The following is a 55284-nucleotide window of genomic DNA, read 5'->3' as shown; positions in this document are numbered from 1 at the left end:
GTTTGGTTCATATTGAAATGTGAAATCCTTATCTGATATTATTCGAAACATAATCTGTAATCTACAGTTAATAAATAATGTTATGATTTAGACAAATTTGATGAATAAAGAATATTTATTTGTTGTAAAAAAAAAATGATTTAGACAAATATAATATAAAAACTTCTACACTTTCCTATGGGTTTGGTCCTCATATGCTTTCAAAATCTCTATAAAATTGACCTCCCAAACATATGTCTTGCATACTGATTTTAGTATCAATGCGTCATTTTTGGTGCATCTATTTATAAATTCATAGAAGTCTTTATTCGTGAAGCATCTACTTGTAAACTTTTCTATGTGGATAATATTTGTACACTTTGAGATATTTACATTCTATGTATAATGTACGCAGATGTATTTTAATGAGTCATTCTTTATCCCTTTTCCTGTGTTATTTTCCCTGTTACTTAAGGTTGTCATTTTAGCGGTATATTTAACATTGTCATATACGAGAGAGGTTTGTTAATTGGTCATTATTTTTTCTTTTCCATGACGTGTGTTTTTTTCTGAGTTATTGCCTCAATCCTCTCCAATTTTACTTGTTTGGCTTTATTAATATTTTGATATGAGCATCACTGATGATTTTGTGTAGACGAAACGCGCGTCTAGCGTTCTAAATTATTATCCTGGTATCTTTGATAACTATTGCCTGTCATGTAACGTTGTCATTTAAGCGGCATTTTCTAACATTGCCATAAAAAAAGGTTTTTGACATATAAAGCAGAATGTTTGGCTAGCCATAAAACAACCATGTTTAACCAACCGTTCTTTCCTAAAAATTTCCTGTACCAAGTCAGGAAAATGGAGGTTGCGAACATAGTCTATTTTCTATGAATGTTGGGTTGTGTTCTTATAGTTGATGAGTTTCCCTCAGTTTGGTTTGTGATCCGAATTCGTTTTATTTAAACCGATATATGACTATTGAACAGGATATACTACTATTTACTTTATTTCTTTTATAGAAATAGGTATTTTGTTCAGGGTAGATGGTTTTAAAAGAAAATGTAAGGACCTTTATCAGATAAAGAAAGTAAAATTTGTAAACTTACAATGTAGATCCGAAATAACATTTTGCAACACGTAACTTTATACCCAAACAAAATTAAAATTAGGAACTCATACATTCGAACGTGTTGATAAAGGGGTCGAAAAAGACACCACAATGAGCCGAGGAAACGAACCACGACGGACAAACGGTAAGTCATTACATGGAGACGCTTTCGACGGATTGCAACCAACTTCAAACTTTTGTTTTGCATTCTTTTTTATTATTCTTTCTGTGCGTATGTGTATAAAAATTTTCAACTGTTAAAGATCTTTTAACAATAAAAGTTTGAATTTGTTAAAACTTTTACTTTTAAGTTTGAATTTGTTAAAACTTTTACTTTTAAGTTTGAATTTGTTAAAACTTTTACTTTTAAGTTTGAATTTGTTAAAATTTTTATTTTTAAGTTTGAATTTGTTAAAACTTTTACTTTTAAGTTTGAATTTGTTAAAACTTTTACGTCACATTTTTTCGAAAGTGGCAGCTTTGGCAGTGCATGTTCTAATAATAAAAAGTAGACTTTTAAGCCAGTGAGTGTTTTACGACACATATCCTAATCTCCTTGGTTTTCGTGTTATTAAGAATGCATTGTGAGTGCACAATTTCCATGGAATTAGAATGCATCATATGAATTCATATGACGTACGAACACATATGATCTGACAATAATTGACGGATTTCTAGAATGTGTAAGACGAATATTTTCATTACAAGATCAGACAAGAACAAATTCATTAAATGAACCAGGCTTGTAATTTCAAATTGCAGACACGCAGTACAAAGAGAAGTGACAGATACCCAAGTGACATTCAAACTCTTACAAAAGACTAATTTGTGACGTTCAAATCAAATAGTCTAATAGCTACGTAAAGTATGAAGTTGGAGGGCACGCAGGCCCCCTATTTACGCAAAACAAAACCCACGAATACATCTAAGGTATTCTACTCTTAGGGTTAAAACTCATTAATATTTTGAAGATAGAAAGATTCAATATTTCAAAGTGTCGAAAATAAACTCATCATAGATACCAGGATTAAAATTTTATATTACGCCAATCACGCGTTTCGTCTACAATAGACTCATTTGTGACGCTCGAAAAAACTAAAGTTATAAGGCAAAATAAAGTACGAAGTGGAAGAATGTTATTGATTTTTAAATACGCAAGTTCGAGGAAAACTTGACTCAGATATTAAACTTTTGACTTTAACAAATTCATGGGAAATTGGATCAATCCCTTAATTTGGACTTTTAAAGTCTTACAGCGGCAGCAGCATAATTCTGAACATATATATAAACACCCTTTATATTTCTTTTGAAAAATAAATATGATAATTAATTTACCAATGTTAACATATACAGCTTGGATTAACCCTTAAATATAGTAATCAACATTTCGTTAAGAAGGATTTTTTACTTTTATTTTCTCTTAATGATATTACGTCGCACAAAAAAGTCAAAAAACATTCATTACTGCTCATCTTTCGTACTACATTTCTTTTTAATTTAACAAACAAGTCTACTGAAAAACAGATGAACACTTAAATTCTTAATCAAATGTATAAGTAAGGCGCTTTGTTTTGGATCAATAAATGAAAAAAGCAATAGCTTTTTTATTAACTTTTACTAGTGAAAATAATATCAAGACATTTAAAGATAATACATATTGATTGTCGAAATCACCATTATACAAAATATTAATTAACATACAGTAAACATGATACAAAAAAATAAGGATTTATTGTGGAATTATTGACAATTCAAAAAACTGCCAAACACATGTTGGTTAAAATCACTGAAACAAACATATTATTCCTGAGAAATATATGAAATCTTTCCTCTTAAATGCCCTTATACACAAATTTATCTAAAATTGGATCTATATATTATTGTATATATTTAGGTTGATCTTATTTTCTATATACAACGGTAATCAATTCTATGTAAATTATTATTTTGAAGGTCAAAAGATAAAATTCCTAATTCGACCTGTGTAAAATCAAAGAAATATGTAAGCTTTAATACATCAATAAATCAATTACATTTTTTTTTATCTACATATAAATTATCTGCAATTCAATCACAGCATTTGAAGAGGGAACTCATGCAAGTATTTTCACCTATGACATGTTTTTGTAACGTATTTGTAGTTTGTAGAAAGAAATACAGAGCTGGAGTCAAAACAATACATTGTCAATTACTAATATTTTTTGTCAAAATGCCAAAATTTCTAAAAAAATCGACTCATAGAAAAAACCCAACTTTTCTTCATATGGTAAGTCTTTATACCAAATATTTATTAAGTAATTGAAACATAACAAATTTCAGAAGAGAATGGACGGATAGATGGAGTGAAAACCTATAAGCCTCTTCGACTTTAACAGTGAAGGTCTAACAAACATTTGTGTATCTATATGTGTCATGATATTACATATCATAAGTGGAAAACCAACTGATTGTGTTATACGGTTAAATGCAACTATTATGAAATAAGCAGCATATTAGCACTGTCAACATATATTTGTTCCACCTAACAGAAGTTCCACTGGAAAGTTTGTTATAAACAATGTCATAATACCTATTCCTGCAGGAACAAATATTCTATACTATTTATTCCGTTAGGAACATATACTCTTATATTTATTCCTGTGGAAATAATATTCCAGAATATTTTTTCCTTTTGGAATTTATATTATACAGGAACTTATATGTCGTGACAACACGTGGTAGTTTCCCAATAATGATTATATTTGTTTTATATTTTAAAACGATTAAAAGATTAAGCAATAATAATCAAAAAAACAACTTACATATACATATAACTTCTCAAAATAAATGTATATATACAAAATAAGATTTAAAGACTGGATGATTGGGATTAATGCCACTGTTCGTAAAGATTCACTGTGAATCAGATTTAAAGGGGGATGATACAATACAATACGGTGTTTCATAAATTATAAAGTTATAACTACTAATGCCCTACATTTAAATGAAAACCAATGATATAAAATATAATAGGGTGTTTTATTAATGCACGTGTAATAACTAATAATGCCCTGTAGAATAATAAAAAAAAAGTGAAGCATCGTAAATAACAAAACATGAAATGGATGGATTTCATGTTTCTGAATGTTGAATAATATCAAAGCAATGATTTGCTTGTAATGTACATACATAAATAAAGATTTAAGAGAATTATCAAACACAAGATGATTGCCAATACTCGTATAAGAAAAGAAAAGAAAACTTTCAAATAAAAAACTAATAATAAATCTAATGGAGGAACAGTGCTTTTGTTGTTGGTTCTTAAATTATTTATTTATTTTTGAAATCTATTATCTACTTAATTTTTTATAAACTGATTTTTCATTAGGCAGCGTTAGTAAGTTCTCGTTTAGAAAAATCTATATAAAATATTTTTAACATCTATCATATCTACCACGTAACATACATGCACATATTATGTACAATGTGGTTGTCATGTTTAACTTGGATACAGTGTAATAATAACGATTTCTTAGAAGACCAACATGAAAACAGAAAGTCACATCGCAAATCATGTCGCTCATGTAATCAGCAACCTTAGAACACTAATTAAATACAGTCAACAAATATCGTTGATACATTTATACAGCTGCCATTGTATTAAAAACCATAATCATGTAAAACATTGATGTCATAGTATATTTCAATCCACGTCAATGTATGTTCTTTGGATACACGTGACTGTAATACCAATGTCAAATAAGATTGTATATAATTAAGATTTCATTTCAAATGTTGGCAAGAGCCTGTTACATCAAGTATCATTTAAACGATTTTGTGTGATTAATTATTTTCGTTTTAAAGCTGTTTATGTCATAGCTCTGAAATGAAGTATAGGTAAGCTGGAATCTCCGATAATAACTGCAGCAGGATTTATTTTTTTCGCAATGCTAGTTTTATGTTTACATATAAATTTAAATGATAAAATCTCAGGCTATTACATCTTTTCAAATACACACTCAAGTTTGTAAATTAATAAATCCTACATCTAATGCATTTGGTCTAAAGCATGCCCTTCTTAAGGAGACAAAGGAATTGAAAACAATCAAAATTACTCGAAAATAAGTTATATAAGCTCAGATAAGCATTGCTGTTTTTAAAATCATCAACATGAAATAAGGTATACTTGCTCGTACATGTGTGGTTGCTCTAGATGAGATTAAAACATCTTATTGACATATGATTTTTCTATGAAAGATGATACGTAAGTTTCACAATAATACTATACAGCATGATTAATATTCATAAATCAAATCAAATCAAATTGTACGAAACAGACTACTCTTTGACCTTATAATTAAGAGTCCACATTCTAGATTTAACTGGAATGGTAAATATAAATGAACTTAACTAAACACATCTTGTTTCAAGAGTAGTTAGGGCAATATCAGTTGACACATATTTGAAATAAAATTTGGTTTCGTCCCTCCCTGTCAATGGTTTCTACAACAACCAACATCCTTTAAGTGTTTTTAATTTAAACTTTTGTAGATCAACTTCAGTTTATTGAATAAGAAAATAAAAACAAAAAGTATATGCTGTTAAAAATATCGTTATTTTCGTATTTCAATGTAATTGGATGTCTGTATTTATTTCCTTAAAAAAATTAGTTTAGCAACTAAGCTTCGAGAGCCGTGGTGTAGTGGTTAGTGCATCGGACTACTAGCACAAAGGTTCCTGGTTCGATTCCCGTCTGGGATGAAAATTTCAGGAACTCAATTTTCGGCTCTCCCTTGACACCATTTGCGAGTATGGTCTTGAGGAAACGATGATAGTCCATCGGAAGGGGACGATAAATGGCTGACCCGTGTTAAGAGAGAGCCATATCTCTTGCACGTTAAAGACACCCTTGTAGATTTCGAAAAAGAGTAGGCTAATGCCGCTACAAGGCAGCACTCGCACCCGCAAAGTGGAAAGGGATTAATATAAGTTGAAAAACTTGTTTCCCAATCCACTATAAATAAATATGTTTAAACTAAACTAACTAAGCTTCGTTAATTTTCGAAATAAAGGTTTTCAGAATGAGATTTGAAAACGCGTCGTGATGATTTGAGCTAACACATTAAATTGTGAAGTAATTTAGTTTAAGAGATATGAATGCCTCTTTTTCGTGAAGTAAACCATTTTTAAATTTTGTTATTTTGTTTTTCATCTGTGACTTATAGATTCAAATCGAAACAGTGCAGATTTGTGGGATGTTAAACGCTCTCATTGCTAAGACTTTTAGATTCGTGAGTGAAATCCGGATATTCGTTATTTTCATTTGACTCAGAAGCATTCGCTGGAAGAAATTCACGATTAATATCAACCATTTGTTCACTAATTGCCTTTGACATCTCTGAGCTGGTTTCCGGTGGAATAAAACTAAAATAAGTTTCCATCATTTCTTTCATGTCAGAATGACTGCGTGGTAGACTATATGAGTCAACTAAAGGAAAAGCCTCTTCATTACTTTCTCTGCTAGTTCCATTATTGTCAGTCTCATTTGGTATAACATGATCAGTCTCGGATACTTCATCAATACCAATATGTTCATTGTTTAAATTAGTTTGAGGATGACTCGTTTCTGAAGATATACACTGTGATACATCTAAAATATAAAAATTAAATCATTGTTAAAGAATGAACCATTGGTTTTTAAAACAGATCATTATTTAGAATCAGTGCAATGTTGATTTCTAACAATACTTCTATAATTTGAATAGAGATTAATATGGAAATGAGGAACAGTTTAGATCTATTTTTTGAATATCAACTTGTCGTACTTTGATGATGGTTTACTTTTACAAATTAATTGGGACTTGAAAGGAGAGTTATCTCATTGGCACTCATGCCACATCTTATTATATATATACATTTCACTCACTATGGACAATTATGTCATTTTCTAGTTTGAAATTTTCTAAATGTCCTGCCTTTATGGATGTGGTATTTTTTAATTTATTACTTATCTAATGGTTAAATATGCCAAAATTTGTACACCGAATCAGGAAAACATGTCACATATAGAAAAACATGAAGTTAACTTGTTAAATAATTTGGGTAGTTTTAAACAAAAATTTGGGTAGGTCCTAATTAAATCCATTGTAATATAAATATTAATATTTCATTAATGCAGTAAAACAAAAAAATGACAAATATTTAATATAGTCTACCTAAACACGAGCCATATTGCTTTCTGAAAACTATGAAGGCACAAACAGAAGCAAGCATTAATAAACCCCCAACACATAACCAAGCAATAAGATCTGTCTTTCCGTTTGTCAACGAATTCCAATCTTTTGTCGAATCATTGTGATGTAAAGCTTCAATGATCTCTGTTAAAAAATAAAGGAATCATTCAATAAGATACCAAACAAGTTGAATAAGATACATAATTAAATATAATAGTAACTGTTTTACATTCGACTTCATGACAATTGATATCTTATATATATTCTAAACAAATTATATTCAGATATACAAGTATGCAGTATCTCCTTATTGTGACCGTTTCAGTTTTATGTTGCTTAATTCCGGTAGTCATAATGTCCATATGCAGTTTTTATCGTACTCCGTGTCACTTAGTGACGATTTGATTAATACTGGTCTGGATTCGTAAGATGTAAAAACATTTCATAGAAGACATCATGGCGTAACGTCTTCTGTATTACCGTGTTTCAATTTTGTTTCACTTGGCAGGAAAAAAAATTCCCTGAGCAAATACTTCTTTATATATCCTGATGTGTTTCACCAACCTCTCTTGATTACGTATATGCCTTATGACTGTATGCAGTTTATCAACGCACTTGACATTTGATAGGTCTGACTTTTATTTTCGTTCCAATTTGTTCAAATAGTTCGTCCAATTTTTTTACATCCCGATTTTTTTTTATTGGTGCGTTCATGATGAAATTAAATTTAGAAAACTGATTCCTGATTCGGAAGCACAAAACTTCTTTACATTAATTTAGATTATTATAAACGAGCATGATGGAGTTTCAATTGGGAAGGAGGAACTTCTTTATCTGAGCACATCACTTTTAGTTTTTACTGAATCGTTTCGTGTTATTATTGCAATCAGTTACTAGCTTGCCATTTACGGTTCTTGAAAAAAAGACATGTGCCCATGTCAAACATATATTTGATCATGCATCAATAGTTTGAGAATTCATATTTACCTTATGTTTATAAGTTGGTAAATCTTTGGGCAGAACTTAAGAATTAAATGATGCAAGTATGACTTATCGACGGATTTTAACCGGAGCCTATCAACTGGTGTCGTCAGTAAGAACAGCAAAATTCTTTAGAGCTCTATTGTCAACCCTAAATTTTACGGGTGGTTGATTTGCTTTATCCTAAATTAAAAGACCTAGTCTTTCGATGGGTTGTGATTATAGGACCGTTGTGTGATTTCCTGCATGTGCTGTTGGTCATAATGTTATTTGTCTTTCGCAACTTATTGTATTAAAACCTCTCAGTAATTTTTTTTTACAAATCCATCATTGCCCTTCAATTTTTATTATAAGCGAATGTATTTTTTATGGAATATATTTCTTCCTGATAATTCCCTTCACCTTCTGATGATGTATCAAATTTGTTGATGGCACACTCAAAGAAAAAAGAATCCAATGATGACGGCGTCCGCGAAACTTTAAACTTTACAATTAAAATTGTTGGTGTAATAACTTTCCCGAAGGCAAAAACTATCTTACAAGAAAAAAATAATAGGAAAAAAATGCAAGGAAATATTGCACCACTTATGCTGCTCTAAGATAACACTTAGTCAGCTTTCACTGAGTCCAAATACTTAAATTAACATGCATTACCTTTACCGACAGAGCATTTCGTGGTTGCTGTTCTACACGGCACACAATGTCGGTCTCTGAGATGACATAAACATTTGGACGGAGAATAACTATAAATGTCAACTGGTGTTACCTGAAATAAAAAAAAGAAAAATATAAAGAACTTTTAAATAATATTAGCTACGTATTAATGCGCAATAAGAAGTATAAATTGTATGTGGTCCCACCATTCAGTAACTTTAAGTATTTAATTGTTAGTTCCGAATATTACAATTAAAGCAATTATGACTATCTATAAATTTGTCAGAAATTAAGTTATATCTATCTAATAATGCATTTTTTGCAAAATATTTTATTTTCAAGTTTGTAAAACACAATTTCAAATGAACTTTAAAGCAAAACATTTACCATTCATAAAATAATTACATCTCGTATGGATTTTAGTGGATAAGGTTAAGACTGTGGATTTCGGTGCGTAAAACACGTGCTTTTGGATTAAAGTTCAAATAATTTGAAAACCACTATTTCAAAAACGTGTTAAACATGTAAATTCGGACAGAATGGTTTAAATTGTAATAAGACAATCATTATAGAAATGATTTGAAGTGGTATTATGAAAGCACATTAATGATGTCATCAATTTATCTAAACTGTTTAATGAAATTATAGCTTTGCTGATAAACTTTATGTGAGGACAGCATTTTAGAAATTTTACTTACTTATATCTTCTCATTTTGGAACAAATTTACACCAGAATAAAGGTTAAAAATTCCAACAATTGTCTTGCAAGAAATCTTATACCAAACAAAAAAATATACAAGAACAGGACAAAAGCACGACGGCACCATGTAAATTCAATTTAAGGTCAATGTGAAGTATTTCACAAATTTTTATTGTTATGCAGCAGAAAAGTGTCGGTATAGATTTTTGATGAAATGTGAAATTCATTGAATTGATTTCCCCTAAAGGAAGCACACAATTATGTCTATAATCTTATTTTTCAAAAACCTTTTTTTTTTAAATCAGATACTGTAATTTGTATTAGGAATGTGAAGTAAATCTACTTAGTTTGATTTTACGCAAGGGAATGAGCCCTTTGTAACTTATTTTTCTTTTTTATTTCTTTTATCTTGTTTTCAAAATTATTAAATGGCTTCAAATATTGGGAAAAAAACAGGTATATTGTCATTTTCAGAAGTTGTTTCTTAGTTTAAGATATTAAATGAAATCGTAATTGGTCTATATCTCAATCATCAAACTGAAACCTTATCACTGCGATTTTATGACAATAAGAATCGCTATCTTTTCCTAGCTTAATGGTCGAAAACCGGAACTGTTTGTTGATAAATAATAATACTTCTATGCAAATAATGAATTATTGTATTAATACTGATACTGCAGGCCACGTTGTGGGAGACAATCAATCTATTTCTGTACCTGACCTCTATCTGACTTCTGGTAGATGTTATACGTGCATGAAGACTTAGATCTGTTAAACTGAGTTAATATCTTACATTATATGAAACATCATATATCACAATCATTTTACACTGTTTTAATCCTTAATGAAAGTCGATGACAATGTACGTTAATATTTAGATAATCTGACCTATAAACCAAAGATGTGTTTTTAAGTCCGAGATATAAAAACCGTATAACATAAATATTTAATATGGCACTTCGGTGTTGACATGACTATCAATAATGTGGTCATTTTAAAAAAAAATCCTGTTTACAAAATTTTGAATTAAACGAAACACTAAGGATTTTCTAACCCCAATCATCGATTACCTTAGTCGTATTTGGCAAAACGTTTTGGGGATTTTGGATCCTTAATGCTCTTCAACTTTGTACTTGTTTGGATTTATAAATATTTTGATATGAGCGTCACTGATGAGTCTTATCTAGACGAAACGCGCGTCTGGCGTACTAAATTATAATCCTGGTATCTTTGATAACTAATTAAATATATCATTGAAGACATTGATCAATAGACGATCATAAAGCGTATTACCTGGTTTCAAGGCTATCCAGTAATGAACCAGGTTATCATATATATATACAAAATATAAAAAACATTATAGGTTTAGTTAATTCCATTTAATCGTTTAAATATCAGTGTGTTATTCCGTTGTTTTTCTCAAAAAGTGTATGTATTTCCTTCGATCTTAGATTTGTTTTGGTTTAGTCGAGTTATGACTATTGAACAGCGGTTTACTTCTGTTGCCATTATTTACTAAACAATAACACTTATTATTGGTGCCACTGGTATTGTTGTATAATTTCATCACTACTATTAATAATTTAATCACTTACCCATACTTCGATAAATTCTACTGATTTCGTAATACTGAAGTTCTGTAATGTAAAATAGCGATTTAGATAGGTTAAATTCAAAGTGTACGGCTAGAAGCTGATGTGTATCTTCTGTTTTGTTGAAAATATGGTACCGTACGATATATATATAAATTGTATGTGGTTTCAAAAGAGTTGCTAGAAAAATTGATAAAACTAAAGTTCAGGAACAATTGACGTAACTGTGGACATTATTGCTTGTACAGTATTGTCTCTTTTTATTTTTATTTTTTTCCTGCCATAAATCCATTTGTATATCTCTGACCTCAATATGAAATCTCGACATGAAAATAGTCCTTGTATACAGAATTTTCTCTATTTCACCACTTACCGTAGAAATGTAGCCGTTGGTGAAAAGATGAAGTTGATCTTGATGAACACTGTATATGCTTGAGTTAATGTTTATGTTGGCTATATCCATTTGAAAATTATCAAATACGCTAATATCAAATAATGTCATCTGAAAATCATTCGGAGGTATTTCTATGAGAATCTGTATTGAATTTGTCTCTTTGATAAATAAACATTCAACATACTGGTCCCAGTTTCCAGAAAAAAGTCGAAAATGATCTGAAATAAAAATAGTCACAATTGTAATAACGAAATTTATTAATAAAAACAGAAAAACTAGCATTGTATTCAATCTCTTTGAAAATATCATTAAGATATTTAAAAAAAAAAAAATCTAAATCATAAGGCAAAATATGAAAATATTTTAAAAGATTTCAGAGACTATGAAATGAATACGTATATGTGGTGGCGCTTTGAACGTGTCTTTTAAATTTTAAATCGTCTAGTGATGAACTCTAACAACCCACCCTTTCAAAAAAAATCAATCAAATTAAGACACAGAATAACTTAAGACACAATTAAAAGAACGACTGCTGTAAGTATACATATACTGCGCTGCAGGCCAATAAACGATCAATTAACTAGAAACAAACTATTTAAATATTTAATAAAAAAAAATCCGTATTTCATTTTAAAAACTAGCAACTTTCAGCTAAAGTCAACTTATTCAACACAATTCAAGCATTATAAAAATATATATATATGAGCTGCAAGAATGGTGTTGCCTCTTGTGACGAACCATTTGATTCGATATGGAAAAATCTATTTTATTAGATTGTCTTGTTATGTAATATAGACAATCGAATAATTATAACTGACAGCATAAAAAACAACTCTGGGCTTTTCTAAAACATCCATAAAGATTTTACACAGGTAAATGGTTGAAAAGACAGAGCAAAAATTGTGTAACACTTCAAGAAGCCAGTATATAACCATATTTGACCGGCTTTGATAATGCTTTGATATATTTTCAGTTCATACTTAACTTTACTATTTTCGAACAAAAACCTATACACAATTGATATTTTGTGTAAATAGAAATGATAAAAAGGATGTGGTGTGAGAGCTAATGAGACAAATCTCCATCCAAGTCATGTGTGGAAAGTAAACTATTATAGGTCAATGTACGGCCTTCAACATGGAGCATTTGCTTACGCCAAACAGCAAACTATAAAGTGCTCCAAAATGACTAGTGGCAAAACAATTTAAACAGGTAAACCAACGGTATACCATTTTATGGTAAATTATTTGTTTGAGAACGACATATTCCACAAAGAGTCTCTGAGTTGAAATTCCGATTTAAGCACTGATGATGATCATTGGTCTGCGTTTCTTCCCACAATCATAATGAATCACGAGTAAATTTTATTTGTACCGTTAATACAAAGTGAAGTCAAATTTTTGCATGCATATATTAGATTTGAGTAGAAGAACTTAATTGTGGATTTGTTTTTTTGGAAAAACATGGTATCAGCATCAAACGTTCGATCACAATACACAATGCAAATTGTCGGCGAAACAATCACCATGACAGCGCTTTTTTTTTTAATTTTTGTGCGGACACGAGTCAATGCTTAGTTCACAAATAACACGCATCAAGAAGCTATATAATAACAAAGGCGTATCAAACTGCAAACTATTTTTTTTTGTAAAAGATGTTGCATGACGATATATATAACTTTTCAAGATTTAAAATACTAAGAATTCAAAGATCTCCCACACTTTGACTAAATGATACGTCCACTAGATTGATAATTTTATATGTCCACTGATTAATAACAATTCAATACACAAGACACTGTTACATGTGGTGTGTTGTTATATTGCTAAGTTAATATTGAAACGATAATGTATGCCTAAAAGCCAATCTTAATGTATTGTAAAGAACAAATATCAAGAAATCATAAAAGAGGGACGAAAGATACCAAAGGGACAGTCAAACTCATAAATCTAAACCAAACTGACAACGCCATGGCTAAAAATGAAAAAGACAAACAGAAAAACAATAGTACATATGACACAACATAGAAAACTAAAGAATAAACAACACGAACCCCACACAAAACTAGGGGTGATCTCAGGTGCTCCGGAAGGGTAAGCAGATCCTGCTCCATATTTGGCACCCGTCGTGTTGCTTATGTGATAACAAATCCGGTAAATAGTCTAATTCGGTAGGTCACATTCATGAAAGGGAAGGGGATTGTAGTTACGACGTAAGGAACATATCCGAAATCATTTGTGAAACGGTTATTCCATAACGGTCAACCAACTCGTGAAGGCGTCCGTAGAATTTACGAAGGGATGATTTCAACTTCACCATTTGGAACTCTTGGTTTAATAGCTTCCTTGTAAGCAGCAACCCTCTATCAAGAAAATCATGATAGGAAATGCAAGCACGGGAATATCGTATCAACTGGGAGATATATAACCCGTATGCAGGTGCTGCTGGAATGTTGCTTCTTAGAAATGGTAAGTTCACAATTGGAAAGCTGAAATCATCTCTTTTGTCGTAAAGTTTTGTTTTCAACCGGCCCTCATTGTCAATTCCTAGATGTAAGTCAAGATATGAAGCAGCCTTAACTGTATTTGTTGTATCCTTTATTTATAGTTCGATGGGATGGATGAGTTCTACATAGTCACGAAATTTTGAATTGTTTAGTGAAAGAACATCATCTATATAGCGGAAAGTAGAGTTAAAAGGACATTTCTAACTTCTTATCTTTCTTCCTAAGAAGTTCCTGCATGAAGTCAGCCTCATAATAATTAAGAAACAAGTCGCCAAGTAGAGGGGCACAGTTTGTTCCCATTGGAATGCCGACAGTCTGTTGAAAAACATGTCCTCCGAACGTAACCAATATGTTGTCAATCAAGGAATCAAGCATCTTGATAATATCAGTTTCAGAGAATTTTTTGTTTGAATCAGAGTGATTCTTTACAAAGTAGGATTTATCCCTCCCTAAGACAAGATACTTGTATCTACGTTGGCCATTCTTTTTTATAATGAAGCAAAGTAATACCAACTCTTTCAACTTGTCTTTTAGTTTGGAATGTGGAATAATTGTGTAAAGAGTAGAAAAGTCAAATGTTTTAATACTGTTACAAGATGAAAGAGAGTTAGATTGTATGTACTCTAAAAGATCTTTGGAATTTTTAAGTATCCACATCTGATTCACGCCACCTCTAGAATAGGCAGTTTCACAATAGTTTTGAAGCCCATCTTTGACTGCTGATAAAATAGATGTTAATAATTTAGAAAGAGGTTTCGTGGAGCACTTGGAAGACCCAGCAATATACCGTTGTTTGTAAGGGCACTTATGTAGTTTAGGTATCCAATACAGTGATGGAAGATCCAGTTCTTCATCCTTGGTTGAAATTCCAAAGGAACATAGAACAACCTATGATTATCCAGGATTTCCTCTTTGGTAAGTGTCGTGAGGGTATATGTTGAGTTTCCAAGTGAATTGTCAATACTTAATTCGTTTATCAAGCAGTTAATGTAATGACTTTCACACACAAAAACGATGTTATTTGGGGCTTTATCAGCGGGAAAACAACATATTTGTCATGGAGGTCGCAACATTTGGGTCTTTAACGATTGACGTTGCATGGAAATTGATAGACCCATTCAGTTTCTTAATTCTGATTTGTATCAACGACCTCACTGCCTTAATCCATTCGGAAAGAGTGTCTACGTCTTCTTTTTCGCGCTTAGCCCATTGTCTGGCATAATCCTCTACTGAATCATCATAAATGATTAAATCAATTATTACCAGCTGAACACAAGAAAATGAGATTTGTTCTTGTTAATGGTAAAATGGTTCTAAATGATAGATGATAAGGAAATGCTTTCGGTAAAAAAAAATCCGTGTTTTATTTACTGAAAGTATTAGATTCAAAGTATATTTTAACTGAACGCATACTACCCATTCAAAACCTATTTTTCATCAAGGTGTTTTAATTTCACAGCCCTCTAAATATTTTGTTTTGCTCAAATTCATGAGAACTACTTATATTGTAAATATTGCATGTATAATAAAAGATAGGCGAACAATACAAAAGGGACATTCGAAAGTAAAACAAAAAAACTCCGAGGAAAATGCTGAACGGAACACAAAGCAAAGGACATCTCAAATAAACTCATTATAGATCCCACGATTAATTGTTGTATTTACACCAAACGCGCGTTTCGTGTAAATTTTGTATTTACGCCAAACGCGCGTTTCGTCTACAAAAAAAAATCATTACTGACGCTCAAATCTAAAAAAGTTAAAAAGGCCATATTTATTACAAATTTGAAGAGCATTGAGGACCAAAATTCCTAGAAGTTTTGCCAAATACAACTAAGGTTATCTATTCCTGTGGTAGAAAAGACTTAATATTTCAAAAATTCAAAAGCTTTGTAAACAGTAAAAAAATAACAACCTTCATATTCCTTACTTGTAGAGGCATTTTTTTTTATGTAGAAAATGGTGGATTGAATCTGATTTGATATCTAGCTAAATCTCTCACATGTATGACACTGATAAACTCATCAGTCGAGAATAAACTGGCATATTTCTATATACATCATTTTTCAAGAAATGTTTAAAATCGACAGTGGTACATGAAGATTAGTAGTCACTTACTACCAAATATTAGCCTGTTTTTCTGAAAACTTCTATTATGGACAATATATAGGAATCTTATTAGAAACTCGTAATGAAAATTCGTGAACAGGTAAATTTTAATTCAAAATGGTTTAATATGTTGCTCATTCAGCAAATATTAAATAAGTAGATGTATTTACTAGTTCAAATTTAGAGAAAAAAAGCAACAAAATGTGTTATCAGAACAGGTCTATCTGTACAATATTCTTAATGTTTCTTACTTGCACTAGTTCTGTGAAACATCTATGGTTTCAAATAATGATATTGTTTGGGAACGTGCTATGGGGAGACATTTGTCTAATCATCAGGTTCATTTTATTAAGAAAAAAAATGTATTGATTTTTCCTGCGATCATGCCAATTGACTTCTATTAATCAAAAAAGGAAATTTTACTACTGCTTTGTAGCTTTAATGAGGTCTTTTTTTTAACCTTCGAACAATTTAACGAGGGATTAATGACATTTTGTCCTTTAGGTATTCAACAGTGATTATTTCCTGTGACTGGATTGGTTTTGATGAATCCTAAGAAACTCTTTTCGTGTAATGTAACATTAGATATAACGGTTTTTGTATTTTTTTATGTCTACTTTTGAACGTATAACTACAGTGAAAACGTAGATTAAAAGGCAGAACATATGTACCAAAAGGCATTCAAACATCATAAGTCGACGAAAAACAAAAGTTACCACGGCAAAATAAACAACGAAAACAATATAGTTTTTTTTTACTCTTTGTTCTATAAAATTTTCTTTAGTAATATGACATCACCATTAAGACAGAGAGTAAAGTAAACGGGTGTTGCATTTTCTTAATTATTCTTGGTATAAGTCTGCCTGCTATAATTAAAAAAACGGGCTCGCGAGGACAAAAGTGCGGTTTGTTTGTTATAGAAACATATGGCTTCTAAACGTCAAATTTATGTTTTAAATAAAAAAAAAGCTTAAATTATTACGTTAATATATATATATTCCCGGCGAGGGAAGAAACAAAAATTTGCGAAAGCAAATTTACAGATCTAACATTGTTGGGTTGATGTTTAGAGGAGTTATATATATATAACATTGTTGGGTTGATGTTTAGACGAGTTGTATATATATATATATATATAAATATAACTCCTCTAAACATCAACCCAACAATGTAAGATCTGTAAATTTGCTTTTGCAAATTTTTGGTTCTCTCATATATATATATATAACTCCTCTAAACATCAACCCAACAATGTTAGATCTGTAAATTTGCTTTTGCAAATTTTTGGTTATTCCCTCGCCGGGATTCGAACCCATGCTACTGTGATATCGTGACACCAGATCGCCTGCACTGCAGCCGTCCCGCTATATATATAAGTTCGCCGCTAGATTAAAACTGACGTGGAAAGGTAACACACGTCCAGCGAAGCTCTATTTTTGTAGAGCCCAGGTGGTCGTGTGGTCTAGCGGGACGGCTGCAGTGCAGGCGATTTGGTGTCACGATATCACAGTAGCATGGGTTCGAATCCCAGTAGCATGGGTTCGAATCCCAGCCAGGGAAGAACCAAAAATTTGCGAAAGCAAATTAACAGATCTAACATTGTTTGGTAGATGTTTAGACGAGTTATATATATATACATATATGTCGTGTACAAGTTGCGATTTTGTACAGGTTGAGATCACCCCTAGTTTTTGGTGGGGTTCGTGTTGTTTATTCTTTAGTTTTCTATGTTGTGTCATGTGTACTATTGTTTTTCTGTTTGTCTTTTTCATTTTTAGCCATGGCTTTGTCAGTTTGCTTTAGATTTACGAGTTTGACTGTCCCTTTGGTATCTTTCGTCCCTCTTTTATAACATGTACAAAAATATTGTACATGGTATAACTCGTATAATGCAATGTATCAAACATCGTGCAAAAAAACCACTCATTTGAAATTGTAACTCACTTCTAGGACTTGTTAGTTTTAAAGATCAGACTTGTGTTTTATCTAACTATCTTTTAAAGACAGCAACATGTCGGTAGTGAAATGAGAAACAGACACATCTGATGGTAAACCTAAATACATTGTATCTATTTCAAATGTTCTTACATGTAAATTAAGTTTAAATGCTTTTTCAAGCACGTGATAAGTGTAAATTAAAATTGTGTCTATATCTAAGATGAATTAAGATTAAGCATATCTTTTAAATTTAAGCTGGGTTAAATTATACATTCCGCCATTATGTTTATAAGCTATGGTACATTTTTGTATTATTGTCTTGAATTTTTGCTAATGTGCTTTGTTTATATGCATTTTTGTGCTTCTTTGATACATTTTTGTTTGCTTCTATAGTGATTACGATTAGAATACAATGTTGACTGCTGTTCCCCTGTTTTTGACTTTTTTACCTATAATAAAATTGAGAATGGAAATGGGGAATGTGTCAAAGAGACAACAACCCGACCAAAATAAAAAAACACAACAGCAGAAGGTCACCAACAGGTCTTCAATGTAGCGAGAAATTCCCGCACCTGGAGGCGTCCTTCAGCTGGCCCCTAAACAAATATATACTAGTTCAGTGATAATGAACGCCATACTAATTTCCAAATTGTACACAAGAAACTAAAATTTAAATAATACAAGACTAACAAAGGCCAGAGGCTCCTGACTTGGGACAGGCGCAAAAATGCGGCGGGGTTAAACATGTTTGTGAGATCTCAACCCTCCCCCTATACCTCTAACCAGTGTAGAAAAGTAAAAGCATAACAATACGCACATTAAAATTCAGTTCAAGAAAAGTCCGAGTCTGATGTCAGAAGATGTAACCAAAGAAAATAAACAAAATGACAATAATACATAAATAACAACAGACTACTAGCAGTTAACTGACATGCCAGCTCCAGACTTCAATTAAACTGACTGAAAGATTATGATTTCATCATATGAACATCAGGCACAATCCTTCCCGTAAGGGGTTTAGTATCATACCATCATAACATATATGAGAAGAACATAACCCGTGTCATGCCAACAACTGTTTTTAGAATAAATGTGTTTAGTTCCGACGCAAAGACCTCATCAGTGACTCAATATTAACGCCAAAATATGCAATCTTTAATGACTTGACAACAGTATCGTAATTATATCCCTTCTTAATAAGTCTATTCAAAGGTATAATGTATGTTTGTGTTGTTCACACTTCGTTGTCAATATAATAGAGTTTGATGCGACTGTTATACAAGTGAGAAGTTTAGCTAGCTAAAAAGCCAGGTTTAATCCACCGTTTTCCACATAAGAATAAACTCATCATAGATACCAGGACTAAATTTTGTAAATGCGCCAGACGCAAAAGACTCATCAGTGACGCTCGAATCCAAAAGAGTTTAAACGGCCAAATAAAGAACGAAGTTGAAGAGCATTACGGGCCAAAATTCCAAAAGTTTGGCCAAATACAGCTAAGGTAATCTATGCCTGAGGTAGAAAAGCCTTAGTTTTCAAAAATTCAAAATTTTGTAAACAGTTAATTTATAGATATAACTATATCAATGATAACTCATTGCAGTGCAAAAAGTGCTGACTACTAGACTGGTGATACCCTCGGGGAAATAAATCTCCACCAGCAGTGGCATCGACCCAGACCCAGTGGTTGTAAATAAACTCATCATGGAGAAAATACCTGTACCAAGTCAGGAATATATCAGTTGTTGTCTATTTGTTTGATCTGTTTGGGCTATTGATATTGCTATTTGATTAGAGACCTTTTCTTGGAGTTCAATATTTTCTTGTGATTTTAATTTTTTACCTATTCTTTAATAAGGGACTAGTACTAGCAAATAAAACAACATTTTGCTGTAATGAAATCGTCTGTATATAGGAAATTTATGATTACCCCTATTTTTTTTGTGATCTGTGTACTGTAAATTCAGAAATTATTGCGTGCATTTATTATTGCGATGTTGTCATTTTACACCTTAATGCGATTTTAATTTTTACGATTTTGAGAAAAGTCATGCTTAATTCAGATAAAATATTACAAAGTGCGAGTTTTAATTATTGCGTTTACAACTCAGTCGCATTATTCGCAATAATAAAAACCTCGCAATAATTTCTGAATTTACAGTATATATATATGTGTTTCTGCGTATATTTTTTTTTTATTCCAGTGCAAAAAGATTAAAACAGGTATTGTGGTAAAAATATCAGTTTAACACCTACGTATATGAATTTGAGGTCTCATGTCAAAGACAGTGGTGTTCTTTAGTTACATCTTATTGTTTTTGTCCTGTCGGTTATAAATTGATTTCCCGTTTTTCTGATCCAAGACGATTTTTATCTTGTCATATTGTAAAGTCAATTGGATTGTCTGCCGTTAAAGCATGTAGTTTAATTTGACCTATAAATTTCTGTTTGTGATAATGCTGATTGATAATTAATGGTGGCACTACCAATTTGAAAAATAATGCTTGCGGGGACATTCCAAATATAGCTTTACAGACCTAATGGTAGAAATTTAAAACGTATGACCTTATGTAAGCAATGATTTGATCGAACGATTTTATATATTTAGAAAGGGTAAAAATCCACGCATTCCCGTTCCTTAGCTAAGGGACAGAGTCATTTAGAATTCTGTAATTAAGTCCCATTCCTTAGCTAAGGGACAGCGTCATTTAGAATTCTGTAATTAAGTCCCATTCCTTAGCTAAGGGACAGAGTCATTTAGAATTCTGTAATTAAGTCCCATTCCTTAGCTAAGGGACAGCGTCATTTAGAATTCTGTAATTAAGGTTCTAAAGTAAATTATTAACATAAATGTCTCAATTTCACTGCAAGTTTTCTTCATTTGTCAATTATATTTCCTTTTACAGATTTGACATGGTTTAATTGTTCAATTTTTCTGTTCAAATATTAAGAAAGTTATCTAGAGTATTCTTGATACTCAATATACATATTTATCCTGCAATTGCGTGTACTACTATACAGATACAGCCCTACAGATATCGCTATGCTGTATCTGTATACTATACATATATCGCTTTTTAAAAAGCTCCACCCACTGCCGGACTAAGTACTGTTTGAACCTGTGTGACCTCAGAATGTGTATTCCAGTTGCATTCCAATCACAATGACAATTGTCGATTTCAAATGATTGCGTTACAAAATCAACCATGTCAATTTCAGCATGCATGTTCAGTGAATGTCAAGTCTGAAGCCGCGTAGGACAACTCGTACACTTCTGTTTCAAATTTGACAATGTTTTTGTTATTTGTTTTTACTGTTGAAATTAGTTGTTATGTTAAAAAAGATAATTATTCACCTTGAGCGATGTATTATTGTTGACCATTCGAAATTCTTTTTTTTGCGAACCCGTCTTCAGCGTAATGTGTGATTTTGATAACTACGCGGGCCTCAAGGGATTACAAATCGAAAACAAATGCTAAATATGTTAGTTTTTGTGTCTTTAAAAACACAAACAATATACAGAATTAATGGCAGGATAAAGACAATAACTGTTTAGTGTCTTTAAATATCAGCTGTATTTGTACTCGGCTCGAAACAGGTGTAGTAGCTCGCTAAAAGCTCGCATACACCTTGTTTCCTAGCCTCGTACAAACACAGCTGATATTTAAAGACACTAAACAGTTATTGTCTATATATCTAAACATCTAACTTTGACACTTTATAGTGAACGGTGCAGGATTTGATATACAATTATTGAGATTACACTGTCGATGATTTAAGTTCGCCTCAATATTGCTTATTTTCTAAAGAGGAGAAAAGTGCCATTTAGAAGATGGATCATTACATTGTTATATTGGCTCAATCCTTTTCGTTTGAAGTTTGACCAATGTCTGAATCATATCACCAGTCATGAATAACTGAAAACGAAATAAAGGTACAAAAAAAGAAAGGAAACATAAAAATAAAAAATATAAAACTATACCTTTTACTGAAGCAAAACCACAAAAACGAAACCTGACGTAACCGTATCTCACTAAGAAATAATCTTTACGTTTTTGGTAAGATCAAACTTGTCAATTAGTGTTTTTGTAAATGTTCTAATGTTAAGTGATACTGGCTGATAGTATTATCAAACATAATTGATGATGCCGACCATGCATGTATCAAGATGTTGTAAAATCAGAACAATCAGAGAGTATTTTTTTAAAGGTTAACAGATGATTTGCGACAGACGACGATTGCCGGTGTGATCACTTGGTATTAATCGCCACTTTGCACACTACTTTGCAATTTCGTGGCGGTCAGTTTTTAATTCCGGAAACCCTGAAGAGAACCACATACCTTCGGTTGGAAAACTGTTCTCCACTTATATCTGATGTGTTCCCTCAGTTTTAGTTTATAATCTGACTTTGTTTTTTTCTCAATCGATTAAAGAATTTCAAACAGCGGTATACTACCGTTGCCTTCCTTACCAATCTAGTCAATAAAGAATGGATTACAGTGTAACTGCCCCGTGCTCAATTCGATATCGGTACTGAAGAATGAGTCCGACTACTTAGACCAACCAACTACCGAGGCACTTTGATCGGTGACGAATGGTACACACATTGTGAAAAGAATACCTTGCACAAACCCTTTTTGGTCACGAAAGCTAAATTTATATATTTTATATTTCCCCCGTGTTTTTCACGAAAACTTACACTATTCTTAAATCGTTGTTCCGTCATGCCCAGTGTAAATTTTTTAAATGAAATTTCTACTAACCGGCAAATCCAGTTGTGTCAACATCTGTTTCTAACATGTGTGTGTGTTGTTGAAACGGATTGAAGCGAGGTAAGTTGTATAGAAGAAAGCCATAAGTAGACATTGGCTGAACACCATCTATCATGAGGTAAAATGTTTCCTATAAGTAAAAAATTCACCTGGAGTAAATTTGTAGCATGAGAATTGCTAATAATGATACGATCTTTTCAATTAACAAATTGGTATAAAGTATTAAACAGAGTTTTAATGAAAGTAATGATTAGTGCTGTTTTATAACATAGAATAAAATAATGTAATCCATATATAAAAAAATTATATATAGTGATACTGACTGAACAAGATGGGAAAATTTTATTACTGAAAAATCTGCAAAGCGTCAAAGATTTCGATAAAAAATTGTTGAAAAGTGAAAAAGATATTTGTTGTAAGTTATACAGTCCCAAACAATATAATTACAGCCCTATCCACAAAATCATGAAATATTTATATAAGATTAAATCTACATCGCATCCCTATATCTTTTACGATAGTGGTGACGCCTGTGTAGCAAAATTTGTCATAAAATGTCAAATGTCATCAAAAATACGTTCTATATGAAGACCTTTAAAACTTTAAGCATATCTTCTCTGAAAACCAGTTCTAACAAACATAACATGATTAAGTTATCTCATTCCAGACGTTATAATATATTTTAAGTTCTTAAAGTATGACTTACAAATGAATCCAGAACTATATTTGTCTTGTTTTGAAGTTCTAATATTAAGCATCTACCACTTCCAAAATCGATGCCATCTTTTCCTTCCATGACGATTTGATATCCCTGAATTACTGGGTTATAACCTGCAACAAAAGTAGTTTGTTGATTGGTAAGTGATATACATTTAAATATTCATAGCACATACACATTCTAACAATCTGCTTTAAACAAACGGATAATTGTTAGAGAGGCAAATATCAAAACTCATAATTCGAAATCAAACAGACAACGACATGGCAAAAAGAAACACAAAAAAAAACTAGAAACAGTTCACAAACCAATGAAGACTGAACAACACAAACTCATAAAAAAAAGTCAGGGATGATCTCAGGTGTTCCGGAAGGGAAGTAAAATCCTGCTCCACATGTGGCATTTGTATCATTGTAAATTTCATACATCAGAGAACAAAATTTTGGAAACTCCCTTAACGAATGTATTAAAAATTCTCTAGAGTATCAATTAGAATGTAAAAATAAAAAAATACCAAACTTCGAGGAAACTCAAAACGGAAATTCTCAAATAGAATGGCAATATGAAAAAGTCAAACGAATGGATACTAACTGTCATATTCCTGACTTGTTACATTCCTGTTCTTATGTAAAGGAGACAATTTTGATTTCGGTATCTTTCGCAATAGAATGACAAAAATGTGACAAAGTAAAAAAGTCACACCAAAAGAAGGGGAAGAGTTATATTTACAGATCAATAAGTTTTTGGTGTTTTCCAAGTTTTCCAAGTACGTACGCACCTAAGTTACAAATGCATATTTTGCAGCGACTATGCCAAAAGTTATAACTAAGCTTCTTTTAAATTATCTTATTGTTTTGCGGCTGCACATGATGTTTCCACAACAGAAATAATCAGCAGTGTTTTTTCATTGTTTATTATGACGTTTAAAGTAAAATAGCAAAATTAATGCTGAACTCCAAGGAAAATTAAAAACGGAAAGTCCTTTATTAAACAGCAAAATCAAAAGCTCAAACAAATCAAACGAATTGAAAACAACTGTCATATGCATCAGTTGGTAAAGACAGTTCCTCTTCTATAAAATTGTAGATGTAATTGTGACGTAAAACATCAAAAATTGTAATCAATTCATTTCTATTTCTTCATTTTCTGCCTTTAACATAGTTATTAGAGACTCATCAGTGAATCTCATATCAAAATAGTTGAAAGCCAAACAAGTATAAAGTCGAAGAGTATTGACGACCAAACATTCCGAACAGTTCTGCCAAAAAACGACTTAAGTAATATGTGCCTGGGATAAGAACATCCTTATTATTTCGAACAATTCATACGTTTTCAAACAGCAAATTTATAAAAATTACCATATAATTGATATTCATGTCAACACTGGAGATCTGACTACTGGGCTGTTGATACCACCGCGAACGAAAACATCACCTTAATTATGTTGCACCAACAATGGTCTTTCTAATGCCTCTACTTTTTTCCAACGGAGTGTTTCAATATTCGTAAATCTACCTATCTATTTATTTTAACATTTATTTATTGGTCGTTATTTGTATCATCTTACTATCTTTAAAATATATCTGTTCAAACTGCAAATTCTATGACACACTTGCACTGGTCTTTAACACATAAATGCAATTTAAAAGTGTGTTTGTCTTTCTGGTGCCATAACTGCGCGAAGGTGAACAAATGAAAGTTTCAACCGTATATCCTAATACTTTACGTGAATCAGTACCTGGTGACATCTCCACTATTCAAAACTAGCATTTATCAAGCTTATGAATCACCCTTCCATTAAATCGAAGAACTATTGATTAAGTCACAAAATAAAGAGAGAGTCAAGAGTAAAAGGATTATTTCAGAGGGAAAGTGACCATATTAAAGAAAGGAGAAACGCAATGTCTGACCTGTTTAAGGTTATCTTAATAAACAGTAGTTCGTAACAATATTATCGTTCACAAAATAAATATCTTTTATAAACTTAAAACTTGAGAAAATTGAACAAACTTTAACAAGATTCAACTACAAACAAGACGATTATATTAAGATATGAGGGTAAAAATAGAGTCAAAATGAAAACAATAGTTATTTACATCACTTGTTTATCAGACTGATACGATTTGTCATGACAAAATGTTGACAAAGACTTTAAAAATGCAATTGACATCAAGCTTTTATTATTAGCTGCTTAATAAAACGTTAATACTTCTTCAAAACACTAAGGATTTTCTACTGCCGTGTATAGACTTGGCAAAAAATAATTTGAATCATTTTGGTTTCCAATGCTACTTTCCCTTTTCTGGAAAAATATTTTCCTGTACGGATTTTTTTTTCTGCTTTGATATTTTATTATCTGAAATGTTAAAAATCTCCTTCTAACCGGATTTGGTCGTTGTTGTTGTGATTAACTTGATTCTTAAATGTATCTTTACTGACCCCTCAAGTTAAACAGTCTCAAACAGAGTCATACGCATGAAAAGTCGAACAAAACTATTTTCAAACAGTGGTTCTTTACAGAAGATTAACTATCAGACACCAAAGGTTTCACCATGTGTTGACATACTGTAAGTTTTACATTTCAACCGTAAATGTCCAGTTCATAGATGACATGACATGGATATAGGAAGATGTGATATGAGTGGCAATGAGACAACTCCCCACCCAAGTAACAATTTATTAAAAAAAAATGAATACGAATGAACAGTCTAACAAAACTATTTTCAAGTAGTGGCTCTTTACAGAAGATTAACTATCAGACACCAAAGGTTTCACCATGTGTTGACATACTTTAAGTTTTACATTTCAACCGTAAATGTCCAGTTCATAGATGACATGACATGGATATAGGAAGATGTGATATGAGTGGCATTGAGACAACTCCCCATCCAAGTAACAATTTATTAAAAAAAAACACATTATAGGTCAAGGTACGGAATTTAACACGAAGCTTTGGCTCACATCGAACAGCAAGCTTAAAAGAGCTCCAAAAATTACTAGTGTAAAACCATTCAAACGGGAAAACCAACGATCTAAACTTGAAAATGGAAATGGGGAATGTGTCAATGGGACACCAACCCGACCATAGAAAAAACAACAGCAGAAGGTCACCAACAGGTCTTTCAATGTAGCGAGAAATTCCCGCACCCGCAGGTGTCCTTCAGCTGGCCCCTAATCTATGTAAAAACGAAAAACGAGAAACACTTATGATCCACATAAACTGATGAGTCTTTTGAAGACGAAACGCGCGTCTGGCGCATATACTAAATTTAGTCCTGGTATCTATGATGAGTTTAATAACATGTCTTTTTGTTGTATTTATTTTTTATCTAAAGATAAAATAGACCAGAAACTGATGAACTAATCGGTCTGCGCTACATGTGTTTTTAATGCTTGTATGTTGTTTATATAATCCAAATTATGCGCAAATCTCTATAATACTAAATATACTTAAGTTTATGCTGTTCAAAGAAAGTACTATTTTTCAAAATTCATACAGATTACAAAATTGCTAAACACATATATTCATCATTCAAGGTAAAATATTTATTTAAGTTACATATGCCTTTGTATAAAAATGCTATTATGAAAAATATACAACTCCTAAGCTTTATCCGCGTGATATAGGGAAACCAATGTTTACTTTACAGTCTACAGATTTCGGAGAGACCTTTTTGGATAATACGAGATGTCAGACATTTCACTCTGCGAATTTTAAAGCGGGTAAACAAATTATATTAAAGATACGATTTTGTTAAATACTTCTACTAATGCCAAGTATATATAAGAAACAAATTAAATATCAGAGTTGACAGGATATTTGTCATTTTTTCTGATAACAGATTTACATTAAAATGATTCGGATTACAACAGTCAGTTGCAATATCCGTTAAATACATTTGATTGTTTTTAAGCAACATAATATTGTGTTCCAATTGTTTATTACAAGTATGAAAGTGGATAGAGTAAATAAATATAGATTTAAAACAATCCATAAACAAACATAAAACACTTGTTACAAGATTCCATGTTTCAACGTGTCACATTTAATCACACAAGCTTTCATTGAAATATTTACCAGGTTACGTTTGTGTAACATTTTTTGATTACTTGTGACGTCTGTGATTTCGAAGAATTGCGGTCAAATATCGATCAGATGAATAAATGAAGAAATTTCGTACAGAAAGAATCTTTGAACGTATCAACTGTACAAAGTGCGTCAGTCTTATCTCTTTAAATTACAAAAATCATGCATTTTATTTTCAAATTTGTTTTTTTATAATTTGTATTATCATAATTGGAAATTTATATTTTGAATCTGTTTCTGTAAGTTTGAACATATTTTATTGTTCAAAAATGACAAATGGATTAGATAAAGAAAGGCAACAGTAGTATACCGCTGTTCAAAACTCATAAATCCATGGACAAAAAACAAAATCGGGGTAACAAACTAAAACCGAGGGAAACACATTAAATATAAGAGGAGAACGACGACACAACACCGAAACGCAACACACACAGAAACGGACCAAGCAACAGACAAAACACCACGAGACACATATTTTCAACTTAGTAACATCTTTCTGTTGAAATAACATTGGTATTTATATTTAATCATAGCAACCAAACAATACACATTTCTATTCAAACAATTAAAATATTCATAATTGACCAATGTTAAACATTCCATAGTCTCATTTAACTTGCTTCCTCCGTATGTTCCTGTTATTATCAAGCCCGTAGCTGCATTTAATAATTCAGAGAGAAAAATTAAATTATAATACATTCGACCCAGTTTTATGATACCCTATTTAATGGTTTGCATTGAACTACAAACACTGTGCTGTATTAGTATAGAAAATGAAAAAGACTAAATATATGTCATTTGTCTGCAGTGCTCCTCTAGATTTGCCATCTTCAGGAACGCTTAATATCTAATAGTTGAAAGCCAAGGATATATAAAACCAAAACAGATGAAGAACAATATGACAAAAAAATGACCTTATAATAATAGCCAATTCCGTTGAAGATCACTGTGTACAGGATGTTTAAATCTAAGTGTTTTTAATCATTTCTAAAAAATAAATCTAAAATAAGCTGTACAGTGCATGATATATTCAACTGTTCTTTGTGTGATATGTGATCTCTACTGTAGGATAAATTGAATTGTTTAGAAAAGAAATTAACTGTTCTTGCGTGTTTGAATTTTTTTTTATATTGAACTATTTGTTATTTTGATGAATCGGTTGCAGATGAAACGCGTTTAAGTTTTAAGTCTGACATCTACGATGAGTTTATTTAGTGTACGTGTGTGATTTATTGTTGCTTTTTTATTTGAACTGGTATCATTGTGGCTTGATGATGTAATTGGGAAAGATATCTTCAATCACTTCCTGTTGTTGAACTAGACTTGATAGTTATCTTTCAACAAGAAAGCTGTATCTATTTCTATTCACACAATCAAATTACTCCCAACTGACCAATATCATAGAATCCGGATTCTCATGGAAATAGCTTACGTATTTTCCCATAATTATCCAGTCTGCCAATCAAATTAAGTACAACACATTAGGACAAAAGTATAAAAAATTCGACTAGGTTTCTTCCCTTTATTTTCACAATCAAGATATTCTCAATTGACCAATATCACAGTTTCCGGACTCTCACGGAAATTGTTTACGTATTTTTCTATATTTCAAATTGGTTAATCAGGTGACGCACAACACATTATAGATAGTAACCTTTTTGCATTCGATAATTCAGGTGGGGGACGGGGGTCTAAAACATTCGACAAGGTTTCTTCCATTTCTTCACTAAATACATTCAGATATTGTCAATTGACCTAGATTAAACTTTCCCTATTACCAAGGAACTAACTGTTTCTGTAAATACCAAGCCGCACAATCAAATGACACACAAAACACTTTTGATTTGTGAAAGTAACAGTTTTGCATTTAACAATTCAGAAGAACCTTTCCTGAAGAGTCGATCTTTTATAAAATGTAGTGGTCGACTTACTCTCTCTTTTTGACAAAAAAGAGTTTTCGAAAGGTTGAAACTATTAAACAGGGGTAGGAAGACTAAATTGAATTGCGAAAAACTTGATACAAATATGAAAATGATCTATTTCTGTAAATAATGGAAAGGTTTTACCTCAATGCTCTTCAACTTTGTACTTGTTTGGCTTTATAAATATTTTGGTATGAGCGTCACTGATGAGTCTTATGTAGACAAAACGCGCGTCTGGCATACTAAATTATAATCCTGGTACCTTTAATAACTATTTACAAATTACACCCGTAAAATGGTAAAAAAAAATAAAGACTTTTGTCTACTTTAAATTCCCCAAATCATGCATTTTATTTTCAATAAATAATATCAAAATTTTTATTTGTTTTTTTTATTTTATATCATGTTAGAAAATTTATATTTTGAATCTGTTTCTTTTGAAATAAATTGATATTTATATTTAATTATGGCAACCACGCAATATATATTTATTTATACTCAAACAATTAAAATATTCCTAATTGACCAATATCAGACACTCCATATTATCAAAAAACTTGCTTCTTTATTTTCCTATTATTATCAAGCCGGCCAATGAAATAACGCATCTGCATTCAATAGTTCAGAGAAAAAGATTAAATCATAATACAATCAACCCAGTTTCTTTCTACATTATCATACTTTGGTGGACAATAAAACCAAAACTTTATAAAATTGCATGCCTTCGATGCGTTTTTCTTGATTTAATTTTATGCGGAACAATCAAAGCAAAATATTTGACAGCTAAAAATGTTTCAAAAACCGTAACAGTTGAAAAGCTGTTTTACTATGCTAATAAAATTGAGAATGGAAATGGGGAATGTGTCAAAGAGAAAACAACCCGACCAAAGAAAACACAACAGCGGAAGGTCACCAACAGGTCTTCAATGTAGCGAGAAATTCCCGCACCATTGTTGGTTGCACTCACATTTTTACAATGTTTCTGTTAAAAGGATGTTGCCATTTGTCATACATTAGAGAACTACCGGGTCTTATCGACAATTCAACAGAAATAACTTGATATATGGACAATTGACTATCCTCTCCTATATCTCATCATTGAAACAGTTTTTTTCATCAAATTTCCCAGTACAAATTGTTCATGCTCAAACAAGATCATAATAATTTAAATATAAAATCAAATGTTAAAAAATAAGAAGGTACCGAGGGAGAGCTTTAAATGCAATTACTAGTCAGGACAGACAAAACAACATAAACGACATATGATATCCACTAATCGTTAAAAGTTTAAAATCGTTATAAGTTGGGAAAAATAACTACGCAGAATGGAAATATTCCCCTGATAGTCACGTTTTTGTTCTAGTGAAACGAAACACGCATAAATATTAGTTCTTAAATCGGATTTTAAAAATTGAATACTTCCGCGAAATGTATCTATTTTCCAACTTCAATTACAGAATTGTATACACTTTTAAGGCTTCATTTATGTAATTGCAAAGGGAACATTCACTGATAAGGTCATTTGTTTGGTGCAACAAACTATAAAAATCAAATACGTTCTGATGTTTATAAGACAGAAGTCGGTCAGATATGACTATTATTATTGTTTACTGTTGTTTTATTTATTTTCTTTAAGCCTTTATGCTTCCTGCAATTAAAGATCTTCAGGATCATTCCTACTAAAATCTTATCTTTAAACATTTAGTTATGACTCGTACCCTTACAAAAAAATATTCCGCCAATAGATGTTATACATAAATAGGATACAATTTATCTTTGGAAAAAGGCTTTTGAAATGTTGCAATAGTCTATATGGTTAGATCAACTTTATAAATTGCGACAACTTTAAATATTCATAGTAACAACACGAACGCCATTTCCGCAATAAATTGTCTAAGTTATAAAATCCTATTTAACAAATTATCTTGATACTACAGATACAGTTAAGTCGGCCTCATATCTTGACTTACATCTTAAAATTGACAATGGGGGTCGATTGAAAACAAAACTTAACGACAAAAGAGATGATTTCAGATTTCCAATTGTGAACTTTCCATTTCTAAGTAGTAACATTCCTGCAGCATCTGCATACTGGTTATATATCTCTCTATTGATACGATATTCCCGTGCTTGCATTTCCTATCATGATTTTCTTGATAGATGGTTGCTGCTCAAAAGGAAGCTCTTAAACCAATAGTTCCAAATGGTGAAGCTGAAATTATCCGATCGTAAGTTTGTAGACGAAACGCGCGTCTGGCGTATAAAATTATAATCCTGGTACTTTTGATAACTATTTACGGACGCCATCACGAGTTGGTTGACCGTTATGGAATAACGTACCGTTTTACAAATGATATCGGATATGTTCCTTACGTCTTAACTACAATTTCCTTCCCTTTTATGAATGTGACCTCCCGAATTAGACTATTTATCTCACATAAGCAACACGACGGGTGCCACATGTGGAGCAGGATCTGCTTATTCTTCCGGAGCACCTGAGATCACCCTAGTTTTTGGTGGGGTTCGTTTTGCTTATTCTTTAGTTTTCTATGTTGTGTCATGTGTACTATATTGTTTGTCTGTTTGTCTTTTTCGTTTTTAGCCATGACGTTGTCAGTTTATTTTCAATTTATGAGTTTGACTGTCCCTCTGGTATGTTTCGTCCCTCTTGAATTGAGGAATTTTATTATTTTGCAATTGTATTGTTTCTTTTTCAGCGATATTTTAGCTCCTGTTATTGAAACAGCAACAGTAGCAACATTGTGTACAGTGTCCTAAAACCCTTGCAATATAGAGCTTACAGATAGTATACTTGGTCAGTTTACCTTTTGATATTTCAATATATATTAGGCGCGATCTTGCAAAAAGTAAAACAAAAAAATATCGAACTGCAAGGAAATAAAAAACGATAAGTCTCTCATTAAATGGCAAAATCAAAAGCTCAAACGCATCAAACGAATGAAAAATAACTGACATAATCATGACTCAGACCTGATAACTTTCCTCAAATATAATTGGTAAAGGTTGCAGGAATGTCTCCAAATTGTTTACAGGCGCGTTCAAATTCCGATTGTATGAGGTGAACGCCAATTACATGTAGCATTTAAAATACACAAAAATTGAGAAACACATACACATTCAATAGCTCTCAATAACTCAAATCCTAGAAAAGCTCCGAATAAAGTTAAAACTATCAAAGATCTTTCATAAGCTTAACATACAAGTACAACAATCAATTTGACAAAAACAGCCACTGAAACGGTTTCTGCAATTATTTGTGACTGGGTTATTTATTTCTTTTCAAATCCTCCACGACGCTTCACTCTTTAATCGCGATCAGTGATATAACAAAAAGTAAAATACTGAACTCAGAGGAAAATCAATTCGGAAAGTCCATAATCACGTGGCAAAATCAAATAACAAAACGCATCAAAAACGAATGAACAAGAACTGTCATATTCCTGACTTGGTACAGGCATTTTCAAATGTAGAAAATGGTGGATTAAACATTAAAATGCAGACAAAAAAACATATTGTTATACTTGTCATGTCCCTATTATCTAAGAACATATTGGTTTATATCTTTCCAACGAGTACCTTCAATATTATGAAAAATTACGACACAGCAAACTTGTAAAATCATTAAAATTGTGGTCAAGTTCGTTTTTCTAAAGGCTATGTCGTATTTGCCATTAAGACGTTTCCACTAATGATGCACTGATGTATATGTTTTTACGTTTATTGATTAACCATTAATTGTATTAACATCTTTAAGGCGAGATGCGAGATGTGATTTCAATAGATGACTGATACATATTGCTATGAAACATCTTTCACAGTCAATAGAATTAAATATTTTCCGCTGGGAATATTTTTCCTTGATCATCACAAGCCATTAGATTGATTGATTGGTTCTTATTGTTTTACCGCATTAGTAGCAAAAAATGGTTAACTTATATTAGGAGTGATGAATATGAATTAGAAAAAAAACAGTTTGAGGTAATTCAATAGAGCAACTAATTTTAAACATAAAAATAAATGTATGGAGAGCTGTGAAGGGCTGGATAAACAACGGTCCTTTTAAAGTCAGCTTCCTTGTGAGAAATGTTGTTGGAGGAGTCTTTTTTTCCAGTTAAGGTGTGTGAAATTCTCCTTACGCCAGTCAATTATGTCCTTGTCAAATGACAAGTGTCGAATCATCCCACCCTTTTAGTGGCATTCGTGTATCCAAGTAAAAGTCAAAATTTATCATTTGCAGATCAACTTTGGCATTACACGATACCATATATTACATAGCAACGATCAAGAAATAAGCAAATGATGTCTAATTTTTAATTCTGTTTATTGTTTAACTGTACAAAAATATTAACACGAATTATTTATTTAGGCTAACAACATTTTGATAAAATAGCCACCAAGATAGTAGTTGGAAATTGATAATTGGCTGTCGTATTTTTTGCTGTTTGGACTACACAAGACTTAGAACGTAGCAAAACAAAAAAGACCCACTGACCAATAAACAAATTGGAGAAATATTTGGTGTGCGTATACAATTTGTATTGCTACTGGTTTCAATTGCAGACATGATGTTTGTAGAATAAAGTTTAACCATTAGGTAAGCAAAACTACTATAATGGTAGGTACATTTAAACAAATGAAATTGAGACAATTATCCACGGGGATTCAACTGACGAGGATGCAAGCAACTACAGGTCAAATTTAAACAAATGAATTTAAACAAATGAAATTCAAGTCAGGAATATGACAGTTGTTGTCCATTCGTTTAATGTTTTTCGTCATTTGATTTCGCCTTTTGATTAAGGACTTTCAGTTTTGAATTTTCCTTGGAGTTCAGTGTTTTTGTGATTTTACTTTGTTCACCAAAAAACGAAACCGGATCCTATAGAATAACAAAGGTTTAAGTACAGCATAGCCTAAAGTTGATTCATCATAACAAAGGTTTAAGTACAGCATAGCCTAAAGTTGATTCATCATAACAAAGGTTTAAGTACAGCATAGCCTAAAGTTGATTCATCATAACAAAGGTTTAAGTACAGCATAGCCTAAAGTTGATTCATCATAACAAAGGTTTAAGTACAGCATAGCCTACAGTTGATTCATCATAACAAAGGTTTAAGTACAGCATAGCCTAAAGTTGATTCATCATAACAAAGGTTTAAGTACAGCATAGCCTAAAGTTGATTCATCATAACAAAGGTTTAAGTACAGCATAGCCTAAAGTTGATTCATCATAACAAAGGTTGAAGTACAGCATAGCCTAAAGTTGATTCATCATAACAAAGGTTGAAGTACAGCATAGCCTAAAGTTGATTCATCATAACAAAGGTTTAAGTACAGCATAGCCTAAAGTTGATTCATCATAACAAAGGTTTAAGTACAGCACAGCCTAAAGTTGATTCATCCTAACAAAGGTTTAAGTACAGCACAGCCTAAAGTTGATTCATCCTAACAAAGGTTTAAGTACAGCATAGCCTAAAGTTGATTCATCCTAACAAAGGTTTAAGTACAGCATAGCCTAAAGTTGATTCATCATAACAAAGGTTTAAGTACAGCATAGCCTAAAGTTGATTCATCATAACAAAGGTTTAAGTACAGCATAGCCTAAAGTTGATTCATCATAACAAAGGTTTAAGTACAGCATAGCCTAAAGTTGATTCATCATAACAAAGGTTTAAGTACAGCATAGCCTAAAGTTGATTCATCATAACAAAGGTTTAAGTACAGCATAGCCTAAAGTTGATTCATCATAACAAAGGTTTAAGTACAGCATAGCCTAAAGTTGATTCATCATAACAAAGGTTTAAGTACAGCATAGCCTAAAGTTGATTCATCATAACAAAGGTTGAAGTACAGCATAGCCTAAAGTTGATTCATCATAACAAAGGTTGAAGTACAGCATAGCCTAAAGTTGATTCATCATAACAAAGGTTTAAGTACAGCATAGCCTAAAGTTGATTCATCATAACAAAGGTTGAAGTACAGCATAGCCTAAAGTTGATTCATCATAACAAAGGTTGAAGTACAGCATAGCCTAAAGTTGATTCATCATAACAAAGGTTGAAGTACAGCATAGCCTAAAGTTGATTCATCATAACAAAGGTTGAAGTACAGCATAGCCTAAAGTTGATTCATCATAACAAAGGTTTAAGTACAGCATAGCCTAAAGTTGATTCATCATAACAAAGGTTTAAGTACAGCATAGCCTAAAGTTGATTCATCATAACAAAGGTTTAAGTACAGCATAGCCTAAAGTTGATTCATCATAACAAAGGTTTAAGTACAGCATAGCCTAAAGTTGATTCATCATAACAAAGGTTTAAGTACAGCATAGCCTAAAGTTGATTCATCATAACAAAGGTTTAAGGATGTTCGCTGCTCAGTTTCAAAATAAATATTTTTTTATAAAACTAGTATGTCTTGATAGGGAATAAATTGAGGAATCTAAAAAGCAAAAAAAATATAGGGGTCAATGTGCTTGTTTTCAAGATATTAGTCATTGGAATTTTGGCGGGAAAATGTTCTCTCTTGATTTTTCATAGCTTCATCATTTAGCAGGCAAAGTTCTCAAATACTTTCAAAAAATAAATAAAATTTTATAAGACTTTTACAAATTACTTATAATAATACATGTAAAAGATTTATAAAAAGAAAAATGGGGGTTCATGGGGAAATTTTTTTAAGGCATTCAAATGGATAAAACCAGAAGATTCCGAAAATCTGACAAAAATTCCAAAATATGACAAGCAGACATCCTTAAGTACAGCATAGCCTAAAGTTGATTCATCATAACAAAGGTTGAAGTACAGCATAGCCTAAAGTTGATTCATCATAACAAAGGTTTAAGTACAGCATAGCCTAAAGTTGATTCATCATAACAAAGGTTTAAGTACAGCATAGCCTAAAGTTGATTCATCATAACAAAGGTTTAAGTACAGCATAGCCTACAGTTGATTCATCATAACAAAGGTTTAAGTACAGCATAGCCTACAGTTGATTCATCATAACAAAGGTTTAAGTACAGCATAGCCTAAAGTTGATTCATCATAACAAAGGTTTAAGTACAGCATAGCCTAAAGTTGATTCATCATAACTTTGATTTGCTTACATTACAGAATTAAATCACAGCAAATTAGTCATTATAGATTGAAGATGTTATATGAATGTAAATGAGACAACTCGACAACTCTCCACAAGAGACCAAATGACACAGAAATTAAGAACTACAGGTCACCGTATCATATATGGCCCAATACAATGACCAAAGCACATACCGCATAGTCGGCTATAAAAGGTTCCGAAATGACAAATGTAAAACAATTCAAACGAGAAAACTAACGGTCTTATCTATGTTCAAAATAATGAACGAAAAACAAAAATGGTACACTTCAACAAACGAAAACCACCGTATTCGTATTACAGGCATGCATCATTCAAAACTCACTCTATGTCATGCTTATATTGTTTTGTCGTTTTTGGTTGTTCCCCCTATATTGTGCATGGGACTTTTGAGGTTGACTGAAGATTGTGTGTTTTGTTCACTGAAGGGGCCATGAGTTGACCTGTGGTTGCTTGTATCATCATCAGTTGAATTCCCGTGGATAGTTGTCTCATTGTCATCATTCCACATCTTCCTATTTCTATATTGTATATATTGCTGCAGCAACATTTTCCGAAACTGAGCAAAATCCAAACACGTAAGCTGAAATGAAGAACGGATATTTGCGTCTTGGAAATATAAGATTTACATCGGCAATTATCTTAAATATTGCAGTCATTTCTAATCTTTCGCAATGCCTAAATCGATATTAAATAAGAAGATTTGGTAAGATTGCCAATAAACAACTATCCAACAGAGTTATAATGAAGTGAATTTAAGTAACTGTAGGTCATAGAATATTAAATGAGTTTTTCGATAAACAAAATCTTCCACTACAATTGCGCAGACTATTTCTGCTAATCCAACTAACGAAATCTTCAGCTACAATAACGCAGGTCTATACTATTTCAGCTATTCACCAAACAAAATCTTCCTCTGCAATTGCGCAGTCTATTTCAGCAATACTTTATTGGAAATTAGATTGAAATTACTCGATTGTACATATATACTTCATGTCAAAAATGACACTTAAATATCACCATTAAAATTAAAAAAAAGAGCAGTGGCTTTAAAAACTTCTTTGTTTACCAAATTATTGTATTTCTATTTACGACTAAAATCGAAGTTATAACGAATACAGCTGATATATAGTTACAATCACATTTATCAAAATCTCATTTCGTTTACGAATTGCAAAGTTTAAATGAAACTCCAAAAGACTTTTGTTATTGAATATAACAATTTATAAATTTGGTACGTCCAAAGCGATTATCTGGATCTATCTCCATCACTAAACGCTCAAAACAAAACAGTCGAATATAGAGGGTGTATAACCAACTACGTGAACAAAAATGAACAATTTCTAAATTTACCACAAATGTAGATACAAACACAATCTAATGGGGTAAATGTAGCAATCCAATATGTCTACTGTTGTCAACTTTTAGACAAGATACAATACATGCATTGAATAATTTAACAGATTTTTAAAAAATAACTTCCATGTAAGCATGAGATCTTAAAAATGATAAAGTGTTACTTACTTCTGAAATACTGCTGCCATATGAGCATGATACCGACTGTCCCATTTTTGGAAATAACCTTTGACCTAAAATTCAAAGGAAAATCAGCTGGTGCTTCTGAATTTGCTCCTCCAAATAATAATGGATATTCTGAAGACATATACTGTGGATCACACTCTACAAAATATGAATAATTCATAACTAAGTCTAAAGAATATGAATAATTCATAACTAAGTCTATAAAATATGAATAATTCATAAATAAGTCTATAAAATATGAATAATTTATAACCAAGTCTGTAAAATAATAATAATCCATAACCAAGTCTAAAATAAAATGAATACTTCATAACTAAGTCTATAAAATTTCATGATGAATAATTCATAAGTAAGTCTGAAAAATATGAATAATTCATTAGTAAGTCTGAAAAATATGAATAATTCATTAGTAAGTCTGAAAAATATGAATAATTCATAACTAAGTCTAAGTTCATATGATGAAATCATAATCTTTCAGTCAGTTTAATTGAAGTCTGGAGCTGGCATGTCAGTTAACTGCTAGTAGTCTGTTGTTATTTATGTATTATTTTCATTTTGTTTATTTTCTTTGGTTACATCTTCTGACATCAGACTCGGACTTCTCTTGAACTGAATTTTAATGTGCGTATTGTTATGCGTTTACTTTTCTACATTGGCTAGAGGTATAGCGGAGGGTGGATATCTCATAAACATGTTTAACCCCCGCCACATGTTTGCGCCTGTCCCAAGTTAGGAGTCTCTGGCCTTTGTTAGTCTTGTAACATTTTAATTTTAGTTTCTTGTGTACAATTTGGAAACTAGTATGGCGTTCATTATCACTGAACTAGTATATATTTGTTTAGGGACCAGCTGAAGGACGCTTCCGGGTGCGGGAATATCTCGCTGCATTGAAGACCTGTTGGTGACCTTTTGCTGTTGTTTTATTATTTGGTCGGGTCGTTGTCTCTTTGACACATTCCCCATTTCCATTCTCAATTTTAAGTCTTTAAAATATCATGATGAATGACTCATAATTCATAAGCAAAATACAAAATACAAAATATGAAGTTTATGTTTTTTGTATTTTCAATTTTATGTCATTATATAAACATTGCTTCAAAATACAAAATTTCACATCATTTTGAAAATACAGTAATCATTTTTCAAGGTTCATTTATCCGAAATTGTGTCTATGATCATCCATTGAATATAAAAAATGGGTTTCGAATCATTTTAAGCTCTTCAATTAAGCTTCTGAATAATATTATCGTTAAAGAAATATATTTAAAACATATCATTATTCTGCCAAATATAGTCATAAAGAATAAAAATCTTATAAAATAACATTTTAATAATCATTTGCTGTCCGGTTCATTGAGCTTTTTTAAAAATCACCATTTCTATGTAGATCATGCATATCGTTATGACGTTCTGCTACTTTAAATGGCTTATCCAAACATTTCAATACTTTAAAACATATATATGTATATATATTTATATATAATTACCAAAACATTTCATAAATCATATAGTAATTTTGGTCTATTGTTGGACTGTAAGGACGACATGCCACGCTGTAGCAACAAAACAAACACCTTAGCATAAGTATAAATATGTTTGTATTACAATAGATATAAAAAGATGTGGCATTAAATGCCAATGAGACAACTCTCCATCCAAGTCAAAGTACGATCTTCTTCAACAAGGAGCCTTGGCTCACACCGCACAGCAAGCTTTAAAGGGCCCCAAAAATGACTATTGTAAAACCATCCAACGGGAAAGCAAAAAGTGTAATATATATAATAAACGAGCAACACTTATGAACCACATAAACAAAAGACAAGTAAAAGTATGTTCTCACTGTCCCCTACACTCAGTCGTCACGTAAGTATACATGGAGTTCATTGCCCTAGTAGTGAACTTCTTGTATATAATGTACTACATGACGACATGTGTCGAGCTTGCCTATGTAACAGCTATACACCAACAGAAAAAAGTACAAGTGCAATGTTATCAATAACTAAAGGTCACTCACTGTACAACATACAACAATGAGAAATATTAAATGATACCCTTTTGTATTGATGTAAATCTTAAAATATAGATACAAGGGACAAGTGAGTTTGCTTAAATCAATTCGCAATCTAACGTCCACAGAGAACATCAATTCACAAATTCACAGACTACAAAAACGCAAATTGACCGATATGGAATGTATGAGTCTCTGATGAAAACGATTATAATGCAGTTGTTGTAGTCACGATTCCGTCCTCGGCAAAAATGTACTACACGATGTGTGCAACTAGTGGACTAGGATATGCTTACCCTTTTGAAGCACATGAGAACACCCTGGTTAATGAATTTCGTATCTTTATTTCCTATATAAGTTTTGTAAACTTGTTTATCTATCGTGTTTTCTTTGAAATTGTTTTAAATGTACCCTTGGCATCGTTTGTCTCATTTTCGAAGTAAATGAAAATACTTCACACAACTGATAAATGAAGATTAGTCTCTGATGCATGATTTTTTACTATTAATTGGTTTTGGCTTTTAACTAGCTGTCAGTAACTGCGAGTACTCTCAAATAGTATTTTCTTGTTAATTAGACCTGTTGATACTGTTTATAATGCTTTTTTGTTATTTTTTATTTATATGGATCTTGTCTGTACACCAGCTTTGATTATTTGTAATATCTTCAATTTTTCACTTATTCTTACAACAATTGTATAAACTTCAAGATTATAAAAAACGGTTTATTTCTAAAGTGAACATTGATTGGTTAAATATTTCTCAGTGTGTTTAGATTTGTTTGTTAGCTTTTTGGTCATGAATGTTTGTCTCTAATATTTTGTATTTGCATTTGTATTCAGATATCGCAGATTAAATTTATTCGTTCATTGTGTAATCATACGTTTTTTGATTGAGTTAAGTCTGCCAATTGATATTTTATCGTATGTTTTTTCTATGTTGTGATGTTATGCTAGTGTTTCAGAAAAAGGGAGAAGGTTTGGATCCATTAAAACGTTTAATCCCGCTGCAAATATTTGCACCTGTCCTAAGTCAGGAATCTGATGTACAGTAGTTGTCGTTTGTTTATGTAATATATACGTGTTTCTTGTTTCTCGTTTTGTTAATATAGATTAGACCGTTAGTTTTCCCGTTTGAATGGTTTTACACTAGTAATTTTGGGGCCCTTTATAGCTTGTTGTTCGGTGTGAGCCAAGGCTCCGTGTTGAAGGCCGTACTTTAACCTATAATGGTTTACTTTTTAAATTGTTATTTTGATGGAGAGTTGTCTCATTGGCACTCACACCACATCTTCCTATATCTATGTCATATCTTTGAAAATGAACCTGTTCACTGTGTGTGTGTGAACATATCTGAAATACCATCTTACCTGGTTCATACGTATGTAATGAGCACGATAATCGATTCTGAAAGTAAAGAAAATAATCATTTAAAACATGTATGTGTTTTTCTGATAAAAAAATCATAAAATAAAGTTTAAATCGTAATGTTAATTTCGAAAATGATTTCATCAAATCTTTGAAAACGTGCAGTGAAAACCTTTTGTTCACTTTCTTAAGTCTTTTTGTAATTTTCGGTTTTTTATACTGTCGAAAAATAATTATGTCGATTCCAGCAAAGTCTGTTAATATAAATTCCCATTAAGGAAAATAGCGCGGATTACATATGGTAAGTTCCAACCTTAAAGATTGTTTGATTGATTGTTTATAATTGCCATTTTCAGCACTATTGGATAATTGTAGCAACCAGATGTTATTGAAGATGGAAATCAGCCGAAAATTATTAACATGTTCAACTAACTTATACATAAGATATAGACGTAGACCCATTTTTTATTGCCTTGATTGTACTTAGTATCTATGCAAAACAAATCTATCCCTATATCATTATTAGCTATTGATTGTTAAAGTTTGTTCCTCATGTTGTACTGTTCCTCACTGTCTCAGGGTAGGGGATGGTTTGGTGCCAGCAAAAAGTAAAATCACAAAAATACTGAACTTAGAGGAAAATCAATTCGGAAAGTCCATAATCACAGGGCAAAATCAAATAACAAAACTCATAAAAAACGAATGGACAAGAACTGTCATAGTCCTAACTTGGTACAGGCATTTTCAAATGTAGAAAATGGTGGATTAAACCTGGTTCTATAGCGCTAACCCTCTCAAATCTGTTTAACTCCGATAAATTCTGAATGTGTCTGTCCCAAGTCAGGGGTCTTTAATTCAGTGGATGTCGTTTGTTGCTGTATATCATATTTGGTTTTCGTTCTTTGTTTTATACATACATCAATCCGTTAGTTTTCTCGTTAGAATTGTTTTACATTTGGCATTGTCTTTTATAGCTGACTATATATGCGGTATGGGTGTTGCTCATTGATGATTGCCGTATGGGCGTTTTACATTTATCATAGCCTTTTATAAATGACTATGCCGTATGGGTTTTGCTCATTGTTGATTGCCGTATGGGTATCTACGATTTGTAATGTCTATGTCATTTGGTCTCTGGCAGAGAGTTCAATGTCTCATTAACAATCACATCACGACTTCTTAGTAATTTATTTCTACTCAGTGAAGTCGCCCCTCATTCGGACAAACATTTTCAAAATCAATCACGCTGAAACCTACTCTTGTTTTTTTGGATCGAACGAGGACTTGATTATTCAAAATATATCTGATAAGGCTTATAATATGTAAATATATAATGTTGTTAGACGAATGAACCGCATCTTTTCAGAGTTTCATACCTATTGAACTATGTCAAACATGATCAAGTTATATGATAAATACTAAGCTAAAAAAAATATCTGATCTTGTGAGATTGATATGGCAAATACATGCATATATTTAAACTATTATATAAACATATTTTTTTTAAATTGAAAACATATTATAAGGTTTGGGCACCTCTTACAACAACTACTTATCCATATTATTATGGTATAGTTGTTAATGTCTGTGTCATTTTGGTCTCTTGTGCACAGTTGTCTCATTGGAAATCATACCACATCTTTTTTTTTTTTTTTATATATATTTATAGATCCGAGCTACCCCTTTTTCTATTCCTTTCGGACTCCTGTAGAGTTAGATTGGGACATCACGTTGTTCGTTGCAATAGCATGGAAAAGCGAACAAAATGATTTGATGTAGTCTAGGCGATACTTATTTTTAAGTACAAACAGAAAATGACACAATTGAATAGAGTCGTGATTTTAGTTAAAAATCAACAATTCTAGAGGAAACAATATACTAGATATTAGAAACACTTGAAATGGAAACAATGAAACATATTTGTAAACTAAAGGAAACACGTGTTGTTTGTACGGATGTCATATAATATGTTTTTTTTAAAACATTATCATTTTTTTTTTTAAACCGAACGAACTGAAAACCAACACTTAAAATATGCAAGTATAAAAACCAGTTTTGTAAAATTTGTTTTTTACTTCATCAAGATAACGAATCTGTAATAAACATTAAATATAGCTTTTTCAATTTAAAGTTGAATAATAAAGTAATGTTAAAGTAGTATATATATATATCGTTTATCAATTCAGGACAAATAATATAGGTACTTGAACAAACAAAAAATCACTTTTTTTTCCACACACAAACTCAAGAACTTCTACTTCTACTTCTACCCACAATCAACTAACTGAATATTTTGCCATGACTTCGGAGCGCATACGGACCCCTCCCCCCCATATTGTTTGAATTTAGTTCAGCTTTGTCACCGAGGTTTTAAAAGCCTCGACTGACGGCGCTGACACTACCCCAGGAGGGAGACTGTTCCAATCTTTGATGGTTCGTGGAGAAAAAGAAAATTTCCGGTAATCATTTGATGCTGCTGGAATTTGGAAGCTTCTGTCATGCATATTTCTTGACAATCGTTTATGTGGAATCAAACGATTTTCCTTTGTCACAGCAACTTTCTCATTTAATATTTTAAAGAGCATGGTAAGTCTTGCATCTTTTCGTCTTTGTTCGAATGATCTCCATTTTAGGTGGTTTAGCATCTTGCTTACACTAGGGTGATTTTGGTGTTTATTCATCACATAACGTGCGCACGTCTCTGGACCACCTATAGTCGGACTATTTCTGTTTTGTTGTATCATATGGTTCCAATACACACAGGACTGGCGTATTCTGTTATCGGTATAACAAGTGTTTTGTACGCACTTTCCTTAACAGACGTTGATCCGATGTTCAGGTTTCGTTTTAGGAAGCCGATTGTTCTATTGGCTTCAAGTGTTGCAGATGTTGTTAACATGGTCATTCCATTTCAGTTCGGACGTGAATGTGCAGCCTAGGTATCTGGTGCTTTTGACAGGTTCTAAAGTGTGACCATGTAGTTTGTATGATGTTGCAGTGGTGTCGTTTTTCCGGCTGATGGTGAGTACATTGCACTTGTCTGGGTGGAAGGGCAATTTTTCATGTGGTTTCCCATATTGCCAATTTATCTAGATCTTTTTGTAGAACTTTGGAATCTTTGTCTTTTGATATTGTAAGGTAGGTTATGGTGTCATCAGCAAATAGGCTAATAGTAGATTTAATTCCATCAGGCATGTCGTTGATGTAAAACAGGAATAGCGAAGACCCAAGGACTGGGCCTAAGGGTACCCCATATTCTACATAAATATGTGATGAGCTCTCTCCATCCACTACTACTGCTGGTGTCCGATGTGATAGGAAGCTATTAATCCACCTATTGACCAACTTGGTACGAATTGGGTAGTAAATGCTTTTTCGATCATGCTACATGTTAGCACTGAAGCCTGAGAACAAAAATTCGAGGTAATATCACAGGCACTTGTTTCTGTCAATATGGGGATTTACTATCCATACCAGTACTAAAAACTGTTTTTTTGTACTGGTATGGATAGTAAATCCCCATATTGACAGAAACAAGTGCCTGTGGGTAATATGAACAAATTTGTATTGTAGACCACAATTACGAAGTAATATGAACAAATTTGCATTGAAGAACAGAATTGTGAGGTAATATGAATAAAAATATGCTTTAAGAAATTAAAATTCAATTAAAATCTATGCATCACTTTGGGGAATTTTTAAGTCTAGTAACACACATTCTTTCAACCATAAACTATTGTCGAGTTTTTATATTTACGATATATTATTTTTAATACTAAAATAAAAATTTAAATTAAAATTCAAGACACTGTGGATTGCATTATTGTTCTACCAAAATAAGGTTAAGGAGGAAGACTTGTGGTAGGTTCTACCTATTGGGTTATGACGACTACAGCATTTCATTCTACGTGTACACACATTGCTCTCTTCAAAGGAGGCTACGTCAATAATGATGTAACACACATTATTAGGATTCACCAATGGACTAAATTATAATTAAATATAAGAAGATGGGATATGAGTGCCAATGCGACAACTCTCCATCCGCGTCGCAATGTGTAAAAGTAAACCATTCTAGGTCATAGTACAGCTTTCAACACGGATCCTTGGCTAACACCGAACAGCAAGATAAAAGGGTAACTAAAATGACTAGTGTAAATAACCATTCAAACAAGAAAACCATGCAACGGTCTAATCTGTATAAAAATCGACAAATGAGAAACACTTATGAACCACTGAACATGTGTATTTGTCGTTGCATACCCCGATTCTTTCGATTTGTTTCGTTAAATAAATATATCACATACCTGAGAATAAGAAAAAATATAAGATTTATATTATTCAAAACCTAACAAATGTTTGAGTTAGTGGCTGCAAAAAGCCTACGTATCAGGAGACTGTGTTGTAATAATGTTTGAGTGCTAGACAGACTAAATCAAATGATTTTCACTTTCACTAAATTAATACTCAATTTACAACAAACAAATCAATACAAAATGTGTTCATTCTACTACAAACAAAATGTTTTCATTCTACTACAAACAAAATGTGTTCATTCTACTACAAACAAAATGTTTTCATTCGACTACAAACAAAATGTTTTCATTCGACTACAAACAAAATGTGTTCATTCTACTACAAACAAAATGTTTTCATTCTACTACAAACAAAATGTGTTCATTCTACTACAAACAAAATGTTTTCATTCGACTACAAACAAAATGTTTTCATTCTACTACAAACAAAATGTTTTCATTCTACTACAAACAAAATGTGTTCATTCTACTACAAACAAAATGTTTTCATTCGACTACAAACAAAATGTTTTCATTCGACTACAAACAAAATGTGTTCAATCTACTACAAACAAAATGTTTTCATTCGACTACAAACAAAATGTTTTCATTCTACTACAAACAAAATGTTTTCATTCGACTACAAACAAAATGTTTTCATTCGACTACAAACAAAATGTGTTCAATCTACTACAAACAAAATGTTTTCATTCGACTACAAACAAAATGTTTTCATTCTACTACAAACAAAATGTGTTCATTCTACTACAAACAAAATGTTTTCATTCGACTACAAACAAAAAGTTTAATATTGTATTCTTCAACAGTTGTTAACTGGATCTAATATGCGAGTTTAATTGGTTTATTTGTAATGTTTCGTTATTTCATGTTTTCTTAAATGTAAAAAGACGGATGACCATGCAATAAAAGTGAGACTGGAAACAGGAAACGTATCAAAGAGACAACAACCCGATCAATGGGCAGAAATCAGTCGTAGGCCACCAAGTTTGCCATATATAAAACGTTATTACTCAATTGAATCTAACCTTCATGTAAATCTATAAAACTGTGATGGCTTAAAACATACCCGACCATACCCTTAACAAAACAATTATTCTCTTGGAATCATATATATATATATACAGAATTGGACTCAAAGGACGACATGGCTTCAGTTTAAACTTGCTTAGCTAATTAGGTTGATCATTTTTGTATAAACTCGGTCAATCAAAATGAAACTAACTTTTCCTAGAATAAGCATTTATCGTTTCAACTGTTTCTCTCACGTAATTCGTGGCGGCAATACAACTGCTGTGTTTTATAATTAAAAAAATCAGGTCAACAGATGTGATGCAACAGTCATATGTATGCTTAAATATATATAAGCAATGTGTCATATAGATGAAGAGCCGTTGACTTTTGATATAGAATATTGATATTATGTTTCGATGAACCTGAAGGCCTATGATACTCTATATTGATTTGTTTTTATATATATAATACTCAGTTTAATCGCACCGACGCATAATACCTCGACATTTTTAGCAGCGTTTATCATTTGTTTTCAAACTTTGATATGTATCTCATTTCTTCACAGATTTTTCTTTTAAAACTGGTTTAATAGACCTGCCAAGGATTTGTATTGTCTTACTATAAGTCTTACTATACCAATACTTGCTGCTGCCAATGGCAGAACTACATGATACGACAATCGTATAGCACCTGTGGCGATATGTCTAGAGTACAACAATGCCTTTTCTCAGAAACCTGAAGCCTAGTTGAGGCTTGAAAGGATATCCTTGTAACGGTTAATATCAAAGCTTTGAACGTTGTTAGTTAAACAATTCCATTATAATATAGTCATTTCTGTGCGATAAAAAAAAACTGCGAAAACTTTGAACGCAAGCAAGGTAAATATTTACTTTTAATGTCAGCATGATGTTGCTGTTTCTATGCATGGTGTTCATTTGAGATGCCAATGCAAGGACCTTACATCACACCAACATTCATTTATCAATAGATAAAAACAAAAACAAATTGATATAAACTGCAATAAAAGCGCTGGCCCTTTGCTGTGTTGTACTTGTATTTTGTGGCATGAACGAATCGCCGATATCTCTTGTTTTTCTAACCGTTAAGAAATTCCTTTTCATTTCTTTGTGGCAATTTCTAACGGCGATCTATGGTTTTTAACTTCTGTGTCATTTGTAACCATACCACATATTCTTATTTTTGTATATAAAAGCTAGTTTTTAGCATGCACTGCAAAAAAAATCTTGTATTGGTAATAAATTTCCCTTTAATTAACAAGTTTCTGAATACCCATAATATTTTGAAAGATAAAAATAAGATAAAGATTAAAAAAAAAAGTTGGTAACATTGTGATCGACAATTTCATTCAGATTAACCTATTTACAAATCAGATTTGCAATTCAAGTTTCAGGCTAATATTTCATTATTAAATAATGTTCAGGATTTTTGGTAAAAACGTCAAAAATAATCATATAAGGATTTTAACGCCTATAATAAGTCCATTGACGATTGTAGTCACTTTCATCTTATCTGAAAATCTATCATATAAAGTTCTTTACAACTTCCTATTTACCATTTTTCTCTTTCTGTAATTGCTATTGCGACTGTTACAAAAAATCGAGAGCAGTAACTCCTACCTGAGAAGACAGATAACATAGGGTATGTGCGCATATATCCGCGATCGGATCATGCACTGTGTAACATTCAGACTGGATACGGAGAGAAGGATATATTATCCTGAATGGCTGACATTACTATTCAGAGCATCGCTCTATTTGTTAGCTGAAACGTATTTAGTCATTATTTGGTCAGGTAAACTGTCCTCCTTTAAGAGTAGACTAGCCTGATAGTTAACCAATCTGTATGTTTGTAAGACTAGACTTCTTCGAAAGGGGTACCTTACCTAATAATTACTTCAAGGTTCAGTTAAAAATAAAGCTAACCAAGAATTCTACCTTTCCTTACACACTCAATGCAATCGGCTGTAATATCGATTTGTGAATAGTTAGACTAGTCAATTTCAAAGACTACATTACATTCGATTTGTGTTTTACAGTTAACATTATTGTCGATCGTTTATATAAAATATTAATTCAATGTTTATTATAAATTAGGCGCATCACATTTCTTTTAAAACTGAACGCAATTACAACAACTAAGTTTTCAAAATAAATAATAAATATACTGAAAGCTTTAATAAAACCATTAGTTTTCTATTTAAATTGTTTTACATTATTTTCCCGACTTCTATACAGTATGAGTTTTTGGTATTTTGTTTTTTAATGACGTATGCTGACTTTATTATTACGCCATTTTTATTTAGCTTTTGTTTGATAGTTATCTCGAACACAATGATTCCACATATCGTCTTATTTTGATGTTATAGCAAATAGCCCTATTGTCGAAAAAACCAAGCATCGAAGAGTTTTAGTTGCAAGGGCGACGAATTGTTATCACCATATCAGTAATACAAGAGTACATACAGACGGAAAGAATAAGGTGCTTTTCGTTCATTTTTTTTTTACATAAATAAGGCCGATAGTTTTCTCGTCACAAGTTGAATTGTTTTACATTGCCTTATCGGAACCTTTTATAGCTGACTATGCGGTATGGGCTTTGCTCATTGTTGACGGCCGTACGGTGACCTATAGGTTGTTAATGTTTGTGTCATTTTGGTCTTTTGTGGATAGTTGTCTCATTGGCAATCATACCACATCTTCTTCTTTATATCTTGATAACAATTCTAGATTACCTAGTTTCGTCACATTTCTTTAATATAAAGGCAAGGATTTGTTTACAATATAAAAGCTTGATAAAAGACAGAGCATACTTATATGCGAAAGAAATTTAAAAATTTCACACCAAAAAATAATATAACTCAAAGACAATTAAATTCTATCCTTCCAAATTCTGTATTTTGGGGGATTTTTTTTTTTTTAAAACACAGATGCTTGCAATCATTAACTTTAATTGAGTTTTTAGACAAAATAAATTAGTTTTGTTGAATCAAATAGGGTAAAAAATAATTTCAGCAGTGTTTTTTTTTTTTTTTAGAAATTCTGTTTTATTTTTTAAACGTCCGTCAATGTGATAGATAAAAATGTGAGCCCATTACACCCGATTTCAATGAGTGTGTAGGCAAAGGTAACATTTTGGTTAGCTTGATTGCAAGCTGAACCGTTAAGTCATTGTTAGGTTAGGTAAACTATCATCATTTAAGAGTAGAAAAGTTCAACAGATATCCAATCTACCTGTCTGTAGGACTATGCTACTTGGACAGGAGGTTAGTATACCTTACCCAACAATGACTTTACGGTTCAGCTAGCAAGCAAGCTAACCAAAGATATTACTCGTAGCTACACTCATTCAAATCGCTGTAATGTTCTAAAAAAATTAAGGTGTTTGATGAAATCGGCTCTACCTGGTTAAGATAATTGTAGCATATTCCTACAAAAAATGCCCTCTCAAAAGAGGTAGACATCTAACTTAAACATGTTTCATATTTTTGCGTTTAAGTTGATAACAAAACCAAAACTGATCATTGAGCTTGGATTTCCGTTTCTCATTTTAATTATGGAATCTTTGGAGCCATATATATTATATATTAATACTAATACAAGTATATCATTTTGAAAATGAAGTGTACTTATGATGAGAAGGTGCATGAACGCTCTTTTTTAAGCCTTAAAGTAAAAAAACTAGAGGCTCTAAAGAGCCTGTGTCGCTCACCTTGGTCTATGTGAATATTAAACAAAGGACGCAGATGGATTCATGACAAAATTATGTTTTGGTGATGGTGATGTGTTTGTACATCTTACTTTACTGAACATTCTTGCTGCTTACAACTTTTTCTATCTATAATGAACTTGGTCTAGAAGTTACAGTAGAAAATGTTAGTAAAAATTTACAAATTTTAATGAAAATTGTTTAAAATTGACTATAAAGGACAATAACTCCTTAGGGGGTCAGTTGACCATTTTGGTCATGTTGACTTATTTTTGGGTCTTATTTATTGCTGTTTAGAGTTTAACTCTATCTATAACCAAAAACAGCAAAATTTCCCTAAAATTACCAATTCAGGGGTAGCAACCCAACAACGGGTTGTAGGATTCACCTCAAAATTTCAAGGCAGATAGATCTTGACCTGATAAACAATTTAAATCGGTCATATTGGCTCCAAATGCTTTGGATTTTGAGTTATAAGCCAAAAACTGCATTTTACCCCTATGTTCTATTTTTAGCCATGGTGGCCATCTTGATTGGTTGGTCGGGTCGTTCCACACATTTTTTAAAACTAGATACCCCAAAGAAGATTGTGGCCAGCTTTGGAATATGGCTCAGTAGTTTCAAATGAGAAGATTTTTGTAAAAGATTACTAAGATTTCCGGAAAATGGTTAAAAATTGACTATAAACAGCAATAACTCCTAAAGGGGTCAACTGATCATTTTGGTCCTGTTGACTTATTTGTAAATCTTACTTTGCTGAACATTATTGCTGTTCTCAGTTTATCTCTATCTATAATAATATTCAAGATAATAACCAAAAACAGCAAAATTTCACTAAAATTACCAATTGAGGGACAGCAACCCAACAACGTGTTGTCGGATTCAACTGAAAATTTCAGGGCAGATAGATCTTGACCTGATAAACAATTTTACCCAATGTCAGATTTGCTCTAAATGCTTTGGTTTTTGAGTTATAAGCCAAAAGCTGCATTTTACCCCTATGTTCTATTTTTAGCCATGGCGGCCATCTTGGTTGGTTGGCCGGGTCACGCCACACATTTTTTGAACTAAATACACCAATGATGATTGTAGCCAAGTTTGGTTTAATTTGGCACAGTAGTTTCAGAGGAGAAGATTTTTGTAAAAGTTAACGACGCAGGACGACGACGGACGCAGGACGACGGATGCAAAGTGATGGGAAAAGCTCACTTGGCCTTTTAGGCCATGTGAGCTAAAAAGGTAAGATGCCATGCACAAAATGAGCTGTTATGCTGATAAAGCCAAACTTTTTGATTTACATTATTATTTTATTCCCGATAAAGTTGTACCTATTAAAATGGATGTTTTTCTTTGATTTTATGCCATAATCTCCTTCAAGTACCAATTTTACTTCCAGTATTTTCCAAAGGTTATAACAATAAAAAAAAACATCGTTGCTAGATGCTTTTCTTTAACATAACTGTGCATGCAGAGAGATTATCAGAAAACTTGATTTTTTAAATTTGAGAAAGAAAAAAATTGATCTTATACGATCTCTCCAATACATCCTCCCCATACCCCCCAACAAAATGTAACACTATTATCAAAATTTGTATAAATAGATAATGATATCTATGGAACCAATATTTGATAAATAAATAATGGAAATGCAAAATCATTAGCATGCTTTATAGCATAACAAATAATAAATATTAAGACACTTTAATTATACAACAGAGAACAATTTGAAACCATGTGTCCGTAATATTTCTTTGTGCTAGACAAACAAAATCAACTGAAAATCACATAGACTAATTTTACAGCACATACACAAACGAATTCCCGCCTCAATTTTATGATTACGACTTTTAACTGGGACACTAAGGCTGAATTATTTAATACCAAAGATCAATACAAAATGTTTCAGTCATTGTTATACAAACAAAAAGTTTTATATCATGTTCTTTACTTCGTTCCTGTATTGATGCTATTTGCGAGTTTTTAAAGAATACAATGTTGGTTTTTTTTTGCAACTTTTAAAAATTTATGTTTTCTTCAATCTTGACATGTACAAATTTTCCACATATAAACACGCGAAGACACCAACCCCCTTTCTGAATTCAAATTTGAAAAGAGAAAAAAAACGGTTTAATATGGTCCAAGCCATACCAGACAACAAGACAATACCATAAAAAGACAACTGTTTTTATGAATCCTGGAACGGATGCTTTGTGAATAAGCTCCCTCTCCAAGAAATTCATGAGTCACTATCATTCTAGATGATCGTTTCTGAACTAAATGGTTTCTATTCTATTTATTTACATTAGGTTGGGTAAAAAAGGGAGGGTAAAGAGGTATTAAACCTTCCATCGTTGAGGTGTTAATAATTTTCAAATTACCTTTATATATACAAAACATATAAAAATATGGTATTATATAAGTAAGTGTAGTCTAGATGTTTTAAAGTTACTGAGAATATATATATGCAAAGACCACTTGATGTTATATTAATTTGGTCTTAAGAAAGCCATATTTTCTACTGATCAAATACAATTTAAAACTATCACCACTTTGTGGTTTATATAAACATTTTATTTGATAATGATCTACTCACTAAATACATTAACAAAATAAAGTAGCAATAGAACTTGATGGGTAGAAATCGAACAGTAAATGTTCAAATAAGTAAGTTGTCAAAACAATAAATAAGTTTACTGAATAGCAAGTACAATGTATATCTAACTTTTATGTAAATAGTTTATGATAACAAGTTAAGTACTAAGAGCATGAAGAGTTCAGTTGACAAATCAATACAAAATGTTTACAAAATACCCAAGATAATTTGATGCACATTAAGTGCATTCTGCAAATTTATGAGTTAATATTTATTTACGCAAACGTGACTATCTAAATCGGTCAAAAAAGGAATGGGATATTTCTTCCACCTTGACTTATTAAACTTTAAAAATTTAAACTTCAATGTCACGGTTATCAGTTATTTACAATAGAAGATAAAATAAGGTTATGTAGTTAACTAGGGTAGTTTTAAACTATGACGAGGAATGCCGTTCTCTATTATGCCCCCTCCCCCCAAAAAAAAAATCCCTCCTAAAAAGTATCATGTTACTTGTAAAAAAAAAACCATCCCAAATTATTGTTAAAAGGTACAGTACTAAAAGATAAAAAATAAATAAACATATTATATACATCTATATGAAAGTTATTAATTAAGACGAAAATTCACGAAGTCCATTCAAAAAACGTACCTTAGAACTGCATGTTACCATATTGTTTTTTTCTCCTGCGAGGCTTGAGAAAAAAATAATCCAAAGAAAATATCTCGGAAAGCACATATTTCATATTGTCCTCTTTTTGTGACTTCCAGCAAAGAATAAAAATGTAACACTAAAATCAGAAAGTCTTTCTCGTAAATTGATTTTGAGATAATTTGTAAATCATTATCAACAGCGACATCTCAGCAATAACTGTGTATTGATGTGACAAAATAACTAGGCGTTTATCTGAACAAGGTCATAATCCAGTACGCAACAGAAATCAAGTCACAGGTGTTTAGATAGTTATTACTGAAAGCGGAAAGGTATAACTATAAGACGATATCGTCGACTCGTATCCTGATCAAATCAATATTTACAATATTTGTTTGTAATAGTAAAATTTTATAATAAACGGGGTTGATATGTTTCCTGTTCAACAAAATTACATACGTGTTATTATAAAACCTATATATGTTTTAATATTGATAGATCTTGATACTATAGATATATTTTTTAAATTTTAGTCGGAGGTGGATGTGTTCATTTCATATGATTGAAGCACTACGTACGTGTCAGGGCTACATGTACCGGAAAAGGAAACATTGATGTAGGTGGAGCACTGACCAGTGGTGGATAAATTTTCATAAAAAGGGATTTGGGGAAGGGGGCAGTGGTAAAGTCATGCCTTGTTAAAGCTTTGCACTCTTAATTGAACTGTTCCCGCGTCTCAACTTTTATTGTATACGTGTATCAATAACAGAGAGTGGTAAAGGGTTATTTTTGTGCAACGTGTTTTGCCATTTTTATTTCACATGCAGCCGTGAAAAGGATTCGTTATTCACCGTGTTTCGTGGAAATCGGTAAAAAGATCAACGTTCAAGACTTTTTTAATTGTACGTTCATCGTGAAATGGCAATTTTATTTAGCGTTCTTCCGTGCAGATACCCCCCTTTTGCGCCCCTCATAGCAGAAAAGTCACTGTGTTGTAGCTGGCTAGACCATGATTATTTTTGAAAACAACATGTCTGCTTATTCTGTTTAATCTAGTGTTGTCAAATCATATAGTTTTGCCTAACCGGTTACTCGAATAATCGTTCGACCGATTAACCGGTTAAGATGATGTTTGACGGCTTTTAATCAGAATCTGCTGTACCCTCCAAATGTACGTTTTTTATGATACGATGAAATAATGTTTGTCCTTTGGCATAAGGCTCGTTTGTGAGGATTCCTTGCGAAGTTTGACTT

General features: G+C 31.9%; 1 protein-coding gene across 2 annotated transcripts; it reads right to left on the bottom strand.

The window, feature by feature from the left end:
* Nucleotides 1–6119: 6119 nt before the first annotated feature.
* LOC134714520 (uncharacterized) lies at nucleotides 6120–54623 on the bottom strand. 2 transcript variants are annotated; one of them, XM_063575820.1, is made up of 10 exons: nucleotides 54609–54623; nucleotides 41735–41771; nucleotides 38341–38496; nucleotides 23659–23783; nucleotides 22944–23082; nucleotides 11606–11844; nucleotides 11236–11277; nucleotides 8941–9052; nucleotides 7288–7449; nucleotides 6120–6722 (listed from the first exon to the last, which is right to left on the bottom strand). In XM_063575820.1, exons 3-10 carry the CDS (start codon nucleotides 38477–38479, stop codon nucleotides 6331–6333), a joined length of 1350 nt encoding a protein of 449 aa, XP_063431890.1. In that variant the 5' UTR covers nucleotides 38480–38496; nucleotides 41735–41771; nucleotides 54609–54623; the 3' UTR covers nucleotides 6120–6330. The 2 variants fall into 2 exon arrangements, with proteins under 2 accessions (XP_063431890.1, XP_063431889.1); XM_063575819.1 differs by lacking the exon at nucleotides 54609–54623 and adding an exon at nucleotides 54031–54349.
* Nucleotides 54624–55284: the final 661 nt, after the last annotated feature.

The sequence above is a fragment of the Mytilus trossulus genome, chromosome 4, assembly GCF_036588685.1.
Source record: "Mytilus trossulus isolate FHL-02 chromosome 4, PNRI_Mtr1.1.1.hap1, whole genome shotgun sequence".
Lineage (NCBI taxonomy): Eukaryota > Metazoa > Mollusca > Bivalvia > Mytilida > Mytilidae > Mytilus > Mytilus trossulus.
This window is presented reverse-complemented; position numbering and strand designations above follow the sequence as displayed.

Bases quoted from the DNA above. Each gene is read 5' to 3' on its own strand.
- LOC134714520 (XM_063575819.1), bottom strand. From the start codon at position 54,117: ATGTGCTTTCCGAGATATTTTCTTTGGATTATTTTTTTCTCAAGCCTC. The intron at 41,772-54,030 runs GTACGTTTTTTG...CTTTACTTTCAG, and splicing joins TGGTAACATGCAGTTCTAAG to AATCGATTATCGTGCTCATT. The intron at 23,784-38,340 runs GTAAGTAACACT...CTTTTGTTGCAG, and splicing joins ATGGCAGCAGTATTTCAGAA to GTTATAACCCAGTAATTCAG.